The sequence below is a fragment of the Primulina eburnea genome, chromosome 13 (genome assembly GCF_022965805.1).
Source record: "Primulina eburnea isolate SZY01 chromosome 13, ASM2296580v1, whole genome shotgun sequence".
NCBI classification, from domain to species: domain Eukaryota; kingdom Viridiplantae; phylum Streptophyta; class Magnoliopsida; order Lamiales; family Gesneriaceae; genus Primulina; species Primulina eburnea.
In genome coordinates this window covers 34,840,547-34,908,955 of record NC_133113.1, presented here as the reverse complement: position 1 = coordinate 34,908,955, position 68,409 = coordinate 34,840,547, and the positions used below count along the sequence as shown (strand labels likewise).

Here is a 68,409-nt window from a genome sequence, read left to right as displayed (position 1 = left end):
TTTTTCCTCGTGCAGGAGAATCGATATGATAGTCGAGTTAGAGAAGGTGGCTAACCTTAGCATACCCAAGGACCTCTCCAGTGAAGAAGCCCACAAATATTTGGCGGGTGCATGTTCAAAATTTGATATCAAATGTTCCCCTCCTCAAACAACTACGAGATGTTAGACAAAGTAAGATATACTTTTTTCTGTTTTCTTTGAATTTACATGATCGAGAGAGAAGGATAATTACTGTTCTCATATGGACTTGCTTTTCTAGGGTTTGCTAATACCTTCACGGTGATCATAACTTGTGAATTTAAGTGTTACGTCGTTATCACTTTCATGTTACCCTGTTCAAGTAAATTTTGAATCAAATTAATCTCTGAAGACTTGAGCAATACATGGAAAATAACGTATGCCTGTTGGATGCTTGTCAATATCCATTGATATATTCCTCTCTTCTGTCCTTCATTGCCTTAGCGATCTCTCTCTCACCAACTGTTCTAAAGTTTTATAAAAGTACAGCTTGTGGGGCATTTTGTTGAGGAGACATGTACGAACCCCTCTTTTATTATCAATCATCCAGAGATTATGAGTCCCTTGGCAAAATGGCATAGGTCAAAACCAGGCCTAACTTAAAGATTTGAATTGTTCATCAACAAGCATGAAGTAAGTGTTATCATGAGTTATCTTATTGTTCTGTTTCTTTTTCTCTATTTATTTTTCTTAGGGCTTTCACTCCTGAGTTACCCATGTTTCAATATCTCATTCTTAATTTGACAGCTTTGCAATGCATACACTGAGTTGAATGATCCTGTTATACAACGCCAGCGTTTTGCTGACCAACTCAAGGTATTGATGGTGATGAAGCCTTAATTTTTTGTAAAGTTGGCTATAATAGTATTCCCAAAGAGTTTTTATTGTTAAACTAGGACCGCCAATCGGGTGATGATGAAGCAATGACCTTGGATGAAACGTTTTGCACTGCTCTTGAATATGGGTTACCTCCAACTGGTGGTTGGGGATTGGGTTATCGGTGGACTCACAATGCTGTTGACTGACTCACAGAACATTAAGGTTAGTGGTGCTTGTTAATTTAACTTGTTACTCATCACCCTATACACTCTCTCCCCCACGATTTTATTAATTGTTCACTTGATCACTACGAGCAGGAAGTTTTGCTTTTTCCAGCAATGAAATCCCCAGACGAACCTTTAACCAAAGAAAGGTACAAATTTAGCTCTCTCAACTTTTCTTACTCCATCTCTTTATTCTTTTATTTTGTTTATTTGTCATCTCCGTTTTGATCCTACCTCGCTTACATTATGTCCTTGAGCTGTAATTTTATACAGCTGGTCAAATGATAAGCAGGTAAAAGCCCGCTGTAATCATCATATATTTAATTATATCAACAATTTGTAATTTCCACAAATTTCTTTGCTAGTAATACAAAATCCCAGGATGAACCGCAGCTTTCTCAAGGTATACAATCTATTATAATCTGTAATTTAATATTTTTAATGAGAGCCGTGAAATTTGAGTCTCCCTTGAGAGTTTATTCATTTGTATAACTAACTTTATTATTTGCACAATTGCAGCACTTGAAAAGATCGTTGCTCTATCTTAAGAACGAAGGACAGTTACACGGCAAGAAAAAGGCAAGACAATTCTAAGATTTGTTAAAGCGCTTGTGCATGCATTCCATGTACGGGGATTCCAGATGATAAAAGAATGAAATTTGCTATTACTTTTTCTAGAAATGGTACCTCGGCTCACCTGAAAATACATCTATTTTTCTCTGTGCTTCGACTAGATTTATAATGAAAAGTGATAAGATGTTACATTATTAATTGGATAAACGAGAGGGACAAAAGGGACCTTTGGATGTGGAATCGATATCGGGAATATGCAAATTGCAGCTGTTTGTAAGCACAACTCCAGTAGAAAGGAGTCATTAATTGCAATGAGATGGATTTATAAATTAAAAAGAAGTTGCCATAACTTGTCAAGTTTTCAATTCTTTCAGAATATTTTGTTGGAAATGAGTTGATGAATGTTTGGTAGATTTTCTTTTCCTGTCTCCCTCACCAGCTGTTATATTTGTCTCGAGTTTTTTTCATTCGGATCAAACTCGCTGTTCATAGTCGGGTCCAAATTGTCTTAATTTTGATAAGTGTGAAACAGAGATGATAGCTTTAACGAAAATATCGAAGTAGTAAGTCCAACCTGAGAAGAAGGCTCTCTTATCCCCACTTTCCTCTTTAACTTTTGTACTAGCGGCATAGACAAGGACAATGCTTTTTTTCTATTCTTTTTCCTCGTTTTTTTGTATAAAAAATATAAGCTCCCTCTACCACTCCATAGCTGGTTCAAGACAATAAATTTGTCTCCAATCTTATAATGATTTAACCAGGGAGAAGCAAATTATTTATCACATTTCTCATTGCCACAACCACGCCAACATACAAAACACAACACAGAACACCAAAGCTATTACACATCTCATAATACAAGCATAACAAATCATTATACATAGAGCATACCATCCTAGTGCGTACATCACAGTGGGACAGGATTTTGCCAGAGGGATGGAGAGCCAAATAATTAGGTTGACGCTTGAAAACCGGAAATTTTAATTTAGCATCTGGGAAATGGTGTGCGGCATATTTTGGACACCTTTTTCGCGCCGGGGGACTTGATAAACTTCTGGAGGTTTGGATTTTTCATGTACTGGCAGAGGCAAGGCCTCTGTTCCTTTATCTTGGCGCAGCATAGGCGGCTTGGAGTGGCGGATGACGCGATTGCACTTGCGCATGGGCTGAGCTGCAGGGGGTTGCAAGTCACTGCACTTGTAACCTCAACTCTCCCAAGCAGTAGCGCAAGTACTGCTGCACACACTGCAAGGTATGCTACTTTGGTTTTCATGACTTAAACTTTTGTGTGGGTGTGAGGGAGGAGAGATCTGTGGGCGAACATTTGGTTCGCTCTTTAATTTATAGACGAATGCAGCGCTTCAAAGTTATCATGCGCTGAAAGAAAGGGACACATGTTGGCTCATATATATTTTATTTATATGTTGTTATTGTATACTTTCTTACAAAATTTATGTAAATTTACTTGATTAATTAATAAAATTTATTTTGTAAAATATATTCAATCTAATATAGCAAATATTTATATTATTAACTGAAATCTAAACAAATTATGGTTGCGCACGCACATATATACCTTCTTTCTGTATTATTTGACTTCATGCTGTCACTAGTGGAATCATGACTCGATCAAGCGTCTCACCACATGACTATATTAATAATACTTTTTGACCTATTTTCTTTCGGTTCTGTTTGTGGGATTCAGAATTGTTTCATTTTTTTTTCCCCCATCATTTTTACCCTTATATGAATGTGGAGAATTAATGTGTTTTCTATCATATTTTCATATACGTGTGAAATAAATGGCACTAAAGAACTCTAAATTTTGTTTTAAAAGATAATATAAAATCATGATATATGTTAAAATTATAATGGTGAAGACTTTATAGGCACAGGCTACGGTCACGCTTATAAATCATGAGCTATAATGTGGTGCACTATCATTTTCTCAAGGCTCTCATCATACAATACTAATGGGTGACTAATCATGGGAATAAAGCGGTGAATTCTTTGTATTTTTATATTGTTCTAATTCTCTAAATAAGGATTTTCTGGTAAAGAAGAAATCTTATAAAAACTAAAACATATATTTTATTTTTTTTAAAAAAAATATTTTGTAAATGCACATTTTCCAACCTTTGGCTTTCTTACCTCAATTTATTATAAAAGTTATAAATTTATTATCACTATATATACAAGAATATTGAGAAATTCAGGACCAACTAGGGCAATCATGTGATATAATGTGGAAGGCATGCGCCGGTTTCTAATAATAACCACGCCATTCCCTTTTCCAACTTTTTCATTAGTCTTTTGTCCCAAATTCTTTCAACTCTAAAGTCTAAGTTTTCTTTTTCATATAATTTAATTTTGGATATCCGTGATGACATGGATAATGGTGTATCTTAAGATATTTTACAATATTTATTTGCTCTAATATAATATAATTTTAAAATCCCGCGAATGTAGAAAGCGAATTTCTACGTAATTTGTTCATGCTCAAATTTCTATCTTCACCTAAACGATTTTGAATTTTATTTTCTTTTGGTCTATGCTACCTCTTAGATATCATATATATATAGTTGAACATGCTTATTATTAATATTATTATATAAATACATGTGTGCGCTCGCATGTACGTGTGGGTTATTTACATATGAACGCATTGCTGATAGATTTGACTTTCTAAATCTATATATCTAAAACAAACTATCGAGATGGGAAGAAACTAATCCCACCGGCAAAGATACCGGCTGCAAGCTGGTACTTGAGGCGGAGGCCGATGCCAGAACGCCTCCGAACCCATCAAAAAGTGGACCTTGAATCGGTGATTGAAGTGGTTGTGGAGGGAATTCAGAGTCAGGCATGCTCCGTGTTACTGAAGAAAACAGCCCATCGCTATTATAGGATAGCCCTGGATGAGTCGAGGGATTAATACCAGGAATGATACCGCCGCAATTCGCCATTAATATTGTATCGGATGAGTTATCTTCCCCGACTGGAAAATTATGAGTTGGGATTAGTAATCCATCCATCATCATCATCTGCTGATAACCGAGCACGGCCAAATGAAGTTGAAGGGCTTTGATGTATTCAATGGCCTTATCCAGAACTGAAGCGGCACTCAACTATTTTAAACACAAAACCCACAATTCCAATCAATTAACGACTGACACACACACAGATATATGTGTGTATATATATATATATATGTATGTATGTATATGCATTATAAATTTTCTTGAGCAGCGCACGGACTTTGAAAGATGACGACTAAATATATTTTAAAGAATAAAACTTACTATTTTTGTAAAAATAATATTTTAGACAAGCTTACTGACTTTGTATGAGGAGTTGGGTAATAATTCTTCAAGGGTTTTCATTCTCTCAGCAATCCGTCCTCTTCGTTTCTGTTAAATTCAGAGTGATTATTTTTCAGTGATAGCTTATTAATCCGTAAGAAAACAGAGTATTACATAATATAGGTACGTAGAGAGTTGGCAAATTAAAGAATGACAGCCTTAATTAATTAATTCATCAAGAATAATTCAACCGGTCAGCCATAATTGAGATATGATCTATAGTTAATAATTGATCCAGCTTCACTTTTATATATGCTACTCAATGGCTGCACATACACAGATGTTTATAGAATAACAAGTCTTTGAATAAATATTGTTTTAGCTTCTTTTTCTAAAAAAAAAAAATTGCAAAATTCTCGTAGTTATCACCTACTTATTTTTTAAAATAAAAACTGTGAAATTGTTATTATTAAAAGTATAATAGATAAAATTTAGAAGTACTGGGAAAAAATACTATTTGTCTCTATTATGGGAAAAGTTTTATTAACAAATAGTAGACTAGCACGTGTCAAGAAAAAAGAGGGTGTCCAGTTGTTATGCTCACCCTTTCACACGTGTTGCGGTTTTCCAGTTCTTTGCCCTTTCTCTTCTTGTTTCTGGCTTCTCCTCCATATTCCGCCATCGCTACAGAATCAATGGTGAGTTCTTCTGTAGCAGGTGTAACATGAAGCCTCGAATTTGAATGACTTCCCGTCTGGGTTTCTTCTAAGCTCGTGTAAGGCGTCGAATTTTGCGGTTCCGCAGGCGGTGGAGGTGTTTGATGCCATGATATACCCTGCAATGGAGATAAACTTGAAGTGGACTCAAAGTCCCAACAAGGAAAATAATTGTAAGGATTCATTTTCTTGGAGAGTGAGATTAAATTGGATATCTGATTCTGGCATAGCAAGTATTCATGCATGCACTCGAAGACTTTGGAATTGTTGGTTTATATATAGAAAACGGCTGCCTAGGTTCTCATGAACACCGACTTCGGAGAGATGACGGGGAAAAGCCGTGACACGCATCCACGTGGCGTCTCTTGCATGGAAACAAAGTTTATTTTTCTGAAGAAAAAGATAAAATGAAACAAAATCTAGGGTTTGAAATTTATTATATAGAATGTAAATATTTGAATTTTTTTTATATCATAAAAAAATTTATTCAGACATGCTGATTAAAAAAAGGTACTTACACGGTAATATAATGAAGTATAGCGTGTCGGCTGATATGTGATGTATACTTTTGTGTGTGAATTTGCCTGAGTATTTTTATCCATATTACGTAAATGGGATAATCAACAACTGCAAAATTGTTATAGCTGGGATGTTGACATGTCCACAATGTCTTGTATCATGTTCGCATTTTTCGGTATCATATCATCCTTTTTGGATGATACGTCAATACTATACAGCATAAAAAAAGTCTACAATTGAAATAAAAATTAATGGACTTAAATAGTAATTTTATTGATAATATGATCAAATATAGTTTATTCTGGGTTCATTTCATCCTACATGTGAGGGCACTACCCCCATGATAGAATCAATGGTCTAAATTCTTTATTCTGTATCAAATATTAGTACTTGTTTCTGATTGCTCATCTTCCCGTGTCAAAACATATATTAGCTTGTAAGTAATTGTCTTGTTGATGTAAAAATAGTTTTGTTCTAGGTGATACTTATTAAGGACTTAATGTATAATTGTGATTTAGTAAAGGAAAATTAGATTAGGTTTTGTTTGATTTTTGTTTCCATCAGGTGTTTGAAGGTTAAATAAAAATGAAAGAAGGTAAAAAATTTAAAAGAATATTTGATCAATTTTATATATCAAATTAATTAACTAACCCTAAAAAGTAATATAATATCTAGCTGACAATTCATATATGCATTAATTAATTAAAAATCCCCAATTAAAAATGTTTAATTTGTTTTTATGCAGCAAGGATATATACACTACATTAACACTTCCAATAAAAAATAATTAAATATATAATAAAAAAAAATTTAAAAGATATCAGATTCGACAACATAAAATAACAAAATAAAAATGGCAATATTTTTACTAGTGATCTAATTAGTGCGTGGATGATAGATACAGAGTTTTGTCGTTATAATGACATACAAAAGTTGAACATCGTCATCTCACGTGAAGTGGCCATAAACTTGACCTGTCCCGTGTGATCGGGTAAAAACAAGCTTTCTTTACATCTTTAATGCACTTATGGGAAATGGGAATTGCTTCTTTGTTCACGATTGATTGGAAAGCCCAAAAGCTGACAGAATCGGGAGTTAACTCACCAATTCAATGAATACTTGTGTCAATATGTCGAAACCGATACCAAAATAATACGTCATCCTATGCATTATCACTTATCACTTGTGCAACGTTCTTGCTTTTATAATCAAAATCTCTATAATTTCTTTTTTATCTTTTACTCAACCATCTTTCAAAAACGTTTTAAAAAATGCAGTTCTTTTTTATATTTTGCGTTTACTTGAATCGAATTTGTGTTATTTTTAGAATTTTTTTGTTTGGAATCCTCGTTTTTATCCTTTGATAGATCAAATTCAATCTCAAGCCCAGGATGAATCCTTATTTTGTAGGACCAAATAATTGGGCTCGTAGTGATTCTTTTTAATACATGCTTTTATATATATATATATATATATATATATATATATATATATATATAAAATTACCAACTGAAACAATTTACAAGTACCAAGACGAGAGATTTTTATTTCTAGTATAAAAGTGTTATTTTATTGAAAGAATAAGAATAAGTTGCTGCAAAAAACAAAAGTACATTGTTCTTGAAAAACCAAAATTAAGGCCTAGATGTGAAAATAATAAAGAAGGGAGGGTTTGTAAAAGGAGGGACAGTAGAATTTTTGGTGCCTCAAAAAAAAATCGAGTACATTTATTTTATAAAGTAGAATAGAGTTTATATTTACAATTTCTTATTATCTATACTTCACTTCATATTAAAATAGGTATCAAATTTATTCACGGATGAAACACAAATAAAAAAATATATAATGTAAATATCAACTTCCAAAACAGACAATTTTATTAAGTCACATCTCATTCCCAAAATTCTTGGTTAGGAGATCTACATCATCATTTTGCCAAACGTTATTGTCCAATTTTTACATCACATTTTCGCCATTTACTTACTGCCCATATGTTTGAAAACAGAAACTATAAACAAAATCAAATTCAATCCAAGGTGAAAGAGAGTTGTCTGCATTGTCATGTCCTTTCCAAGTTTTTTCACAATTTTTTTTTAATAATTGTAAAACTTGTGTATATAAATAATATTGATATTTAAAATGTAAATGTTTATATTAACGAACTCCTGGAGCCTAAATTTATAACGTTTTTCCTTCTCATGTTTTCATCATTCTTCTACTCCCAAGAACACACAAATTATCTTCCTTCATTTTTTTTTGCAGATTCAATCATGCCCCTCCTATCGAACAGTGATGAACTCGAAACACTGACCGGAAAACCCAAAAACCAAAAGAAAACAGCTTCATAATCTTCAAAGCCCAATCTCATTCCACTTCCATAATCTCCAACATGAACTAGCCAACTGAATCAAGAAACACATTACCTAAAAAACCCAGGAAGAATGACAAGTTCTTTTTTGCAAAACTTAAAGGTCTGGGATGTAAGGAGGCTTCAGCCTCTTCGTCTCATGTATCGGCGAAGCACATAAGAAACAAGAACCCGCATAGGAGAAAAATTTCTTCGAGTAACCGAAGAAATCCTGCAGATCATGTTGCTGATGTATCCTACGTATGCTGCACTCTGAGTCCTCCATGAGTTGGTATTGCTTTTGATTTTGTACCGAGACGTGGTAAAAACACTACTCGGAGTACTGATCACCGAAAGGTACATATATATTTTTGGAAAGGAGGTATTATTTTTTCAATATGAAGAGATATATCGGCTGTTAAAATTTGTGGTCCATTGGTCTTCCTTCTCACTAGCTCGAGTTTTATATTTTTTTATGTATTCTCTTTGACATACACTCAATTCATTTATGAGTGAATTATGAGTCCCATTGTCCCGTATGCTTGGATGGATACGTAATATCAGGCTAACAGCTCAAGTTTTTTACATTTATCCTGATTTACTTGAATAAATAAGTTGCTTGGGAAGAGGTCTTGATTTCTTTAATGGGAATTTTTTTTACTGGGAGTTTGAGAGATTAATTCTGTGTTCTTTTTACGTCATATGAGGTCCTTTCATTGCCCCTGTTATACAAGTAGCATAGAATGTAAATAATAATGACATGATTTAGCTTTTTAACTGAAGTTGAATTCATTATGCCGCAACTAGGAGCTGCTGGATTTGAGTGATGGGATTGGGAATGTCTGCATCGGTTTGAAAAAAGAAGAGATATCTAATGGCTTAAGGGAATTCAGGCCCTCCAATTATCAAGACAAAGATAGGAGATGTAAAGTTTGCCAAGTGAGCGCTTTCTTTTTTAACTTGAATCTGCTCGCTTACTCGAGTCTTTTCACTCAACAAAAAAGATGCAAAGAAAAATAACTATGAAACCAGAACTTAGGATAAATTTTTTCGTTTGTGCAGGAGAAATGCAGTGAGACTGAAGATATGGGAACACTGGAGTGTGGACACCATCATCACTTGCAATGCATTAAGCAGTGATTCCTGCAGAAAAATTCCTGCTCAGCCTGCAAAGATGCGGCAATTAAAGATAACAATTGGTAACGAAGTCTCCACCAGGGTCAGAGACGGGATAACTGGATAAGAGCACACCGAATGTAGTAACCAGTTATATAATATGTAGAGATATATATAATATAATCTATATCTATCTATACTAATCTAAATATATGAATTGAATTGTGAATTTACATAAATATCTTTACTTTCATTTAATATTAGAATTGAATTGTGAATTTACATAAATATCCTTACTTTCATTTAATATTAATTATTAATACTTATTTCATATTAATCATTAATACATATTTTCTTTTTCATTTTCTATTTCATAAAATTAAAATTAATTAATTAAAATCTATCTATATATATATCTATACTATACTAATATAAATATGTGAATTGAATACATGTTTTTTTTCTCATTTTCTATTTCATAAATTAAAATTAATTAATTAAAATTTAAAATTAATTAAAATTAAATTAATTTATCTATCTATACTAATCTATATATCTATACTAATCTATACTAATATCTACATATGAATGTGAATTGTGATTACATTGACATCAAATTCACACAAAATTACTTTATTTTTTTTTTCAAATTCACATAAAATCACTTTATTTTTTTATATTACAATAGTGTATTTAACTCAATCAAACTAACTATTATTTTAATTTACTTTAAATTTAATTTTAAATACTTAAATTTATACATTGCCGTCAAATAATAATAGGAAGACAAAAGAGATGAGTCGGATTGAATAAAAATAAAGTATTAATAAATATTAAGGTCATACAAAATTTCTTTCTCTCATTTAGAATAAAAATATTTTCAAGGCAAAAACTTGTGTGAGACGGTATCACGGGTCTAATTTGTGAGACGGATATCTTATTTGGGTAATCCATGAAAAAGTATAATTTTTTATGCTTAGAGTATTACTTTTTATTGTGAATGTGGGTGGGGTTGACCCGTCTCACAAATTAGTATCCGTGAGACGGTCTCACATGAGTCTCACTCTATTTTCAGACTCCTCATGTGTCAATAGAAATATACGATTGAGAGAAATATTTTTCTGTAATAGATTTCAAACACTGTTTTTAAGTTATTTAGTCAATTTTTTTATAAATGCTGCTAAATAAATATTACTAAATAATATGCTATATTTGATCATTTTTTGTTCTTGCAATGAGAGGAGTTTTTTTACCCTAGCGTTAACATGTTTGATTGTTATATGTCATTTGTATTGATCATGTAATTGTGTTTGGATTGTTTTTGTTATTTGTTTGTTTGCACAAAGAAAAGAGAAAACAAAATCAAATATCCAACATAAATGGTTATTTTTCAATTTTTTATTATTAAGATAAGATATTTTGTTATTTTTTAAACACATAATGCATGTTTTTTGTTTGCTTAGATTACTTAGTTTAAAGTGAGTAAGAAAATATTAAAAAATTGAAATATTTCTTCGTTTTTACCTTATGTCTCAGAATATCAAGGAATAATATTTTTTATTTATTGAGACAAATATATTTCCAAACTTCTGTCTATAAATCAATATTTAAATTTTTTACGACATTATTATATTATCTAATCAATTTTTTTTTACTTAGATTGATAGAAGTCATTTTAATTTGAGTTTTTATGTTCTTGTTTATATTATTTTTGTAATATTATTTATTATGAAAATAATAGATGAACTACAAAAATTGGTAGGTCTAAGAGTCCTCAGGTAAACGACAAATATGCATAAATTATTAAAATATATAATATCCAGTAGTTCTAATTCAATGATTATGCATGATTCTAAATTTTCATTATATCACAAGTTAACGCATGTTTTGTTGTTGCTACATATATTTTGTCAATTGTCTGATATTTTTCTATGGTTTAAGAAAAATTGTGTGACTTTGTATTATATTTTTACAGCTGCTTTTCTAAATAGTTTTATTATGATTTCAAGGCACCATTTTTCATTTGTGTTTTTTAAAGAAGTGGAATGAATATCTATAAAACGATGACATTAATAAGACGTCTTCTCTTTATTTAAAAAAAATATTGGAAAATTTATACAAATTGTAAATAATATGGGTTAATATTTAATTTGAGAGTGATTTATGCTTTTTATTGTTCGTATATACTTCAATTTCTTTGTTATTGTACTAAATAAATTATTTTTAAACTTTGAGTTATCATTTTTTTTTTCTTATCGAGATTGTTTGTGTTATGATTTTTTTATTCGTTTTGGTTAGTATTGTTGGCGGTAATTGATTTTTCTGATATTATATGATGAGTCTTGTTGTTTATATAAAAATAAGTATGAGAGTACACCAATCAAACCACGTATTTTGGGTCTTCTGTTCTATGAAGAGAATAATAAATGATTTCTGTGAATTATATAATTTTTTGGTTTTTCATATATATAGTCTACGAAATGCGTCAAATTTTGAACAAAAAAGTTTCGATAAACATAGGATGAAAAAAAAAAGACATGTTAAATAAAAAAAATATGTTGTGTGTTACTATGTTGGGTGCGATAATTGTCCCTGTTTGGTAGAGCGGTCGAACCGTGATGCTTGAGCTGCTGTGCAGTTTAACAGATTTGAGTTGCACAATTACTACTAGCTATAGTTTTTGGTAAAGCGACAAACGCTCAGTCTTACAATTGGTATCAGAGCCAAGGTCACGAGTTCGATTCCCATTGATTGCAATAAGTGCAATTATAGGAGGAAGATTGTTGGGTGCAATAATTGTCCCTACTTGGTTGAGCGGCCGAACCGTGGTGCTTGAGCTGTTGCGCGGTTTAAAAGATTTGAGTTGCACCATTATTACTAGCTATAACTTTTGGTAAAACGGCAAGTGCTCAGTCCTACATACTATGTCCTAATTTCTGTATGATATAATTCAAGCACATTTTTTTATAGATATTTGAAATTAGGTCCAACTAAGTAACATGAAACATATACATATATATTAAATCATATTTAAAGCAAAATTTTAAGATCAAGAATGATTCAGATTTAAATTTCAACGAAGCACAATGAAGAAGAAATTGAAGAATTGTATGTGTACATTAAGTGTTATATAATGATTATGTTGCTACTTCATGGTTGTGCGACATATAAATGTCAATATTTCTCAATAAAATAGTTTTTCAAAAAGAAAAAAATTCTTCATTCAGAAAAAAAAATACAAGAAAAACAAATTGTACATAATTTTCATTCTATTTATAATGGTATGAGAACAATTCTAAAGCTTTGTTGACACAATATAATAGATGAATTCTGTGCATTTTATTGAGACATCGAGTCAGTTTCACTTTATTTCCTCCAATATTATCTCAATATATTTCGAGGTGATACGAGATTGTTTTTGTCTCTTTTTTTAGTCAAAGTGTCTAACCAGCTAATTCATAACATATATGATGTAAGCATAGAAAACTCCTTGTCAAGTAAATTCATTTAGCCAAATATTGAAATTCAAATAAAATTCTACAATATTTCATCAAATTAATTTTGACTATCGTAAAATGCTCATGAAATCTAAATGGTTATATTATTAGATGAGATATTGAATAAAACAAATACTTTGACATATATTAGAATGATATCTCATATGCATATTTTAATTACATTATTCGTATCTATTCTCAAGATTTTTAAAATACAATAAATAATTTTGTATGTCGTTCTACAAGATAAAATATTATAAAACAAAATATAAACTCGCTAGAAGAAAATTTGTTTTGTTTCAATGAATAATATAATATTATGTTCTAAACGCAACAAATGAGATTGAAACTATATCATCCTCATGACATGATGCACGTAATCATTATTGCAAAGCTTCCAAAAAATGACGATCAAAGATGATTTTCTTGAATTGTGTCAAATTAAATGAGGACACAATTCTAAGATATAGTCATTTGAAGATATTTCAAGTAATTTTTCTCACAGTGATTGAGAAATAGTTGTTGAAAATTTATTAATCTTATAGCTATAGACGATCAGATATTTGCTGAGCATACCAAAATAGTTATATGCATATTATAACAAACAACGACAAAGACAGGGGCGGATCCACTGTAGGGCCGGAGGGGGCCACGGCCCCCCTGATTTTTTTTAATTTTTTTTTTACTATGTAAGATATATTTTATTATTTAGTATATATATTATTTGACCCATCAAAATTTTAAGTATCTATAATTAGTCTAATGGTTAAAGACTTTCGAGGTTTACACATATGGTCCATGTTTAATTCTTTTTATACGCTGTTTTTTGACATTGTTCTGCAATTTTTTTTTTTTTTTGAAAACCTAAATAACGGGCTTTTACAAAGTCCCAACTTAAAACCTTTATAGTTGGTTAATACAAACACAATCAAGAAAGCCATTTGAAATAATAACCTTTTGCAAAACATCTGCTATATTGTCGAATGACGAGTGAAATATTGTGGGATGCGAGTTCGGAGACACATCAGAAGGAAAGACAAGGATTCTTGGAATTTTTTCTACGTTCAGGAATTGAGGTAGACCGGGCCCCCCAAACATATCATTCTGGATCTGCCCCTGGACAAAGAGTTGTTGAGTTGTCAAAATCAACCAAGAAGCATATTGGAAAGTGTATCAAGTGGATAAGATAATTTCTCTGATTCATATACCGTCTATGGTCATGATTTTTTATTTTTTATGGCTTAGTTTGTTTCATTTGATAAATGTTATTAACCATGTTTTAATTCATTTAAATATTATCAAAATTTCGTACATATATTTTCAGCAGTTTAGGTTTTTACGTGCAACGCACGTGCATTTTTCTAGTATAGATAAATATATGAATAATTCAACAAAAGACGGTCTCAAATTTATATAATCGTGAAAATGGTTTACTCGATTCATAATTATCATAAATATTAATATTTTTGACATAAAAATTAATATTTTTTTATTAGTTGAGCAGGTCATATATTTATCGCATAAAATTATTATTTAAGATCGTTTTGTGTGAATATTAGTTTGATGCTTCTCGGTGACACCCATGTGGTAGCCTTTAATGTATTTTTCGAGGCCCATTTGAATTTATATGGGATCCACTTGTTTGATTTGAAGGTGTATTGGAAAAATTATTAATGATAATCCATAGAAAATTACACGCGGCTAACATAAAAATGTCAACTTCTAGGATATCGGAAAGAATAATTGTTTTCACTAGTTGGGCTTACGACATGATGATTTTGGATGTTTCAGGTTTTAAATATCGAGTTGTATAATTATCACTAAATAAAAATTTTAGTAAAATGACAAAAGATTGATATTACGATTTGTATCGGTATCAATGTCATATATTTTATTATCATATATTATAAAAATTGAGAAAACAATTGTTCTAACACAATAATTACCTTAAGAAAACAATCTAAATATAGTATTTGGATTGTTGTATAGTTTAGAGGATTCAATCATCTTTATCACTAGCTATTATTTTTACGAACGATGGTAGCTATAAATACCCTAAAATATCCATATAACAAATATTCTAGATAATGATAATTCACAATATAATTACACACTAAAATAATATTGTTCAAACAATTATTTTAACTAATTTACAAAACAGTCTTATAAAAAATTATCCCTAGAAATTGTTATTTTTAATATCAATATAAGTTTCCATTTACTAATGAATAAATATTTTAACTTAAAAAATATTATAAAAACAAATATTAGAAAAGAATTTTTTTTTATACAAACCCTTATCAATTGCATTGCACCACTAGCATTAAAATATTAAATATGGACCAAGATATAATTTTTATAAAATAAAAAATTAATCGAAATCTCGAGGTCGTCGGCTTTGTGCCTCTGACTAGTCCGGAAACGACATCTATAATATATTCAAAGAACCTAGATGCAAGAAGTATAACATAAAATTCTGTTGACCGAATTGAGTGATAATTTGACTGCTCCCGTCCTTTGCTGTTATACTTACTATTCAAAAACAAGAGAGCAACGCGGAATTATTAAATAATTTTGTTGGCAAATTTAAAAGTAAGACTGAGCCAACAAGAAACATCATCTTCAGTACTTGTAATTTGAAACTAGTCATGTTTGAAAGGTTCTATCACGCGTCTGCACTCACCAAGGCTGATCGTGTCTTTTTGGTTTGAAATTTATAAACTATAAATGTTTAAATGACTGTTTAGTTCTTGCATCACTACAAGGTTAAAGATTCCATTTTCTTGTCATTTGAATCAGGATATTATGTCTTTGGGTATTTCTCGTTCACCATTTTGCTAATCAACTGTTGCTGAAGATTTTTTTGCCGACACTCGAGCTCTTTCTTTTGTGGGTGAAATTCTTCATATGATCCAGTAATCTGTGCTTGAAGTGTTTGCCTTTTTGCCATTGGTTGGAGATATTTGATTTCTTTCTGTCCTACATCAAATTTTGGACCATGTTTCAGGTTTGTCATCATTTCTGTTCATTTCATCTTTATCCCCTTTTCCCTGATTTATTATGCAAGAACGTTTTTTAAATCATAAAACGAATCTTTGTTGCGAAATTGTTCAAATTAATATTAGTCCAGATCACTTCTGGTAAATTCGACGCTTTTGGTACCGAGTCTGTTTTAGGTGTAAATGAGCTTGGATTGATTCGAGGCAATATGTTTAATCAGTTTTTTAATTACGGTTTTAATTTTTAACAAATTCAAGTGTTTGAGGTTAATGGTGTTAATTTTCTATGCTGCTGCGCAAGATTTCAACTCCGATGCCAATTCGAGTTCTTTGTTTCCACCAAATTTTGTATCAAGTTTTAAGTCTGATTTACTCAAAAAATAAAAGTGCTTCACCTTTTATTTTCGATACTGATGCAAACAAACTCTTTATATTCGAGTGTGGCTTTCTTCTCTATCAGTTTTCATCAATGGATCTTTTAGCGCATGCAATATCAACTTCGATTCAAAAGTTCATATTTCTTAAAACAGGGTCGACCAAACGAGGTTGGACTCGAATGTCAACATACCATTAAGTCGCACGGGTGGGAACTCTTCAAGAATCACAAGCATGATTGGCTTACATTGATACTACTTGCAGTAATAGAGATCATTTTATATCTAATGCACCCGTTCTATCGTTTTGTTGGAGAGGGCATGATGGCTGATCTTAAGTATCCTATGAAAGACGACACGGTGCCAGTATGGGCGGTTCCTGTGAGTACACTTAATAACAACTCAAATAACTCTTTTTCACTTGTTAGATTTGGTAGTATGGTTTTATTCCAAGAGATATCGGAAACCATGTATTAATGACATCACTTTCTTGTGAATAGCTGTATTCAGTTTTGCTGCCTTTTGCCATTTTCATTCTATATTATATTCGAAGAAGAGACGTCTATGATCTACACAATGCCATACTAGGTAATACATAATATCAACTTTCTCTCGTATTTGGTGCTACGGCTTTAAACATATAAATCATTTGTTATTGTAGCAGAAAACTAAAAATGGTTGAAATGGTTCTCTGAGCTTGACTTACTGAACTGCAGGAATCTTGTTCGCTGTTTTGATAACTGGTGTCCTCACAGACGCGATAAAAAATGCAGTCGGCAGGCCTCGCCCTGATTTTTTCTGGCGTTGCTTTCCTGATGGGAACTTTGTATGTCATCCTAGATTCTGAATGATTACTTATTTTATCACCAAATAGGAGAGGCTTTCATGTTAATTTTAATATATTCCTTATTCAACAGAAGTACGATCAATGGGGCGATGTCGTGTGCCATGGTAAAGATAGTGATCTAAAAGAAGGGCACAAGAGTTTTCCAAGCGGGCATACTTCATGTAAGTTGTACCAACTGATTTATGGTTTAACCCTTTTTACTGGATTCCATCAATCGTGGGTCAGGCGCGATTGCCTTTTTCACATGGAAAACTTGAAATTTTGCATAGAATGTTACTAAAAATTAAATTTCAGCTATCAAATGACATTAACTCATACTTATTCATTCCAAATCTTGGGGCAACCCACCTGGTGCCACTAAAAGCAAAAAGTGTTCACAAAATTGGCCTTGTCCAGTTGATTCTTTCTTTGCTTGAGTGATGACATACAATAAAATTCTTTTTCAGGGTCGTTTGCTGGCCTTGGTTTTCTATCACTGTACTTGTCAGGGAAAATCAAATGCTTTGATCGGAGAGGCCATGTTGCGAAACTATGCATTTTCTTCCTACCTATTCTTGCTGCATGCCTTGTTGGAATTTCTCGTGTAGACGACTATAAGCATCATTGGCAAGATGTGTTTGCCGGAGGTCTCCTTGGTATGTTCTCATTTTAACATCACAATTCTTTAATTAAAGAAGTTTAATTGATCGATCATGTTTTAGATGTTGTCGTTCGTGTTACCTACATCTGCATTTTGTTATAGGTCTTGTTGCGGCTACATTTTGCTACCTGCAGTTCTTCCCACCTCCATACCACACACAAGGTATATGTAAAATGTAACTTTAGAGAAGGAAACCGTATGCAAACATTTGAAAATCTTTTTTTCAGCAATGGTATAAATAAGTATACATTTATTCTTAAGTATATGGATCTGAGCAACTCACATTCTACTAACCGTTTAGGACGTGGCATTCGTTATAGGAATATGCTGTTTTCTTTTCTATATAATTTCAAGAAATCGTGCGTCTTACTTTATCCAACGATCGCATTGCAGGATGGAGTCCATATGCATATTTCCGGGCAGTGGAGGAATCTCGCGCAAACATGAGATCTACTGAGCAGCCTGGGCACGGAATTAGCTTACAGAATGTAACAGTTGAAGGTATGAATCGACAGCAGTCGAGGATTCGTGGGAACTCAGTGTATTACGATATAGACTCAGCTGTCCATTCAATGGAGTCTGGAAATAGATAACTTAAAAATATTTCTTGTTCGTAATTGGTTTATCTAGCTCAGCAAACTAGTTTTACTTGGGGTTGTCATTCCATTATTGGAGTGGGTTGGTTGTGGCTTATGGAATCAATTTTGTTATAGTGAAATGAGCCTTCCTTTTAATATTTTTTTTTAGAAAAATTCTCAAATTATATTTGTAAATTATTAATAATAAAAATTCTCAAATTATATTTGTAATTATTAATATAAAATTCTCAAATTATATTTGTAAATTATTAATAATTCAAAAATTTAAAATAACAAATTTAAAGAAGGGGGACGTTCCACTTCTCAATTGGACCCGGTTTATTTATAGATATTTAATTTTTATAATATGTTATTTTATTATTATTATTATTGATATTAGTTAATTTAAAAACCGTCGAGCGATCTTCACAAAGCACGTGTCTATAATTAGATTGAAACAAATTAGTATTTCCATATTAGGAAATTCAAATTTCTTTGACGTAATTCTTTCGATGATAAATAAATAGTTTTAATAATAGAAATATGATGTCAAATATAAATAAAAAATAAAAATATTTGTACACATCAATTTTTGAGAAAGAGACTAGCTGATTATCGTTGAACTTTTGTCAAATTTAGAATCAAGAACGCGAAATTATCAATAAAATATTTCTTTTAGAGAGTAAAAATAATATCTTTTTTTATTAATGTGTAATAATAAAAATATTTACATTAACGCAGCTTCGTCTACTTATTTAATATTTCATACATATCAATTTATGATAGGAGCATTCATCATTAATTCAAAAAAATAATTGTGCATATGTATGTATCAATGGTTTATGTATATAAATACATTATAATATCTAATCTTTCAAAAAACAGCGTTGGTTAGCAAATGAATAAGCGATTAGGTTGAGTAAATAATTTTTCACAATGATAAAATTATTACTTGTAAAAATGTGAATTAAAAAGTAGAGGCGAATAGTTTATATAATTTTGTGAATTGTTAAAAAATCTCGTCGAATCTTCATAGACAAATGGTCCTTGACTAAATGCTGTAATTATTAAATTCCACCTACGTCAAATTTAAAAACTATAAACGGATGAAAAATTATTTAATCCTCAAATTGTTTGTTTTTATTTATGTTTTCAGATATGATTCAATCCCCAACGCCAGTATACAGTCAAGTTCCAAGTCAGATTGCGTTAAGCATATACACGGCATTTTACAAAAGGAGAACGTACACATCAATTAATTTAGACACCGAAATGCGGTATGCACCAGAGTTGGCCTTCGGCTAGAATACGTATAGGGTAAATATCCTTAACTTTGCAAATTTTTATTGCTTCATCAAGGCGACGCCTCCAACACTTCATGCCTCAGGGCAAACCCCATCATTTTTGTCCTATTTCATGTACAGACTCGGAGTTTTCCGATATTTAACACGATTCCCGCCACCCTAGAGGCTCTTCAGGTAATATTAGTTACCTGCCTTCGCTAAAGAAGTGAAACTGAACCTGCAAATATACCAGCAATCACCAACCAACTAGGCCGCGTCAAAGAAGTGTGAAAAAATATGATCGAAATAGGCAGAACATTCAGTTAACTTTCGAAGACAAATACCTGATAAGAGGTTTCTGCACCGGCACGCTAGCAGAAGGCGACTCTGTGGTAGGAGTTGCTGTCAGCTCAAGGGGCTATATCCATGTAAAGAGACAAAGATAGAAGTCAATTTCCCTCCCAAGAAATGCTACGCATTCAAAATGTGAAACCAGTTTTCTAAGCCATAGTACCTTCTGGGGGTTAAAACGGGACAAAAATACATGCATGCACATGTAAACAAACAGACATGAGAAGGTTATCGATGGAAAATACTAATTTATGCTGCAAAAACTCAAATAGTTGCAACAAAGTGAACTCTAGCAAACTTTATAATCGACTCCAATTCAAACGCACAATGTAGCCAAGATTGAGTAGCATACGCAACACTACAGCCTATATTTTCTATAACCAAGCATATCCAGTAAAATTGAAATAAAAGTAGCAAAGACAACTGCACATTTTACAAGAGCACAAATAACAATAAAACAAACCAATGAAGCATACAAATAGAAGTATCGAGTATGATGACAAGACCTCCAGCTCTTCCGAGTCTCCATTTTGTTGATTCGTGGAGAAAAAAATGTTCCCAGCTGCCACTGCTCCTACATCCTGCTTTTCTGTGATGAACTCCAATAAAGTAGTTTCTTCTGTCTCGCCATGATGTTGAACTTCACCCTTCAATTCCATACCTTCTACATTCTCATTAATGATTTTCATAGATCCTTCTTGACCAACAGTTTGTCGAGAAGATTGTGAGTTCACGGGCTTCTCTCTTGCCAATGAATCTGATGAAGCAACAGAAGAAATTGATGGCAAAACAAAAGACATGCTTACACCTAATCCTATAATCTCATGGTGGTTGTCAGATATATCCTCAGAATTTTTCGGGTTATTTAGAGTGTCATCAAAATCAGGTTTGAATTGTTTTCTTGACATAGTTTCATCCAACAAAGTTGCATCACTACTACATATGGACATGCTTGAGGATACTGACAAGCCAACTCCTTTAGCGACTTCATCTTGTCTTCTCTTCTTCCGGCTCATTGCAGTATCGGCCTGAGGTGTGTTTGATGCAAGTGATAGGGATGAGCGACTCTCATTGACACTTTTAACAGGATGTGAAGGACGGATTCCACAAGGGAAGACGAAGTTGGGTATGTCTTTTCGTTTCACATGACGAACATGAATCCACATTGTCAGCTTCCAGAATGAGTATGCATAAACATCTCTTTTAAAATCCTCAACCGTCATCCTTATATCAAATTGTTTGCCTTCTTGAGGGTTAGTGTCATCTAGTTTCCTTCGCAAGCCCATAAAATAACTATGATGAAATGGCTTAGATTTGTCTGAAAATTCACCAGGGTGCGGATGGCACTGAAGTACCCCATTTGTGTCCCTTTCAATCTGAAAAAAAAAAATGACCACAAGAAATTATGCAGCAGTAATAAAATCAATATATCATGTTTTAACCTGACTACAAAGAGCTCAAGAAGACACTTCTGACGACAAAGAGCTCAAGAAGACACTGTCACTAACCTTCAAAGTAAGCAAGCGCATTCGGGATTCAACCCAACCTTTCCAATTCCTCGAGTCCTCATCAGTCTCTGACGCTATATCTATTTGTAGATAATTCTTGTATGCTTCAAAGAAAGCGAAAGGTTCGAAAAGAGCATCCCAACTAGACTTGTTTGATTCAATTGTCTTCCATGAAAAATAACAGAAGTTCATGTAAGCACATAAAATGACAAATCGGACTGATAAATCTTGGAAAAACCAAGGAACCACATGAAAGGCATGTGAGGTGATATAGGTAATATTATTAACAGGTATTGAATCCCTAAGCATGTTCCGTCAATAGAAGAAAACATTAAAAACTAAAATTAAAGACAGACTTCCACTGATGAACTTTTTTCCAGAATCTGTGCAGAATATAGAGTGCATCCGATCCCAAGAATTAATTCAAGTTTAAAGCAAGAACAATATCTGAACTGAAAATGAAATCACAACAGCACTAAAAGCATCTGCTGACCAAGATTTGTAGTTTATCAGAAAAAAACCTTCAGAAAAAATGTGACAGTTCGAACAGCAACACTCATAACCATAAATAGGTGACAGCAAACTGAAGTACCTCACACTTTTCATTTCCTCTTCGAAACTCTTCCATCATGACACGCAATGTGCTATTTGACACATTGTAGCTAGAGTTCATACAGGGATATGCAGGCGTAATTATGGGCATCAGGTGTGATCTGTCCTTATAATTTCTTCTAGGATCCCAAAAAGAAAGCCCTAAAGATCCTTCTTCAATTGGACACAACATAACAGGATTAGGCCAGCGCCACAAATTATAGACCCGAAAAAACCGAGAGACCAGCATGCTGGCCAGTGCATTTGGGTATAGCTGGCAAATTCGGGCAACAAGTAATGCCCAATTAATGCCACCAAGGAAACCAGTTACCTGACCATATCAGAAAGTATATTAAAGGAAGGAAAAAGTTAGTAAAAAATGTCAAAATGGTTATACAATTGATATTGTTACACCGTAGGATGGTTGAGAAAATGAGTACAGTCCTGATATACTTACATTTGAATAAACTCCACGGCGTTTTGCCCACAGCCTCATACTTCGCAAAGCAGTACGAAAATTCTGAAGGGCGGGCGACAAAAATATCAAGTAAAAAAACATTTTTCAGAACACAAATTAATATGCAGACCCAGCACTCACACCTGAATGTTTGGGACCAAACGCAATATTTGATCTGTCACTCTGCATCCATTGAGACTACGAACAGTCTGATCATCTACATTTTGTAGAATAGAATCTTGTGAAACATCCAAGTCCTGGAGACAGACATGTAAAGATGCTCAAGGAACATAATGAGGAATTATCCAGAGAACCATATTTATTCCAACGGCAAAAACTCAATAAAGACATTCACAAGTCTACAACATAGATATTTGTTAACAAAAATTTTAGGCTATGTTTCAAGGAAAAAATAAAGGATATGCCCAACAAATAAGACAAGGGCATCGACCAAAATCGAGGGAACACCAGTGCATTGCATTCTCCAAACAAGGACATAAGTATAAAAAAATTCCAACTTGTACAAGAAAGAATAAGGATAGGTAGGCCTAAAACACATGTTGTTCCAGATTGTTATAGTCTCAAGACATCAGCTGTCACAACGAAACGAAACCAATTGTCACAGAACTTAGATGCATAGGAGAGGCATTTCCCATTTTAAAATAACAGAATTGAGGATATATCCAAGCAGCAATTCTCCATTTTATACCCTTCAGATTTAGCAGGAAAAAACCAAATGTGATGAATCATCAGTGCTTGAATCATCACGTCAGCTTACCCATCAGGGAATAACAGGTAACTGATAATTAAGCTAGATTTAAAAGTGAGATTATACTCATTAAACCAGTAATTATGTACATCAATTATGGCTGATTCAAGAATAAGTGTACATACTTCGGGAATGACCCAGAGAGACACATTTGCATAAAGCAGATCGATAGAAACACCGTTGAACTTGAACTTCATGACTGGTACGTGAGCATCTGGTACAGGATGCAGCTCTTGTACATCAGGCATCTCTGACAACATTCTGTAAAGTTCACCAAAAAAGTCTTCCTGTAGATGAAATAAAAGTGATTTTTCCCACTCCTCAACTATCCATTTCCACAGTTGTCCAAAAATGAAGAAAGTAACCTACATTTCGAGTAGCGTGTTTTGGTCCAACACACAATGTATCAATATCTGCACCAGGGCTGTGCACCTATTAAGTATTTAACACAATGAACAATAAAATAATCAAATCCTCGGAGGCATTTCTACAGAACTTGTTGAGAATAAATAAATAACTTCGATAAGATTTCTCAGCTATAATTTATTCCTGACCCAGGCTCATCATTTAAAGAATAAACATATAACTCCACATAGTATTTCTCTTAGTATTTCTCTCAAAAGTGAAATTATCTAGTTGTTAGAGCTTCAAGTACAAATTGAAGATATGTTAAATCTGATGGATCGCCGTAAACTTGTATACAAAATTTGGTTTAAGAATAGATAGGATTGGCATGGTATACACAAAAGAATCACAATCCTATTATGTAGATCAACTAAGGTCATCGGTTTAAATGCTTTTGCTATGAATTTTTAGAACACAGCCACCAAATCTAACAGGCTTCAGTGTTTTGCACGTAAATCAAGTGCTGTAACCATCTGACTCAGATTGCTTTATATGATGCTCAAAAGCCTAGCAACTATTATTTCTGAAATTGCAAAGCAGATTTTAACTAAGTTTCATAGATAATAGCGCAGATTTGCTGTGGCCATAAGCAATTAAATAAAATGGAACAAGAAAGATATCATCCCTGGATATGCATGTGGTATACAAAATTGGTCCTAAAATGTCATCAATTATATAAACAAATGGTATGACAGGTACCAGCAATCAATACCTACGATAACCATGAGATAGGAACAGCCCAATTAAATTGTGGCTGTGTAAAATAGTCAGGAGAGCAGGTTTCCTAATATTTTCTTCTGATAAAACCTTAAAATTTTCGTAACAATCTTAAGAAAAAGGATAGGCCATTAATAGTCTTGAGATTTGCCAACAACCAAAAAGACCATCTTGATACAGACTCCCACTAACAGCACAAATAATTCAGAGTAGTTATGGTTGCATCGTATTAACAGGAAACATCATTAAACAGGAAAATTATGAAAGGACAAAAGGAAATGGAAAAATAAGATACACAATGGCATAAAATGACCAAAATAATGCAAAGAAAAAAAAAAGAAGATTAAATTCCATACACCAAGTCTATAAGAACCAAACGTGAAAATTTTCGCATTTGCCTCATGGACCATCTGCTCATTAAAACCTTTAGCACGACTAATATTCTTCACCCAAGTCTTCACAATCTGTGAACATATCACAGATCAGTAAACTATCACCATTATCTGGTAAATGGTAAATCAAAAGTTAGATAATTATATATTACGAGAGATGACCTGGTCCAATCTCCCTAAAACTTCCTCTCTTTTAATAGCTTCTTCATGACTTTCATACAAGCCCGCATCTGCAAGAAACTGATAGCAAATATGCTAGTAAGATAACAAGCCATTTCCTTTTCACAGTCAACCCATTGTCAAAAGATAATTTAATTAACTGGTCAGGAAACACAATTAAATAAGTTTTTAAATCTCAAACAGAACCTAGATCTATTTTGAAACAAATGAAAGGATCAGCAAGAAGCACATCAAAATAGATGTAAAAAACAAACCTTTTCCAAGTCCCTGGTCTTAATGACATCGAATTCAGTGGGTCCACCAGTTGAAATTGGCCCAGATAATCCAATATGAGCTCCAGAGGGTAAATTATTCGATCCCGGGCTACCCATGACCTATCTTCCGCTCAATGATTTATTAAGTTTCTTTTCACCAAATTCGTGAAAAAAGGAAAGAAGGAAAAGTTATGTAGATTGAAGTGCTCACACCTTTCGCCTAAGCAATTCAAATTAGAAAAGGATAAAAAAAAAGATCTCTCTTATTCCAAATAGAATTAACAATCAACTCTCAGAACAATAGCGAAGATAAGAATAATCAATCAACTAAAAAAAACCATTGTTTCTGGATATTCAATTGAACTCCAATCTTTAAAGGAAACAGATACAACCAAATCAAAATCAATAAATAGGACCCTCAATTTCCTTGGACAAAACTCTTTCTTTATCTTTCTCCTGCTATTATTTCGTCCACAGCAGTTAGATATTTGGTGTATAGAGCTCTAAAAACAGGTCCAATGGTGCCCCAGTCTCCGTCCCGTCTTATAATACCTTCGGTTACACCTTACGAGTTGCTGAAAGAGTAAGACCTATAAGCAAATCAAACCCTGGAGTTATGCATAAGCATACGTGGGTAAAGAGCAGCACGCTAACAAAAGGGGAGAATTAGTGACTGAGATAAGTCGGAGGGAAAACAAAAAAAAAAAAATGGAAACAAAAATCGAACATAAAACAACAATCTCTGCCGAATCCCAATCGAATCATTCCATATAATCGAATTGCTATTATTACAACTGACTACAACAAATTGATCGACTATAAAACGAAACGGAAGAAATGAAAAACAGAATAAACAATAGAAAGCGGGCGTCCATCGTTCCTGAAATCACATAAACTAACCCCGTTTGCATCAATTTGCTCTAACGCAAGGAGAATGGGGGGAAGCTTTGATTTGGCTCACCGTATTATGAACCCATACAATTGGGTAATTCGATTAGTACCTGAACATATAATTTTGCCACTTTCTGAAATCGGGATTGTGCTGTGGATTAGTCGTCGGATCGAGAACTCGTTGGAATTTTTTCTCCCTTCGCATCGTATTTGGAGACTCACCCAAGGACTAAATTGTCACTTTATAAACTTGGCATGGAACAGATATTCGTGTCCCATCAAGTTTTTTTCCTTATCTTAATTTATAAAAATAAAAGAAAATTATTTTTTTCTTATTATTTATGAATTTTTTATCATTTATATTATAAATATAATCTTATTGATATCTGATTCCACTTTTGACAATTTTATTAATTTTTATAAAAAAATATTGATATGATATTAGACAAACGTAAGAATCAACAACACATCAAAAAAATATTAAAATTGATGATAAAATAAAAACAATGAGCTAAAAGTAAATTTTGATAATATAAAGAATAAAACTCGTATAAAGATAAATATTACATGTCAAAAACATTATTTTCTCCAAAAATAAAATTTGTAAGATTTCATAATAAATACAAGGGGCCGTGGTTTGATACCTCGGCTCCTGTTTATTACAAAACTTTAAAAAATTAAAAGGAAAATAGTTGTTTCAACTTTCAACTTTCAACTTACAATTTTACTTTATTTTTCTGATCCTCAAATCACATCTTAGCATAAAACAATATCATACTTGCATTCGAGCTCTTAGAAAAAAAAATCACACATTCCCATTGTTTCAGACGAATGATTCATGGAAAACCATGTCCAAATCTTCTTGAACAAGCTCTCCTATGCCTCCATAACTGTAGCCACATTAACCTTCTTCTTCCTCTATCTTACAAATGCCCGAAACCTGCGTGGATCCTTCTGACCCGAATCCAAAGCCACACACCCGGTTTCCCACATCTACCTGTGATTTCAATCCCCGCTACTACGCCTCTCTGGACAAGCGGAACCGTCGCATCTGGTCCACAAAATCATGGACCTCCGCGGTATCATCTTACGCCGCCTTCTTCAAGACCCTCCGCATTTCTAACCATTCCCGAGCCCTGATTGTCTCCGCCGGTCCAGGTCATGCCGTTGTGGCGATGAATGAATTGGGCGTGGGTGATGTGACTGGGGTGGAGCTGGTGGATTCTCCGCCTTTGGTGAGCCGAGCGGATCCCCATAATTTGCCCTTTTTTGATGGGATTTTTGATGTTGGGTTCGGTGTGTATTTGGATCGGGCCCTCTTTCCGGGCCGGTACGTTGGGGAGATTGAGAGGACGGTGAGGAGAGGTGGGTTTTGTGTGGTGGCAGTGGAGGAATGTGGACCTAGGGAGGTGGAAAAGGTTCTGAGATTGTTCAAGAAATCACGGTTTGTTAGGACCAAGAATGTAACTTTAGCTGGGGAGTTAAGGACAGGAATTATTATGGAAGTTGAGAGCTAAACCTGAAGTTTTTTTTCTTGGTTTCCCTTTTGCAGTTGGTTACTACTTGTAGCTTATAATTTATTTCAGATTAGATTGGTAATTCTTTTGTAAGACATAATCTTAGCGGAACGTCGATGACCTAACGTGTAAAAGATTTGTGTTTTGAAATGTTCGGTTATCCTCGACTACGGACTTCTGGTTGGTGATTTATGCTACTTTCCCTATGGGTAAAAGGTTTAGTGTACAAACTTCAAGTAACATTTATGTGCAGCGTGAATGCCATTGTCTATACTTGGTTTTTTTTGTGATACAGAGGCTTGATGGGGTCTTCGTTCTGACCCCTGGCATTTTCCAGGTTAGAACTAAATTGATGCGCATTTTCGAAATTGCCAACCTTCTTTATAATTTGCATTCTTGAGAAAAATATCTTTGGAAGTGAACCTATGTTTGTGTGTTAAGTTGGTTGTAGGGATGTAAACAAACCAAACCGTTCGCGAGCTATTCGGAGCTCGGCTCGATAAAAAGCTTGTTTGAGTTCGTTTGTTAATCATATCAAACCAAGCTCAAGCTCGATTTTGAGCTCGACAACTTAATCAAATCAAGCTCAAGCCTCAGCGTATTCGGCTCGTGAGCTCTCAAACATGTTCGTTAATAGGCTCGCGAACTCGAACTCGGCTCGTTTAGGTGGCTCGTAAGCTCGAGCTTGACTCATTTGTTGAGTTGACAAATAAAAATATTAGTACTAATAAAAGTTAAACTTTTATGTCTAATATAAAATTAGTTCATAGATATATTTTCTTTTAACAAGCTCGAATCAAGCTCAAATTCGAGCTCATTTGTATGTTTTACGAGCTCGAAAACAAGTCGAGCTCAAGTCAGGCTTGTTAAATATGATAAACGGGCTATTAATAAACCAAGCTCGAGACCGGCTTGATTAACATGATAAACGAGCTTTTAACGAGTCGAACTCGAGCTTTTCACAAGCTTAGTAATTTCAAGACAAGTCGAATTCTAGCCTGATGATAAAAGCTCGAATAAAGTTCGAGCTTGAGCTCGAGCTCTATCAATCTTAAACGAGCCAAACTCAAACCAGATTATAACAGCTCGAATCAAGCTCGAGCTCGAGCTGGAGCTTGAATTAATCTTAAACGAATCAAGCTCAAGCCTGATACTGTTCGGTTTGGTTTGGATCGTTTACATCCCTAGTTGGTTGTGAGAGGGAGATTTGATATTTTCTTCCTAACATTTTACGTTCTGTGCTGGGTTGACAGTGAGTTGCTGTGTCTCAGACGTAACTATGACTGCATCCTTACCGCTCTTTTTCTTGTGATTCTTCTGTGAAAGTGTGTTTTTCATTTGGCAGCTAGCAGACTGTGACTTAACACTGATAGTAACGTCCAAATGGTTTGCTATGTCCTAGGCGTAACGATGACTCACCTCTATTATCAGAATTCTATACTTTTCAAGGGTCGTGAATATTTGGCTCTAGCTTCTAGTGGTAGCGAATCCTTCAAAGTGAAGTCTCTCATACAAATAGATCATCGCATTGGCTACATGTGACAATTCACTCATGGAATGTCAGCGAAGGACTAGCGCACATGAAATATGTCTCTACATACTGTTGTCTTCTTCAGACATTCAATGAGTAATTACTCCAGTCGAGAGCACAATCTTTGTACGAGAGTATCTACTCGAATTTCCGAAACTCTTACATCTAAAGGCTTAAGTCGGCTGAAGTCGCACGAGGTGACTGAAACTTGTGAGGGACGGTACGAAGCTGTGTGTGCTTGACCGACATCATGGCTTATTGGATTGTCGAGTGGAAAATGAGTAGGCGATGGCCTCTTTGAATAAAAAAAAGAGTGAGAGTACTAACTTTCTATAATCCGTCTTTTCTTAAAATAAGATTAAGCGGATTTCACAAATTCCTTTCAAACGTGCAAGTACTTTCTGGTAGTCCGGGTCAAGCAGTCGACTTTAGCCCCAACAAATCTTTTGTTACAATTTTGACAGAAATTGATTCTTTATGTAATAAACAATTTAAAAACCAATTACTAGAGGACTGTGTGATATCATAAATATTCGGTTAACTGGAATAATTATATTCCCACGAAATATGAATATAATGTTTAAATTTAAATATATAATGGAAAAATATTGCATAAATATATATATGTTTCGTAGATTTAATTTAAATATTTAAGTTTAAGATTATAAATAATGTAAACAATTAATTATTTTATAAAAGAATCAATTGTTTAGGAAATGTAAATATTTCATAAAATAAATATTATATGATAATAATTAATGAGATCAATAATAATTAAAAAATGTCCAAGTATATCAAAATAATTTTTAATAAATTGTTCAAAAATCAATACTTTATAAAATAAATATTTGATCAAGCATCATCCATTTATAAATAAATTCAAAAATTTTAAAGTCAACTTGTGAAAAAAAATCAATATTTCACAAAATAAATATTATATGATTGAAAATTTATGATATCCATATATAATAGAAAAAATTCAAACATATATTATAAAAAATGTAGTTAATATTTCTTAATTCTAGTAGCAAAAATAAATTTTAAAAAATTAGGACACCTGATTGACCCGAACCCAACTCAACCCACTAATTTTTCGGGTTTGATTTATAGGTCCACTCCAATTTGATCCGAACTCGAAAACTTTAACCTAAACCTGATTTTTTTCGGGTAGACTTAGGTCGGGTTCGTTTTTTATGTCCCTAGCTAGTAAAAATGTGATGTTTGAGATTGAATAGGACGGAGAATAATTAGTCATTGTCAAAAAGTTGCATAGACAATAAGCAGACCAAAAAAAATTATAGATATTTCAAGACTGTATAAATATGTGACTACATAATCGACAATAATTTAAAGAATGATAAATACCACTTATATCATCATCATTTTAAGAACTTAAAGTGAAGTGAGACAATATTTAGATGGGTAACGAGAGGGCGTCAGACTATATTCATAGTTTGAGGCGTAAAATGATATTAATACCATCGTTTTCCTGCTCATGAACAACTGTGTTGTGTTAGGTGGATCCGATCGTTCGTTGTTTGCTACTGCCAAGCGGATTCTACGAGAATAATTAAATAACCAGCATACATCTGTTTCGTCAAAATAAATCTGTCCCTTTTCACGGTACTTACCAAAACTTTCTTCAATTCCTCTACGAAGACCTGCGAACTACGAAAAGGTGATGGCTTGCTCGACTGCCGTGAAATTTAACGCCGCCTCCTCATCGTGGATCGCCGGTCAACATTCGATCAATCAACGGTCAGGATCGGCGGCTCGTTTCCCCAGTAGCCGTGTCTCCGTCATCCGAGCCGGATCTTATACTGATGAGCTCATCAAAACCGCTGTAAGCGATTCGTTTAATCAGTTTGATTGTTGGATTATGTGATTGTCAAAAGCGTATTGGATTATCATTTTCCGGTTTCGTTTTTTCTTGCAACGCATATGTAAAAAAATAAATCTTTACACTTTGCGTTGTTTGTGTGCGAGGATTGAATGTGCTATATATGATTTTGTTGCTTGCTGCGTAATTTTCCTACATTTTTATCTTTAATATAGCTGTTTGTTCTTCCTTTGCATATTTAATGAGTAACCATCTAGATTAGCACCGATTACTGTAAATTTGAATTTCAAGATGATTAATGCTCAGTTTTTCGTGTCGGGAAAATTGATAGTACTCTAAAAATCCCTTGAAAATTTAGTTGAATAGTCGAATTGGAGATCTTCTAGCTATTTAAGAAGGTAAATATTAAAATTTCTTGTATGCCAAAAGGTTCACGGCTCAAAGGTGTTGTAATGTCATCTTTCAAGCCTTTGTTTGTTGACGTTTTTTTCATCAACATGCAAGCTGACCTAAGTCTAACCCACACCTCTTCTTTTGAATGGTGTGCAAAGTATATTGCCCCATTAGTCACTAGTTATGAAAACAAGTATGTATTGCTTCCTTCTCATTTTCCTACGGGTCTTTGAGTTTCTTATCTTTGATCTGTTTTCTGGTTGATAAAGGTTTAAACTTTAAATTCTATTTTAAATATTTTTAATGCCTAGTTTGTATCTTTCACGTCATATAAAGTCATGTTGGGAGAAACTAACTTGAAGTATCTAAATCCAATATCCAATGGTTTAATGCATTTGTTTGTGGTTTGTGACTTCAAGCTTATTGTCCTTCCTAAAGTGGTTTCTGTTTGCTTTTGTTGGAAATAGAAATCAATTGCTTCTCCAGGTCGGGGAATCCTAGCAATAGATGAATCAAATGCTACCTGCGGAAAGCGCTTGGCTTCCATTGGACTTGACAACACGGAAACCAACAGGCAGGCATATAGGCAACTTCTACTGACCACTCCTGGCCTAGGTGATTATATTTCTGGCTCTATTCTCTTTGAGGAGACACTTTACCAATCAACAACAGATGGGAAAAAATTTGTGGATTGTTTGCGTGATGAGAATATCGTACCTGGCATCAAAGTCGATAAGGTGAGCTTTTATCGAAATTCATTTTGGTTTGACATTCAGTACTAGTAACCCCTAGATGATGTTTGGCATAACTGTTCGTGCTGCCTACAAAATACTTTGTGATGGTACGACCACTTTGTTATCTCTTACTTTCTGTTTCCTTTTGTTTTATTTGACAGGGTTTGGTTCCTCTACCAGGATCAAACAATGAATCTTGGTGCCAGGGTTTAGACGGATTGGCGTCTCGCTCTGCCGAATACTATAAGCAAGGGGCTCGTTTTGCAAAATGGTATTGCATTTTGTCCTAAACTCAATTTTGAATCATAAACACAATCTTTGTTATTTACCACCCTTTTTCCTTTGCATCCAAATAATTTAGGAGAACTGTTGTGAGCATTCCATGTGGTCCCTCTGCTTTGGCTGTTAAAGAAGCGGCTTGGGGTCTTGCTCGTTATGCTGCCATTTCTCAGGTACTTTTTCAAATGTCAATTACACCTATTTTTCCAATTACATCTTTTTTATGATATACTCAACTGTGAAGCTAAGAAAACTAGACGTATTTTTGTGTCTCAAAAAATGGTAGAAAAATGAGGTAATATTATCCGTTTTGTATTCAGGATAATGGTCTTGTGCCGATTGTTGAACCTGAGATTCTTCTTGATGGGGACCACCCAATTGAGAGGACTCTTGAAGTGGCAGAGAAAGTTTGGGCTGAGGTCTTCTACTACTTGGCAGAGAATAATGTCGTCTTTGAAGGGATTTTACTTAAACCTAGCATGGTAACTCCCGGTGCTGACCACAAAGAAAAGGCTTCTGCAGAAACCATCGCCAAATACACACTCACTATGCTCAAAAGAAGAGTGCCTCCTGCTGTTCCAGGAATCATGGTACTAACTCATGCACTTGATAGTGATCACAACCACTTCCCTGCTGTTTCTTGTTTTCATGTAGATTTTTTTTTCTTTTTATACTTTTTTGTTCAAATTATTTCATGGTCCTTGTTCTACATAGGGTGCTGGTGATCTAAGGGATGGTTATATCTTTGGTAACCAAATAAGTTGTTTTGGCTTACTGTTCAGTTCATACTGGGATCAGAAGTTCATTTACGGTTTGTTTATGTTGTTTAATCAAGTTGTGAACACTGGTAATTATGATTCTTTAAAAGCCTAGATACCAAAATTGTTTACTAACATTAGCAATTGTATTAATTAATTTAACCACTTAGTCATCTTTATAATGAGTTTATGAGGCTTATTATGGTTGTTTTCACACAACAGTGAACAAATTCAAGAATAATTGCTACAGCTTGAAAAGAATACTTACATGAGAAATAAATCTTATCGTTGCATATTTTTCTTCGTTGATCTGTCAAAGCCAACATTTATATTTATGCTTGTATTGGACCATACACAATTCTAAGTATTTTTCATCTTCTAGTTCTTGTCAGGAGGACAATCTGAAGTAGAAGCGACATTGAACCTCAACGCGATGAACCAAAGTCCCAACCCGTGGCACGTTTCCTTCTCCTATGCTCGAGCGTTGCAGAACAGTGTCCTAAAGACATGGCAAGGACGGCCAGAGAACATAGAGGCTGCGCAGAAATCTCTTCGGGTGCGCGCAAAGGCAAACTCCTTGGCCCAGCTAGGAAAATACTCAGCCGAGGGTGAGAGTGAGGAGGCTAAGACGGGAATGTTCGTCAAAGGTTACACGTACTAAGTGCATCCACGGTGGTAAAGCTGCATTTAATGCTAGGTTTTTGGTGTTTACTTAGTGGAGCCTTTTGCTAGATTTGGGTGCTAAGGGGATAGCATACAAGAGCTTGTTTTTCTTTTCTTCTTTCCTTATGTATTGGCTTTTCTAGTCTTAAACATCTATGCTTGAATAATCTTAATAAGGCAACTGTTGCACTTGCTATTAATTTTTCCTTATAAAGGCGGACTCGGTCGAGTTTGTAGCTGCAGGTTGAGTTGACGACTTACTGGTTTTGTAAACTGAATGATGCCTATATGGCTATGGGGTAATGTTTGAGAGAATGGATTCTATATTTTTCATCATTTATAACAATTGGAAACATCTATGCTTGAATAATCTTAATAAGGCAACTGGTGCAGTGCTATTAATTTTTCCTTATAAAGGCGGACTCGGTCGAGTTTGTAGCTGCAGGTGGAGTTGACGACTTACTGGTTTTGTAAACTGAATTAGGGGTGCAAACGAACCGAATCGAGCCGAATAATAGTAAAAAATTCAGGCTCGAATTCGGCTCGAAATAGGTATATTCGAGTTCGAGCTCGATTCGAAGTTCGATAATTTCAAATATTTGGGCTCGAGCTCGGTTCGAAATGAAGTTCGAGTTCGGCTCGAAATATTCGAATATATTCGTGAACTATTCGAATTATTGTTCGGATATTAAGGTTTGAAAGCTCGAAATGCTCGAAATATTCGAAATGTATATATATATATATATATATATATATATATATATATATATATATATATATATATAATTATATTATATTAATAAAATATTAAGGCTCGCGAACTATTCGCGAGCTATCGAACAAAATAATTTGGGCTCGAGTTCGGCTCGAAAAAAAGTTCGAACGTGTTCGAGTTCGGCTCAAATTCGATAAGTTCGAATACGAATCGAATATTTATCGAGCCGGCTCGAAAAACTCGCGAACATGTTCGGTTCGTTTGCAGCCCTAAACTGAATGATGCCTATATTGCTATTGGGGTAATGTTTGAGAGACTGGATTCTATATTTTTCATCATTTATAACAACTGGAGTGTAATAATTATCTATGCACGTAGAACAATCGAAACATGACAATTAAGTTGTTATATGGTTTAAAATATTTGAGTTACATCATTGTCACAAACTATAACGTTTGTTAAACGGCAAGCGCTTGATCTTCACAATTGATATCAAAGTCAGGTCATGTGTTTAAGTCTTTAAATAAGCATATTTATATACTTATTGGTGGGGAAATGTTGGGTTAAGCACAAAAATGAGTCAATCTGCTGATGTTGCATCTAAGTGATATGAGACAACACCAACAGATAGACACGTAGCTCCTCAGACTCATGGGCCTAACAGCCCGACCCATTAGCACTCAAGTAGGTGAATTATCGCTACCATAAGTATAAAGAAATAAAGTTGTCTGTGTGCTAACATTACGTGCTTAATATTGAAAAAAACACTTTTTACCATATTTTTTATGATGCATAATCGTTATTTTTTTAGGTACATTGATTAAACATCCTACTAATGTAAAAATCTATAAATCATATTAGTCAGATAAATCAAATAAATCACATTGTATAGATCATTAATTTGCAACATTTTTTATCGACCAAGTTTTAATATTTTTATATCTTCGAATATCTAGGAAGGGCTCCTTAAAATAAATTAGCAGTCCAATTCTAATAATTAGATTACAATATTCATTTAATTTAATTAAACTACATTAAAATTCAGGGCTTCGGCACCAGCATCTCATCAATGCCACATTTTTTTACGATTTTCAAAAATAATTATTTGGGAAGAAATCAATCAGATTTCAAGGTCCACGGACTTCAACGTCCTGCTATTTCCTAATATTTAATGATGAAATTAAGTAGTTTTCATTTCATTTTTTTAATAAAATAAAATAAAATATATCAAATAAATAATCACATTTATCATATATATATATATATATATTGATATATTTTTCGAGTGTAAAAAATATGATGAGTAGTTACCATATATTTGTATGCAAAATTTTAAAAATTGTATGCTTTTTGAAAGTAAAAAAAAATGATAGTAGTAATAAAAGAGTAAAGTGCGTGTTCTGGAAATGCAACATTGATGTGGCTGTCGGAATCATGTAATTGATTAGGTTAATAATTTTGAGAAAATGGAATCTAGCCCATATGAGTTGGAGACATCCTGGGAAATTATGCTGCTTCATGTCCTCTTCCCCCTTACACTACTCATCTTTTTATCACACACACACACACACAAATATATATATATATATACATACACACACACACACACACACACACACACATATATATATATATATATATAAATATATATATATAATTGTAGCTCTTGATCTTCTTTCTTCCATGGTTCTCAGAATGTGCACTGCAAGATTGATTGATTGATTGATTGATTAAAGAGAAATATATATCATTTAAATGTTGGAACATTATGATTTTCGACCTAATCCAACACAATGTGTGACACCACATTTTGTACTCAACACTGTGTTTGCTAGGGTGTGTTGGCCACCATTATAGTCCACACCACTAATCCATTTTTCATTTGAATTGACGCTAAAGCTTAGGGGGGCCCCTTCTTCTTTTTTTCCTCTTTAAAAAAAACTTGTTTGTGAGTTGAAATGTGTGGATCTTTGCTAGTGAGGAAACCCTATCCAATGGCATGTTTAATTATTTCTTGTAATGCGTCAAATTATAATGATAGAAAAAAAAGTTGTCAATAAGTCGATTTCATGAAATTTATGTACGGGTTCAAACTCGGTCATTTTTTAGGAAGTATTAAAGACATATTGCCCAAAAATCATGGGTTTTGTTTAGATTTACAAGCACGGTAAAAATCGTGATATATAAGCCTGTTTTTTAACTTCATGTACATGTCAAAATAATAAAACGAGAGAGATTGATATTTACGATTTAACGAAAATTGGAGAATAAGAAGTACTTTTGCTGGTTTAAGATAGATATATTCTGTTTTTACTTATCTCAAGTATGGAGTTACATATTGACATAAAATTGAATGATCAAATCTGGATATCCATTGAAAATTGTAAATGATGTACGAAAGATTTGAAACATGAAATTATGTTCACGTGGAAACAATGCAAACATTAATTAAGTTGACGGGACTTTCCAAATTTTCTTATTGAATAATAAAAAAATCCTTAATGCCCATAGATTAAAAGCTTCAAGTTTCCCAGATTTAGGCAATCACGTCATCATGTTAAGAAAGTAGACCTTTAAATGTTCTAAATATCACGCAACAATCACCACTATTAATTTTTTGCGATTGTATAATAAGACCCACTTTAAATTTATAAACAGTGGCCATGCATACACTTTTAATTTTATATATATATATATATATATATATATATATATATATATATATATATATAAAAGCTAAATGATGTCAACCGAGACGTTTTTTTCGTCAATTTTGCCAACCGCCGTTTTTCGTTGCAAAAGATGACTTTACTTTTCTCATTCATTTAATGCATCTTTGCTGACATACATGATTATTGATCAAACATTCATCTATTTCACCGATTCGAACATTCTGTCAGAATATTCTAACACTATCTTGTTTGTATATGACACCAAGAATGACTTGAAGAATATTTAACTTCAAAATTCAAAAGGAATAGAAGGTGGAAATAAATATCACCAATGGATTTTTACTTGGCCATGTACCATTAAATGGGAAAAAATAGCTTAAAACTCCTATCACTAAAACAGCGGGATATGATTGTGAGGAGTTGATATATGATTGGTTATAGGCCTTAATTAATGGAATTTTATTTGTCGGAATGAGTATAATAATATTATGACATTAAATGTTGCAACTAACAATAAATTCTTAAACGAATTTTTTTTACATCACAAAACAAAAACTGTGGAAAGATGTTTTGTGAAACGTAAAATTTCAACGAAGAGTTCTTTGACCACCGTACCGTTTTACGCATCAATACCTTTTCGCCATTGCTGAAATCAAAACCCGACCTTTCGCTTTCTCACTGCAAAAAATCGCCCCTTAAATTTTTGCACACAAACATTCGCTATATATGATATACACACGTTCATATATAAGATACATTCACACAAACTTAGCAGTCATCGGTTGTGTTGAGTGTGAGTTATCTTTTAGTGGAGCCATTGTTGCTGCTTCTTTCCCAAATCTCGATGACTCTAGCTCCTGCATTCTTGATTTCTTTCTCCTTCTATTTGGTCTGACGGAAGAGGTTGCTTCGTCATCCAATCGTGCGGCAGTGTATCGCTCGCCAGCCTATCTCGACGTCAGTATGGAGATTTTTCATTTTGAAACATTTATTACAAATTAAACAACTCAGTACACCACACTAATTTCCGTGGGATTGATTATAGTTTAAATCTATGAATTAATGTCTCTGGGATTGCATATGAGATGTATGCATGATTATGTAGGTAGTTGTTTGGGAGTGATTCTCTCGTTTAATTATTTCAAGAATCAGTCTTTTGTAGCATGCACTGTTTTTCGAATGATGGGTCAGCTTTATTTTCTCTAATAAATCGAAATTTTAGTTGGAAAGTGGCTTTTTGTAGGTTCAATGAGTGCTTCATTTTGTTGCTTTTTAATTGCATGCAGCGAATGCTTTTCTGAGGACGGGTTTGAGATTGGCTCGGGTTGATGGTGACCTCAATTTTATTCTGTCCGTTTTTCTAATCGTGTGGTGAAAATTTTAGTTAACTGTATACAGCAGACAGAATACCTGTATTGTTAGGCTTTTATTTGCTTTTATTGGATTACAGAAGGCTATTAGGTCTTTGTTAAGCTTAAAGGTATAAAAGTACTTGAGGTTCTTATCTCGATTCCTGTAGTTGTCTTCTGAAACTTAATATGAATAGAAAGAATCTTTCTGGTTATAATGTTGTGCTTTTTTTTTTTTTTTAAATTAGTCTCATTATACACCTTTTAACCAGGGATGTTTAATGGGATTACCTGTAGCCATTGATGCACCATGGTTATATGCCTCAGATACAATTTGAGGTCGAGTTACCGCGAGCAATTTCTGCTGTGTATTTTGATGTGTAGGATAGCATGTTCAAAATAAGGCTAGCAAAGATGCGAATGGAAATCACCGTATGTTAATATTGTTATATTACACAATTAAACGATTATAACTTATCTTTAGATCTTGTCCATGAGCCGCGGTCTAGACCGTGCTTCAGTGAAAAAAAAAGTGGGAGTTGTGAGTTGATTCTTTGAAACAATCCCCGTACTTTTCATTCTATCGCAGCATTAATGTGGCCAGGAAGGATTGTCGTTTTTCCACCAAGTGATGGCAGTGGAAATTGCTTTATTTATTTTTTTAAAAAAATATGGGGTATTACAAAATGCATCAACTGCAAATATTTTTAATGATTTTTTGTTTGCCATTTTGCCCTTTTCCCCCATTCTCCTAAAGGATATGTTCTTTTGCTATTTTTCTATTTTTTATATTGTAAGACTGTAATGAATACAATCATTTTATCAATTGAATTGCAGTGAGAAGCCAAAATATCTGATATTTTAAAGTATGGAAGTTAACGGTCATCTGAAGGCCAAACATAAGGATTTTGTTCCTCATCAAAATGGTGATGTGTATTCGTCAAGTCTTGACTATGAGTTTGATCCATGGACTTCGTGGGCATACAAGCCACATACCATTACATTTTTACTTATCGGTGCATGCTTTCTTGTGTAAGTTGCTTAATCGTTTAGTCCTTCAAAATTTATGGTTTTTCAAGATTATGTTGATGACAGACCACCAGTTGATTATCAAGCTTATTGTTTCTATTTTATTCATCTGGATGTATAAGTCACTGCTTTCATGTTTTATCAACGAATCAACTATTGGCAACTTTTTTCTTCTTGAAATAATGGAAAAAAAAACACAAGAACAAAAAGAAGCATATAACGAAACATTGAATTAGCTGTGGAAGGTTTTAATGCTACTTTAATGTATCTATTTGAACATTCTTCCAGATGGGCAAGTGGGGTGCTTGATCCTGAGGGTAGTGCTGGAAATGATATTGTCACCTCTGTGAAAAGGTGGGCGTTTGATAAATTGTGTGTGATCTACCTTAATATCTTTTTTTACTACGCTCACCTGTTCCTTTTGTTCCCATTTTTTTTTCTTTTATAGACTTATTCAAACTTCAATTGCTTACTGCTTTGCCAGGGGTGTATGGGCAACAGTTGCAGTGTTTCATGCTTATTGCTTGTTACAAGCTCCTTCGACGTAAGTCTAGCTCCTTTATGTAGTTACTTCTATTTTATAACAATTTGATCGTTTTTTATCCCACTTTTTTGTAAATTTGATAAATAGATGATATTTTTGTGCCTGATTCCATCTGGGTCGAAGCAGTTACTCAGGATTTTTAAATTTACTTGCTTTTTTGTGTGTATCAGTGAAAACAGACTTATTTGTTTTATTGTCTACCTCATATAGTGATCAGATGTGAAAAGACGGTTTCTATGAGTTAATCAAAATATATGAATTTGATGAAGTATCGGTATTTAATTGACTTAGACCCATTTGTTGTCCATTAACATGAAGTCAAAGAAAAATGGAGTTGCATCTATTTTATATGTGCACACACATCAAAGTCATAAACATTTGTGGGGAAGACAAGAAACAAGCTCTTTTCTCTGTGGTGGATTTTTTTTTCCTGCCAAAATGTAGCCCAGATTGGCAAATATTATATAAGAGGCTAAAGAAATTCTTACATAGTTTTGATACTTCAGTGAATTTACCATGGAACATCTTCGCAAGTGTAGGCATTGGTTTCTATACTTATCTGTTTACCTGTCACTTTTCATTTTTCTATTACACATTAAGCTCATATGTTTTCTTACAGTGTACTAACCCGGCCGGATCCTGCAATTTGGCGCCTTGTACATGGAATGGCTGTCATTTACCTCACCGCATTAACTTTTTTGCTTTTCCAGGTCCGATTTGAACTTTTTTCTGAGAAGTTTCTTGGATCGAGCGTGGTAATTTTTTTGGTGTGACAAGGAAGAAATTTACTGCCATTATTTATCATGCTATAAAGCTGCACATATAAATTACCTAAATATATTTGTGTTTTGATTAGCATCGTAAATGCATGATCGAGAAATTAAATAATTTTGTAGAATACTGTGATTAATCTAACTCAGGACAAATTTTGAGCGTCTCAGTTCCTGTTTTCTTGTTGAGAATTTTGATGCCCCTGAATGTTTCTTATTTCCAGAGGCGTGATGATGCTCGACATTTCATGAAATATCTACATCCAGATCTAGGTGTCGGTAAGGGATTTGTGCATTATATTACTCCGTCAAATAACGTGGTTTTCTTATCTGGTTGTGGTACTGCATGTCATCATTCAGGGTGACAAATATTGAAATAAGTCTAATATTGGTCTTTTAATAAGTTAAGAGTTTGAGTTCAAGTTTCATTCAACCATCTCGAAGCTCAAGAATTTTACTGTGTTGCGATCGATCGAGTCATTTGTTTCGAATTTTATTATTGAACTATATGAGCAAATAATCTAATATTGACTTGTGAGATTGTTTAAATGCACTAGCCATAAAAAACTAATCAATTTGTACTAGAATTTAGCAACAAAAATATCAAGCATACTAGAGCTCAGCTCGGTATGAAATCCTTTATTTCAAATTTGAATCATGTATTTTTCAAGTTGGTATGAAAAGCTCACAAGTTAGGCTTGTTACGTTTTCACATCATCAACCTTGTAGTCAATATGAATTATAGATCACTGGAACTTTGTTGGATCATTGTTTGCTGAGGCTATATGCAAATTTTCTGTTACAGAACTTCCTGAAAGATCCTATGGAGCTGATTGCCGAATTTATATACCTGAAAATCCTACAAGCAGGTTTAAGAACGTTTATGTATGATTTCTACTTCACATTCCTTCTTTGATATCTATCTTTTGTCTTACCATAAATTGATAATGTGATCACTTTGGTTTAATGTGTTTTAGGAGACACTTTTTGATGAGTTTGTTCTGGCTCATATCCTCGGATGGTGGGGGAAAGCTATAATGATCCGTAATCAACCTCTTCTATGGACACTTTCGGTTGGATTTGAGTTAATGGAGGTAGGCATTCATCTTTTGTGTGATATTCTGATTCCCTCCACACAATTTCTAGAAACTTGTTGTTTGATTTTTTGTCTCGTGTTTCCAGTTTACATTTAGACACATGTTACCAAATTTCAATGAATGCTGGTGGGACAGCATCATTCTTGATGTCTTAATCTGCAACTGGTTTGGTATGAAGTTTTTATCATTCTCCTTTTCTGGTTATTGTTAGACGATTCTGTAAATTCATTATATTTTGCTTTGGCAGTGATAATGCTGTTAGTATGTATATAATGTGGTTAAACATGTTCCTGCTAATTTTCCAAATGAATTGAACGTCAGTCTAACTGACCTGAATGGTCTTCGCCACATTTCTCTCAGCAAGCTACTTGTTATAAAACCCAGCCTTTGGGTGTAAAATAGAATTTAACGTGTCTCCTTATTTGCTTGATAGGTATTTGGGCTGGAATGCATACTGTTCAGTATTTTGACGGTAAAACTTACGAGTGGGTTGGAATAAGCCGGCAGCCAAACATCATGAGCAAAGTATGTTGGTCTGTAAACATTTCTTTAATTTGCAGCTATGAATTCGTTACCATGATACATTGTGATTGGAGGGCTCTTGGTACCATGATTTGACTATGTAGTGTGAAACATAAAAGTAGAAAATAATTGCTTAGTCTGGGCTTTTCAGGTGAAAAGAACACTTGGGCAGTTTACACCGGCCCAGTGGGATAAAGATGAATGGAACCCTTTTCTTGGTCCATTGCGATTTATTCAAGTTCTTAGCCTTTGCATCATTTTCTTAACTGTTGAGCTGAATACATTCTTTTTGAAGTTCTGTCTTTGGATTCCTCCTCGAAACCCCCTCATCGTATACAGGCTAGTTTTGTGGTGGCTCATTGCTATACCAACAATTCGCGAGTATAATTCTTACCTACAAGACAGGTGTTTCTCTTTTCTTCCACGTTTCGTACGCGCTACGCATGCACAAAAATTTGATTTTCTTATGAGATGACACGATCTCTTGTTCTCGGTTATATTTAGGAAACCGGTGAAGAAAGTTGGAGCATTCTGCTGGCTCTCACTTGCTATATGCATAGTGGAACTCCTCATTTGTGTCAAGTTTGGAAAAGGTTTGAATACATATATTTTTGTTCCAGGAAGAGTAATTGTCCCCCTCCGCTCCGCTCCCACCCCCATTCCCACAGTGTCTGTCTCTTGAATTTAACACGACCAGATTAGCTATATTACGCTTGCTGATTTTCCAGGATTGTTTCCTAATTCCATGCCAAAATGGTTGGTTATACTTTGGATGTGTGTTGGGATGTGGCTTTTGATATTCTTGGGTACATGGTCATGGCAGCTGCACAGATTAATCAGCAGGAGGAAGCTGCAATGAGTATTGATTTCGAACCCAAATATATATTTTTTATATAATTGTATTTTATCTTATGTTCAATTCATGTCATTGATTTATACACACATGTAGTAGAACAATAGATAAAATGCAATTGTGCAAAATTCTTCATTGTCAAACTTCTAAGTGGTGCAGGAATGTTCTTATAATATTATAAAAATTAAAGTGTAAAATATTTATTTATTTTTCACATGAAGTGCACATTTTTGTGATCCCTGAGAATTTGTTGTGAATAGCCCGATTATTATTATTATTACTCACGTGGAAGTTAGCACGCGATAGAAGACCAATTGGAAGTCCTCTGTTGTAATGTGCCTATTCCAGCATCAATTGAGATCGATCATCTTCACCTACCACCTCACCGACCCAGCGCGCACGGTTCAGAATCAGAAAACGCAAAAAAGAAGCTCAATTTTTACACCCTGCAAAGTAATGGGTAGTACAAGGGCTTTCACGCACAACGCACTTCAACAGGAATATCCATTTTTCCGAATGCTGTAAATCAAATACACATCCAACAACTGCTCTGCACATCGAGCAAATAATCCCCAAGCTACCTTGCTTCTCAAACGAGAGATATTTCAAGAAATTGAGCGGAATTCTTTGTTCTGCTGTCGGTGAGCAGCAGCGAGAAACCAGCAGCAGGAGTCTTATTGGGGCTGGCTCATCCATTGGCGGCGAAATTGGTGAAGTAGATTTTACCTTTTCTCAATGTCTGTGCTTTAAAAATAGTTATGATTTTCTCTCTCCTCCCCCTTTTCGTTCATGGTTTTGCCGTTGAATCGATGTCAGTGCTTTTCGGTTGGTTAAGAACAGCTGATAGTATATGTGTTCATTTGAACAGTATGTGAAGAGGCTTGGTGTTATTTATGTAGTTTTTTTTTATGTGTATTGTAGTACATATAGTAGAAACTTTGCAGTTCAGGTGAAACGAAGTTATTAAGAGATTGGGTACATTTTTGGCTTCATATTTCATTTTGCAGTGCAGTGTCTCTTCAATTTGAGACTGTTAATATGGTGATAGTTGAGGAGACAAATCATTTCGATTTAACTCGCCTTAAATTAAGACATAATAGAGCCTCGGAGACAAACATATATTGTGTTTTATTGTTATGGACAATGTATAAAATTGTAATGGTGTGAAGGTTGATTTCTTATCTATTTATATGATGCTTGCGGCTGATTGTGACTTATGGATTTGAATGATTTTAAACGCCAATTATGTTGATTGAAAAACGTCTTTCTCAGATACTAGTGATGCTGTGAGAGAGAATCTTACCAAGAAAGATGATTCAGATGATGTAGGAAATGTTATTTATAATTTTCTTTACCCGGGAAAAGAACTCCTACCGGACGATAAAGAAATGAGCATATACGATCATTTAGAGGAATTGAGAGAGAGATTATTTGTGTCAATTTTAGCTATTGGAGCTGCCATGGTTGGTTGCTTTGCCTTTTCAAAAGAACTACTTATTTTTCTTGAAGCCCCCGTGAAGGAACAAGGTGTCCGGTTTCTACAACTAGCACCCGGCGAATTTTTCTTTACATCTCTAAAGGTTCGAGCCTTTTCTATTTGTCTGTCATCTTAAGTATTCCTTCATATGTTTGCTTAATCAAGAATTTTTTATTTTTACACCTTTTGAAGTCCACTCTAGATAAGCCGCTTATCTTATATAATATAATATATAAACTTAGCGTACCTACAATCGCTTGCTTGATTGCCCTCTTGCTTTAGCAACTTACTCGGGAACTAGCTTCGCACCTCCCCCCGGGAACTCAAAGGTGCGTAGCTTGCTTGTTAAATGCTATTGTCTTGCGCGGCGATAGGAGGAGGGAGAACGTCCTCAGCAAAGGTCCGCATTGTTCTATCCTATCTCCTCCAGGTAAGAATCGGGATTTCAAGTCTGAGTTCTACCCCAAGATAGGGAATGGTTTCCCCAATATAGGATTCGGCGAATGCTTCTATTGAATGCGCTCTTGTTGCTGAGTGAATAATCGGTCTTGTCGTATCCGCTGTGAGCCTGGCTCGCCCACTTCTGTGTGTTAAATACGCTCGATATATATATATATGTAGTTGTAAGATGTGATCTTTCTTATTTTATCCAAGATATAACTATTTTTATTGGTTAAAAAAATTAATTTTTATTCAAGAAAAGTGCAGTTATGTCCAGCATAGGTTGGGCAAAATTTGAACTTAGTGCCGAAGACGTGGTCAATTGACCATTTAATCTTGTAACTAAATTGGTGTCTGAATGTATCATATAATGCGTTTTTAATTTACTTTACTACTTATCTTTTATGAAGGTGACAGGATACTGTGGGCTTTTGATCGGGAGCCCTGTGATTCTATTTGAGATCATAGCCTTTATCCTTCCAGGTTTAACAAGATCAGAGAGACGATTTCTAGGGCCCATTGTCTTAGGGTCCTCGATTCTTTTTTATGCCGGCATCACCTTCTCATACTATGTTCTTGCCCCAGCGGCCTTGACTTTCTTTGTAAGTTATGCAGAAGGCGTTGTTGAATCATTGTGGTCCATTGATCAATACTTTGAATTTGTTCTCGTGCTCATGTTAAGCACGGGATTGTCTTTCCAGGTGAATTATTAGTAATAGACTTCATTCTTACTGAAAATTTCTTTTTTCTGTGATGTTTTATCTATCTTAACTTCTCAGCTAAGTTAATACTCTTTCGACAAATTGACGTTGTTTCTGGCCTTTATCAGGTTCCAGTTATACAATTGCTTCTAGGACAACTTGGGCTGGTGTCTTCAGAGCAAATGCTATCAATCTGGAGATACGTGGTCGTGGGATCAGTAATAGCAGCTGCCATACTCACACCATCCACAGATCCTCTTACACAAATGCTGCTTGCTGGCCCCCTAATGGGTCTTTATTTGGGTGGAGCGTGGATGGTTAAGGTTCTTGGTCGGTAAATGGCTTGTTTGTATGGTCACAGTCTGACATTGCTTAGTATTTTATTTTTGTTAAAGATGGTGTATCATATTGTGAGACGCATTAACTCGGCAGATCGTCTGTCAATGGAGTTGACAAGGTTATGTGACCAAGTGCTTCGATGGATTCAAGTGTACTTTCCAACAAATTTAATGTATTTTTTCTTGTAATTTGGAAAAGTAATGGGAGTACCGAATTTGTGGTTCTTTTTAAAAAGCTCAAAATACAAAATTTTCTCAGTCAATTTTCGTAATTGACATTGTAAATCTGTTCGTAAAGGTGTTTTGGAAGTGTTAGAAAATTAAATAGGGTGTAAAACTCCAAGAGCACTGGATTTTAGAGTTAGAATTTACTAACAAAAATCATTTCACAAAGCAATGTGCAACTATGATATGAATTCGAAATTGCTAATTAGGCTAGACGATTTTAATAAATTTATTCTGGTATGAAAAATGGAAAATGAATAATATAAGAGAGCCGGAGTATAGCGTTGGTTTGTGAATCGGAAGCAATGTGATTAGTACAAATCCAACACATACATCATTCAGTTCAGTCCCCCCCACGAACCATTCCTTCAATCTTTCACTTTGACCTTTTCTCCGCCATGGCTTCCCGGAGGTTACTAGCCTCATTTCTCCGATCCTCCGCTACCCGTGTTTCTAGATCCCCATTCTCCGCCGTCCCCAAGCCGCGCCCCTCTCCCGTTGGATACTTCCTTCACCGGTACGCCGCTCACTATGCGACGTCATCCGCCGCGGCTTCTACGCCTTCCGCTCCACCCCCGTCCAAGATTGGGACCGGAGGGAAAATCACTGATGAGTTTACTGGTCAAGGCGCGATTGGGAAGGTGTGTCAGGTTATCGGAGCCGTTGTTGACGTGAGGTTTGACGAGGGTTTGCCTCCAATTTTGACGGCTTTGGAGGTTTTGGATAATCAGATCAGGCTTGTTTTGGAGGTGGCGCAGCACTTGGGGGAGAATGTGGTGAGGTGTATTGCTATGGATGGGACTGAAGGGTTGGTTCGAGGCCAGCGAGTGCTCAACACTGGTTCCCCCATCACCGTGAGTTACATTTTTTTCGCTTGATTGAGGGGCTGTTTGATGCTTGGATCCGCTGGTGTCCCTCTTCATATTTGTTGCTCAATTGATTGATGATTGGTCTTTTAAACTCTTTAACTCCGTGTACGACGACTATTCTTTTCAATCCTTGTATGGATTTTGCTCGGGGGTGTAAGAAATTTTTTTTTGCTCAGCCGTTTGTGAATTGAGACTTATAATTGTGCAATATCCCAATGATACAACTTGGAGTTTGTTTGCCAGTTTTTTCAGGTTATGAGAAAATTTAAGCTATTCTGTTTCTGATTGTAGTTAATGATTATGTTCCTTCCATGGTAACCGAACATGGAGTGAGGATATTTTATGCCATGTATGTGTGCGATGTATTTGGTTGTGTTTTTTTTTTCACTTTGTCTAATCATAGGTGCCTGTTGGCCGTGCCACTCTTGGTCGTATTATTAATGTCATTGGGGAGCCTATAGATCATAGAGGCGACATTAGTAAGTGACATGCTGCCTTTTAACTGCAAACACTTGAGTGACTGCAGTTTCCCCTTGCTAACAAATGAACACTGTTGCAGAAACTGAACACTTTTTACCAATTCACCGCGAAGCTCCTGCCTTTGTGGAGCAAGCAACAGAGCAACAAATTCTTGTCACGGGTATCAAGGTGATTTCTGAATTCATATCTATCCAATCATGACATTTTCTCATTGACATGTTATTTTTACTTCATTTCTTCTTCTTTTTTTGTGTTTACAAATATTCCTATTTGTTTATTCTCAGGTTGTTGACCTTCTTGCACCTTACCAAAGAGGAGGGAAAATTGGGCTGTTTGGTGGTGCTGGTGTAGGAAAGACAGTACTTATTATGGAACTGATTAACAATGTTGCAAAAGCTCATGGTTGGTTCCTAGTTGATGTGTCATTTGTTAAATCTTTGGTTGCATATGTTATCTGACTTCTGCATAATTTTCTTTCAGGTGGTTTCTCTGTATTTGCTGGTGTGGGAGAACGTACCCGAGAGGGTAATGATTTGTACAGAGAAATGATTGAGAGTGGAGTCATTAAGCTAGGTGACAAGCAGGTTCACACCCACTTTGATCGATTTTTTTATCTAGTTTGATGCTGCATTTTTGTCTCATTATGTTTTCTCCTGTTACTTGTTATTAGGCTGATAGCAAATGTGCTCTGGTCTATGGTCAAATGAATGAGCCCCCTGGTGCTCGTGCTCGAGTTGGACTCACTGGACTGACTGTAGCTGAACATTTTCGGGATGCGGAAGGGCAAGATGTGCTCCTCTTCATTGACAACATTTTCCGTTTTACTCAGGTGGGTACACCGTACACATGCTTAAAATCATTCTGGAAATGGTTCTTTATGTTCATGACTTGTTGCTAATTTTTCCTTAATCATTATCTGGCATATGTTGCTATTGTTTTTTATAATTTTCTTTGATATAAACTCATACAGGCTAACTCAGAAGTCTCTGCTCTGCTTGGACGTATCCCATCTGCTGTCGGTTATCAACCTACTTTGGCTACAGATCTTGGTGGCCTTCAAGAACGTATTACTACAACTAAGAAAGGTTCGATTACATCTGTGCAAGCCATTTATGTGCCAGCTGATGACTTGACTGATCCAGCTCCAGCAACTACCTTTGCTCACTTGGATGCCACGACTGTGTTATCTCGACAGGTATACGTACTTTCTTTAAATTACTAAAAGAAACATTGTTCGACTGTTTATGACTTGATTGTTTCTATTATTGTTATTTGAAATTTGAATCAGATTTCTGAGCTTGGTATCTATCCCGCTGTTGATCCTTTGGACTCAACATCTCGTATGCTTTCCCCTCACATCCTGGGAGAGGATCACTACAACACTGCCCGCGGTGTACAGAAAGTCCTTCAAAATTACAAGAATCTTCAAGATATTATTGCTATTCTTGGGATGGATGAGCTCAGTGAAGACGACAAATTGACTGTTGCACGGGCTCGCAAAATTCAACGATTCTTGAGCCAGCCTTTCCACGTCGCAGAAGTTTTTACTGGTGCCCCCGGCAAGTATGTGGAGTTGAAAGAAAGTATTACCAGCTTCCAGGTAAAAGTGTTGTCCTTTTATGCTTATGCTGGGCCGTAGGCTCTTTGCTATACTCATTTCTACCTTTTTTACCATTTCACCTGGACTTGCAGAGTCGTGAACAATATTGTGGGGGCATGATTTGTCTAATACTTGATGTGTTTTCTAAGATTGAATGTCCGACTCAACCGTCCAAGCTTTTTTGCAACTTCCATGTTCATGTCTTATTCTAGAACTTTTATGGTAAATGTATAAAAAATTTAAATCGTAGAATTAATTTGTTATGCGCAAGTAAATTAATTAAACATTCAAACTAAAAACAGGAGAAAATTTAATTTGTAGGTCAGTTCTTTTTGGCAATTGTTGTATATGTATCGCAAAGAGACAAAATGGTTCAAAAAGTCGAGCTTTGCTTTTGTACTGTCATAACAAACTTTTTTTTTGATCGATTAACCATTGCTTATGAATCCGGTTCATCTTGCGCCTCCTTTGCTGTGTTTATTTTGTATCTGCTTTGCTCGAATTGTCGTCAGTTTGCACATTGACACACGGTGTTATTACTTGGGACAGGGAGTATTAGATGGAAAGTATGATGATCTTTCCGAACAATCATTTTACATGGTTGGAGGAATTGAAGAGGTGATTGCCAAGGCCGAGAAGATTGCCAAGGAATCTGCTGCTTAGATACATCAAAGTTTTCATGACTTGCTCTTCTCCCCTGCTGCGCTGATATTTGCGAAAATAATTTAGTTAATGGCAATAATGCCACAGCATAAAGAGTTGAGTTTTTTAATGAAATTTTCGGACTTTCGCTAGTAAACCTACCTCCCTGGCGAGCCCTTGTCGGTTTTATCTCGACAGTCAATAAAGGGGGTTAAGACTGGGATGGTCGTTTTATATTTTTGTTGCTATTTATTTTTACAATGTCGGTTGCTCACTGGGAGACGTTCTCTACTGTTATATTCTCATCAATTTTCTCATTCTAACGGCATTGATGGTTACTATGCATTGCGTGGCCGCCTCTTTTGGTGTCCATATTTTGCCATGCCACGCTGCAGCAATAAGACCGGAAATTTCTTTATATATGTGTATTAAAAATTGTCTATTTCGAACACGCGATTCTTCATAGCATAATTGAAATTACTTATTTTTTGTCGGTTTCCTTTCCGTTTTTCCTTCCAAGTTAAAAATTGAAGCCATTGGAAAATTTCTATAAATTTTCATAAAATAGTTGGATTCTAACAAGCATTTTATATTATGCAAAAAATATTCAACTTTTTTCCCCTTAGTTTTTTATTTGGCTTTAAGCTTTAAATCCAGTTCGATTTGATTTTCGAATTTAAACAATAAAAAAAATTAAATAAATTAACATTGAAAAAAACTAGATTGGAATTTTTAAACCCAATATCAAATTTTGGTGAATAAAAAATGCACTCTCGAGCACGTTACTGGTGAGTCATGTTATGTGTTGACCCATGACACACAAAAGCCCAAATTATCTTTTTTTGAATAGCTTCATCGTCTGATATATGAGGTGTAATCTAGCTGCCACTCTACTTTCTAGTTCAAACAGCGGTTAATTGGTAAAAAATTCATCTACTAAGATTTTGATTCCGATTTAATATCATGATTTTATTTTTCTTTTTTTTTCTTCTGCAGCCCCTGACACCACGTGTTTTAACTTTTAACTCCTTACAAATGGTACTATTTTAGCCTAAAATATTTGACAATTTTTTTATCTACTCATTTCATAACTCAATATATACATTATTTTCTTATGTGTTTTTTTACTAATAATCCAACTAAAGTTAATAGTAGAAGAATTTGCTTAATGGTGTTGAATGCTGAAATTTTTGTGTTTTATCTTGATGACGGTTGAAAAAATATATTTAGAAAATGTAAGCATATATTTGACTGAATAGAACCAGCATAGTATGATCACTTAATTCTTTTGACATTTATATGTTAGTATAATTAATGTGCTATTTAGATAACATTAATATGATACTTGGTATTAATAATATGTTATTTATATATAATTGATCTGATGTTAATATAATTAATTTTTTTTAACAATGATGATATCATTAATTTGATATTTATGGCATTATCAATTATGATTTATAAAAAAATTATACCTAAATACTTAATCTTAATTTAAAGATGGAAAAAGATGTTTTACTCAAATTTACCCTTAAAACAACAAAACAGTTGCCTTATCTTAAGTAGCGCTGAGACAAGAACCTGTCAAACCCAAACTTATAAGTTGGAAAACATTAAGATAAATTACAGCTTAGCGGCCGGAGCTACTTTGGGATCATTCAAATTTACGCTTGAGAAGCACAAATATTATTATGGATTTCTCATTTGAAGGGTCTGCAAAAATGGGTGAAGCTTCAAGTTTCTTCGTGTACCTTTCAAACAACTCATCCATAATCTCATTTCCAAAATGATTCATCAGCAATCCCTCAAAGACGGCTCTGAGATACATCGAGCGGGCAGAAAAGCTGGTCAAGGTTAGTTTTCCTGGATTGTTTAGTATTTCTGTTCTTTCGATAGTGAAACTTTGATTCTTCTCTATTATTGCCTTCAATTCTTGTGGGGTGGTGAAATATAATGGGAAGTTGAATGAGTCCACCTTCGCTTCGCTTATTGTTCCCTGCAATAATATATTATGTTTATGTTTGCAGGTTTATTGATGTCATGTTGGGAGATAATTTTACCATAAATATTTGGGGTTTACCTTCTCGGCCATGTTAACAAGGCAAGAACCTAGTAGATCGAACTCTATGGGAGTCGTGAAAGTTGTCTCGGAACCCATAAAACTCGGGATTGCAGGGACTAGAAGGGCCATTAGTCCCCCAGAAATCAGCTCCTCCGCCCTTGCTTCCAAAAACGACTCGATATCTTTGGCATACTGATTCGAATACGCATCAAAAACTTGTTTCCTAGCTCCAGTATAATGTACTCTCGCGTTATTCCACGCCAAAGATGCTTCATCCGATAATTCCTTCGGCACATCCGAAAGCCAGTTAAGGGCACATGAGCAATAAGCGAAATGAAGAGACGACTTAGGAAAGAGTCGGCCATGAAAAGGACCAGGCACTCCGGCAGCGTAGTATTGCCTTTCGGGTGGGAGTGAGTTGAAAAGTGTGTTGAAATCGTTCTTGACTTGATCGTTGAAAAAAACTTGAAAATCCGGGATTTGGGAAGCTATCATCCCTCCTCTTTTGAATTTTTTCTCGATGGCTCTGGTGATGATTTGCATGGCTGGAAATGAGTTGTGCCCAGTTGAGCTACCAAAGTCCGCAACGCGGAACGAATTTAGGGTGACTGAAGAAATATTTTTGATGTCGAACTTTGAGTCTATCTCTTCTTCAAGAATCGGTTTCGCCACTTCAACAACTCCTCTCTGCAGAAAAACCAAGAAATTAAGCGTTTGAACATACATGGATGAATCCAAGCTCAAAGTTTTTGAGTCAAGATTGGGCTTCAAACCTATAAATGACCATGTAAATCTTGTTGAGCAAATGGAATGGAGGATGTAAGTACATGTATGTACGTTTACCTGGTAGGAAGAGTTCTGGGCATAGCTATTAGGTCCTTCTCCGCCATTCATGGCATAGAGGCCTACTGTAGAATTTCCCCTGATCCCATTACTAGAGATGAGTTCTACGTGATTTTGGACACTATTTCCGGAATTCATCGAGGATCTAATTGTCATCTTGATGGGAACTCTTGGCGATACGTAGCCACTCATCATGGCATGTAATTGTGCCATCTTAGGCTCTTATCAATTTTTTGTTTGTGTTTTCTTGTGTGTATATGTGTATATATATATATACTTGGAAAAATTAAAATAGCATTTGAATTGATAAATTTGATTTATGAAAAAAATTGAGATTAGGTGTATAGCAATTCTTATTGAAATCGAGTAGATTTGAAATTGAATTCAATTTTGTCTATTCTAATAAATTAATACTTTTTTTTAAAAATATGCTCTTAAATATCTTTTTTATGTACTCAAAAAATCATTTTTGTTTTATATTATTTTATTAATCTCCCGGTTTCTTTAATGTTTGAGTGATACTGAATTTTTTTTTTCATAAAAAATCTTTTTATTCCTCTTAAACTTAAATTTTTTCCTTCAAATAAAATGTAAAAATTACATATAATTTTAGAGTTTTGAACTTACTTTTGATTTGGTTTTTGTTTCATAATTGCACTGATTTAATCTCACGAGTCCGGACAATATAATAATTGTTCAGTCTCTTTTTCTAGAATACTTCAAAGTATTCTTGCACGTTTAGGGATACGCATGGTTAGTGTATATTTTGATGCTCATTTATTCACAATTTCACACTTTAAATTGAAGCACTCGAAGTTAAACGTGCAATAATACTTGGAAGTATTCTAGAAAAAGAGACCGAATAATTATAATACTGCCCGGAGTCGTGAGATTAAATCAGTGCAAAGTGCAAGTTGGCTATTTTTCATATTCCTATAAACTACTCTGTTTCGAACATTCAACTTATTTTTCATCGATATTTTTCATGCAATAATACACGTTGGGAATTATTGCTCTTTTGAATTATTGTTGTGGGGCCATCTAACAATATTATCTTAAAGAAATTTGACTGGAGAAAGCCGAGAGGAAGGGTTCGTTGGATTCTTCCGGCGGCTGACATTAACTACTGTGTCCCATTTAATTCACCATCAGCATATAATGAACCAGAAAGAGACAATTCATTATTTGTAACTGTTGTCTGTCGACCTGCTTTTTGCTCAGGCATCACCCCTCCAGGCTCCAGCACAGAAACAGACATAATTTTTTATAAAGATGAAGGGAAACAATTTTAATGTCATTCCACAATTATTTCTGAAATCATATTAAATTGTGACACTTTCATTTCAAAATATAGCTGGAATACACACAAAATTAGAACTCTCGTGAATCACAAAAAGTGAGAACAAAATAAAAGAAAGAGGGTATGAATGTATTCGCATGTATTTTCACGTGATACTGTGTATGCTGTTATAGAAAACAAGTTTAGCTCGAAATTAATCTTCATCTATGGATAGATATGAATAGCTGGTGAAAATGCATGTGAATACATAGATACCCTTTTTCTGTTTTCTTATCCTTCATTGGTAACAAATCTTGTATGTTTAAACGAGCATCAAAAGGATTTTTCACGTCTTATTTTGAGCATAGATTGATGCTCGAACAGCATACTGAGGCGATAAATTCTTCCCATTTACAATCACTTGCTCCAAGAAATCAACGCGGACTGATTTGAACTGATACCTCTGCAATCCAAAACATGATGCCGACGTCAATCAATAACAGAAGAGTGAAAAAAACACCACGCTGAGTTTGCAAGTCCTTCATGATATTCCTCATGTATTTCGTGATTATTAACAAATCATACTCTTACAAGCGTTTCCAAATTGTTCATGAAAGGTACTTGCAAGCTGAGAGAGTAAAAGTTGTATGGCGGATTACTTGCAGCATACCTTCCCTTTCCATGAAAAATCAACATAACTGTAACGAGGTTCCAACAGTGTAACTTGATCTCCTTCTTTAATCTGAAAGAAGACGAAATTAATAATCAACAAGTAAATCAAAAACAAGTTGCAAAAAGAAGGCTGTGGATGAAGCAAGGAGCGGGGGGAGGCAATTGCTGCGCTCAACAGGAAAAAAATCAAATTTTATGGACAGTTTCTAAAAAATTTAAGTTTCACTCATTCACCCTCTGTTGTTTCCTTCGTCCAAGATCATGGATCTGCACAGGCTATCGCGGTGGCGAGAAAGGAGTAGAATAACAAAAAATGCATTTGTGAGTTGTGTAAGTGCAAACAAACAGTAGAACATGCGGTGGGCATAGTTCTAATATGTAGTGAGATAATTATGGAAATTTTGATGCTCTGTATACAGCCAACTAACCGCTTCATTGCTTATTCCATACACTGAGAGGACATAGCATATCTGACTTGAATCACAAAGCACATAATAGCTGCAATATATTAACAAAGCCAGTGATAAAGTAATGCTATAACAGACTAAAACGGGAAAAAAAACACAATTTCCTAAAACAAAAGAACTTACAAGGGCGCTACATTCTCGTGCTTAACGAAAAATAAAACTTTTCCCACGATGGCACTTGCTTTGTTTATACCTTCAAACAGTCCATCTATTGTCTCTCTTTTATATGATGCGTTCACTAGTAGAGGAAAAGAAAAAAGCTTTGATATCAGATAGCAAGCTCATGTTGAACAGTTTCCACCTTACTCAAAGAAAAGAAATATATGGATTTACTTACCACTGACAGTAGAGAGTGAAGCTGCCAGTGAAGCCAGCCGCTTCAACTTGGTCTGTTCAAGTGAAACAATAACAAAAATTCGTAAATAAATATAAAATAAGTATTAGTTATCTATGAATCATACACGAGACAGAACCATTCAGCCAAGCAATTTAGTAATACAGGGGAGAATATCATTTAAATTTTTAAAAAATTACGGTAAGTCGCTATTCTAGGTATCAATGCCAGAGAGAAGACTGACTAATTGTCCGAATTGACCGTAAGTGCTAAACACAAGTATCTTACTCGGAACAAACTTTCTACTTTGTCTAGAAGGTGAACAATCTTCAGAACCTCCTCTGAAGCATTTAGACCAGGGTCTCTTAATGCAGCAGCTTCAAATCCACTTAGGGCCCTCTCATAGTTCTCTAGATACTTGTTTACCTATATAGATGCAATAAAAATAATGTTCAGGAAAAAAAGATATAGAAAAAAGATAGCACAAAGAAACTAAGCAGCAGCAAAGAAACTAAGTAAGTGGCTAAGAACTAAATTACGGACAACACTGCTTGCCAAAATTAGGTGTACATAATGACAGAAACTAGAGATATGCGAGAATAGTCTCGAGGTCTAATATTTGACCTCATAAGAAAACAATGCTACAGTAAAGTCATTTCCATGTAATCTACTGCACCAAAATAGGTCAAATAGTTATAGAAATGCTCCTGAGTTGCTATCACCAAATGGTGTATCTCCGCCTATTCCAAAACAAAGAATAAATTGAATTAAATAAAGATTTCAGGGTAACAAGTTATACCAACAGAATAATGGGGGCATCCATCACATGGTATAGCTTTTAATTTCTTAGATTAAACCATACAAGGGATTGCTCCACGACGAATTTAATGTTTTCTTTTCAATTCATTCTCGGTAAAACTTCATCAAACAATGAGAAAGATATAGTACTACTCTTGAGAAAATTTTCCACAATATTTGCACGACGACTATGAGTCACCACCAATACCAACCATGAACCGCCAACATCTCCGCTAAATTTGTAGTGATAGCAACAGTAATGCTAAGATAACTATAAAATTTTGGGGATATTAACTGCAACTATAAGTGTAAGACAAACACACAAACTGAGAAATCTGAACTTTATGCCAATTTGAGTTTCAGACAAATAAATGCTAATGATAAACAAAGGAACATTATCAATTTCAACACTAAAATTCCTCACACAAAAAGTATGTCTCAAGCAAGGTTCTCATGATATATTCTCCACAAAACTAACCTGAAATCTTGTGGGAAAATAAGAAGTGAAAAACAAGATAAATAAAATGAAATACAAGAAAGTGCCTTACAATAGCACAGTTAAAATACAAGTCAGGATTTGACTTCATTCTTTCATCTTTTTCCTGAAACGCATGAAATACATCCATCAACAGAGAAAAAGAAGCAAAACTGCAATACAAATATGACGAACACCAAAATTTAACATGAAACACACCGCATGTTGGTATGCTTTCAGAGACTGCAGGATTTTGCTGTGATCCCAAGGTCCAGTCACAAAAAAAGATGTGAGGCATGCATTTCCTAGGTTGTCTGGACGGATCAGAAATATTGTTGAGATCCAAAAACAAAAGAATGTTCAGGTTCCATATAATGAGAGATATATTATGACAATAAAATTAAGAATAAAAGTAGCAAAAATGCTCACGTATATAAAGTACTAATGCTACCGATGAATTCAAAGTTTTACATACACCAAGAATTTCCATCCTGAACATCTAGAGCAATAGCTTCCTTCGCATGCTTTATGCTTTCTTCAACAATTTTAACCTGGTCTTCAGCACCTTGAGACAAAACACAGTAAATTAAATGATAAGTAAAAAATATCAGCCAAGCTAAACATGATACTCTGAATCTAAAGAAATGTGAAACGAATTATACTCTTGTCTTGAGCCATTCTTCTCTCAAGCATGGACAATTGACAAAGAATAATTTTACTGGGGCCCTGAAAAACACGTCAGGATCAAACAACATAACTCAGTTACACATAAAAAAGCTTTCTATGAGAACCACAAGAACAAAGCAGAGACCTTGCTTAAGGCAAGTGTATAACAATTCTTTGCTGAAGCTAAATCACCCTTCTTCCATATGCAGTTGCCTAAGCTCAACCAAGCATCTCCAAGTGAAGGATTCAACTTCACCTATATGGTACACCAAGTAATTTAGCAAAATTCCTATACATAAAATCTATAATAGAGGTAAAAAGAACAATTTTTTTTCCCAATCAAACCAGAACAAAATTTCTAAAAAGAATCAAAGAAGTTACCAAATACTTACAGCTTTGGATAAATGATCTTCTGCTTCTTTCTTATATTCAGGAAAGACATCCAACACCTTTCCTCTCAAGTACTCATGCGTAGCTCTTTGTAGTGGCGTCTTTCTTTTTTCTGAAGCGCAAGAAACAATAGATAAGCACACCTATATCAACAAAAAAATATGCAGATAGATCACATAAAAAAGATCCCGAATCAAGGAAAAGAGTAAGTGCATATCAATACCCGAGGGAATTTCATCGATCAGTTGGAGCGCAAGATTTGCTTTTCCAAGAAGTTTTGAAGCTTTCTCGTCTGGGTTAGCTGAAAAATAGGTATCCCGAACGTCGTAGAGATCATCGGTAGCCTTCAACACTTCTGCAAATGGATCATCTGCATTTCCTCTTACCTCGCTGCTCATTTGTCGCACTGATTTTCACAGAAAAATTAAGCCCAAAACTTTAGTTTATGAGGCTATGCGATTCCGGTATATTGTTTGGATTAAGAAAAACAATTTGATGTGGACTTCAAAATTTAGAATCCCCCACCTTGAAAGGTTTTCTTGTTATTCCACAGCAAATTTTCCAGTCAAACAAATCTTATATATCATAAGAAATAATACTTTCTTTTTCTTTTTTTTATCGATCATCAAAATAATAGATCCATCTCACAAAATACGACCATAAAATCATCCTACACAAACTTTTGTCAATTTTTCTACATCCCTTTTCCCAAAATTTCAATGAGTTAATGTTTAATCAGACTATTATTTCACCCGTAAAAACTTAGTTTTATTTTATGTAATTAATTATTATACTTAATAAATATTAATTTTTAATATTAATAAATATATTTAAATATTATTATAATAAATTATTATATATTATGTTATTAAATTGATTTCGTTATTTTGGTTGAATAGAATTTTTATTAATAAAAAAATATTTTAAAAAACGTTTATTGTTTTTTAAAAACTTTTAAATAATAAATAAATAATTTTCAAAAAATCATCATTTTTATAATTTATTATATGAATAAATTTTTTTGAAAAATTCTAATTATTTATTGGTACATGTTAAAAAATTATATCTAAGATTTAATGAAGATTAATAATAATAATAATAATAATAATAATAATAATAATATCAATTTACGAATAGTCAATACATAAAATATTCACGATGAAGTTCTTTTAAAAATTAGAAAATGTAATATTATATATAAAAAAATATATTTTATTTAATATGATTGGGAATAGTGAAATTCCATATATAAAAATAATATAAAATTAAAATCATAATCAAAGATAAATTAAGTGAATTAACAAGGTTGATGATATAATGCTTTAATACAAAGTTTAATCGAACTGATTTTAGGAGAGAAATTGTTCATTCATGTGTATATAATTAAAGCTTAATTGATGATTAAGCATAATTGATATAAGCCTATTTGATGGCAAATGATCGCTGACAGAAGTCGAGCTGATAAAAAACAATTGATAAAATAGCATGTCTCAGTGAATCAGTCAGTCTAATCAATGGACATTCTCCGAACACCTGCTGAACATTATTTGAATTGCAGAGCTTAGAATCTCGTAACAACTTTTTAAGTCATTTGCATGACAGATTCCACGCACACTACCCAAAGTATACGATTTGTCAAAAAAGACGACGACTTGGCATAACGACGATCAGTATTAGAAAGCAACTATCGGATTTAAAAAATGACAACTGTTGCATACGATACCTATAAATAGATCAGTCGGAAAGTTTCTCAATAGGCTTCTCTCTCCAACCCTTTAACATTGTTGACTATCTAATAAGTTTTATGAAATCAAGAAATCGACCAATGAGCTATTTGGCCTCCGATTTGGGAGACGCCTTCCCCGCTTCACTTGCTGGTACTTTTACTTCACTCTCATCAGAATCTGTTTTCAAAGATTACTGCTTTTTTCTGTTAAGTTTTGTGTTTGTATTGTTTCCCGTTGTGATGATAGGATTCATGCTGATTATTTTGAAAATGGTTTTTGGTTCGTTACGCGTGAGTATGATTCTATCTTTGAAGCTTCATGAGGCCAAGTACAATTGGAATATTTTCGCTTGGAATTTAAATCGAAAGATATTAACCATTGTTAAGACACGAAATCCGGTAATAAATGTTAAAGCTACAATTCGAGGATCAAGACCCAACTTTTAAGACTATCAATTACATATATAACAGCGGATAGCTTACAGTAGGTGTCATAGAATTCGTATTGAACAAAACTGGTTCACTTAAAGTGTGTGTATTCACCAAGCATTTGCTAGTATTTTTAGCTTTTCCATATTTGTCAGCATTGTTTCTCCCTTTCAAACATATCTCCGGTTTCCCAAGAATATGATATCATATAAAATAAATGAACAGCAGCAATACAACATTACTTCAACAGCGGGCGGACATCTGCTGCACAAGTAGGATTTGTATCAAACTGCATGCTACTTGAGTTTGATGAGATATCATAAGCATCATACAGGTCAATAGAATGGTATTCTGTTTCATCATAGCTGTGCTGAAAACCTGACCCTTGTTTCCTTATTTGAATTCCTTCCAACTCTGCTGCTACTACCCTCATTGTTGGCCTTTTCCTACCTTTCAGATACAGACATCTTTTAGCAAGTTGTGCAATTGCCACGATTTCTTCTTTTTGTCCTTCTTTGAGCACCCGTGAATCAATAATGTCGAACAATTGATTTTCCTCCACTGAATGCAGGAAATATGTGATCAAACTTCTTCCCTCTTCCGCTCTAATTGATGATATTGCTTTCTCCCCAGTTAAAAGCTCGACTATTACCACACCAAAACTGTAAACATCGCTCTTGTCAGTAAACTGGCCGGTTTGGAAGTATTCGGGATCTAAGTAACCAATGGTGCCTAAAACTCTTGTGGTCACATGAGTCTGATCGATAGAAATCGTCCTTGATGTTCCAAAGTCTGCGACCTTTGCCTGATATTTGCTGTCCAAGAGTATGTTTGTTGACTTGATATCCCGATGATAGATAGGTGTAGATGCAGCTGAATGAAGGTAAGATATAGCACTGGATACCTCTGTCGCAATTCGTATCCTCATCTCCCATGTTAATGGGAATTCTTCCTTTGGATCATGGATATGCTCGAAAAGTGTACCATTAGGAATGAACTCGTACACGAGAAGTGGGACTTCAGTCTCCAAGCAACATCCCAGTAGTTTCACTACATGTCTGTGATTAATTTGTGATAAAACAACCACCTCATTGATGAACAGTTCAATATCGTCTTTGTCAATCTTCTTGGACTTCTTAACTGCCACAATTCTCCCGTCTTTCAGCATTCCTTTGTAGACAGTACCTTGGCCACCACGGCCAAGCACACGATTTTCATTATACTGATCAGTCGCTTGTGCCAACTCTTTTGCATTAAACAACTTGGTTTTCTCTACACCATTATCTGTTGAATGCAAACGTTTTTCTAACAATACCCCACCATTTCGTGTGAAGAATCTCTTCTTGCGGTTTGCCTTCAATCTTTTCCTAATAACCCTGTAACACCACATTGCGGCGATAAGCAGAAGTACTGATCCAAGGGCACTCCCAATACCGATGTATGCAAGTCTTTTGGTAGGCGCCTGGCATCTATAAGACCCTAATGTGTTGATACAAGTACCGGTACAAAAATTTAACTTCTCACATTCGTTGATGTCTTGGCATCCTCCAGGTAAGTAAGGATTTCCTTCAAATCCAGGATTGCATGAACACAGTTGAGTTGATCTAGTTCCATTCAAGTATATGCAGGAACTATAATTCGAAGGAGTCATGTTGTCGACCTCCCATTCAAGTACCATATTTGCAGATCTAAACCCTTCATCGAATGGATTTGACAAATTAGTGCGAAGCCCTCTATATGTTTTATAGTCCTCTTGGAACCATTTTCGCTCAGTAAGAAAGGCGTATCCACAAGAATTTCCATTAGTGCTGGAACCTAGGGTTCGATTATAGGAATACTGAAGTTCTTGGAGCCCTCTTGGGATTGGAATCTGACAACAGTTGATACCATTGCAACTGGTGTCGTTCGAACTAGGATCACAAACAGCCATACACCCACGAATGGTCTCATTATTGGCGCGCAACAAGATTGAATTGCCGCATCCAAGAAGAGCAAACGAGTTTTGAAATGCCGAGATTGTGAAAGCACTGCCTGTCAGCGATCTTCCCAAAGAGAAGAGTCTTTGTTCATCCGAACAATTCAAAGGTGACACAGGCTCAATCACTCGAACTGTCCCATTATCCAAGGAAATGTTTTCTATTTCCATGTTGATGCTGCTCAAAGATAGCTTTGGGGGGAAGCTGGAATTCTGGCAGGCAACCGTGAACCACGAACTTGCGCTGCATCGAGCACCTATTCCAAAAGGATACGGAATCGTCACGTTCCCGCAGGTGTTCGTGCAATTAGGCTTCGACAGAGACACCGCTAGAGCCACGGTCATTGAAAGACATATTGAGACAGCAATGCGAGCTATTAAGGTCAACCCCATCTTGATAAATCGTTTGGGAATTCAATCTGCATAAATTGTTCTTCTGATAAGATTTTAATGAGAATGAGGAAAGAGCAGTCAAACTCAAATCAACCAAACACATAAATCCATCAAGCAACTTTTCCATCAAGTGAGTGTTATACAACAAATATATGCAAAGATATAAATGTTATTTTGAACCACAAAATTTGGAGTATAAAACCGGAGGTGTTGAGTATCTGAATTGATATTTACACACATAACATAATCATCCAATTTGGTAAAAAGCTCAATAACGGAAAGAATTATAAAGATATGATAAAAACATTCAACAGAAATCAAATCAACATTGTGAAGCATAATTAATGGCAATACGCACCTTTTCTTGGTCCAGGTTAATCAATCATGCAGAGTGCCCTTTATTTTTTATAAAAGGACAGCCAAAATGTATACTTTTTTTTCAAATGTGTAGGGAATGCATGCGGTATCTCACCGAAAGAGCATGTATATATAATTTATATGGTCGAATAGAAAATGGTAGTGGTAGAAGTAGACTGTTTCCTTGTTTGTCAAGAGAATAGAAAATTGTGTAGAGGTTGAAGAAGACTGTTTCCTTGTTTGTCAGAGTGATTTTACCTTTCAACACAAAATAAACGTAGGAAACATCACCACGTCATTCATTGATATATAGAGACAAAGTCAAAAAAATTTCTATACGTGTTCGATGAAGTCTCTATCTTTCTCTTCGTTGGTGGACTTCATATTGAACACATAATTTTTTAAAGAGAAATTTCAAATCTATATGTTTAAAATTTTGAGAAGTAAGGATTTAGGATATGGTTGTCGGTATGCATTAAATGTGATGCATGAATGATTCAATGAATGAGGAAAAATTATAATTTACAGAAGAAGAAAATTCATAATCGTATTTTGCAGGGCAACGTGTTGAATAAGAATACGCGTTTTTAAATTAAGCACAGATACACAGATACATCATGTTTTATAAATCGTGTGTAAAGATGCACATATACACATGAAACTAATAAATTAAGCAATATTTATATGATTGATTATAAACATATTTAAATAATTTAATTCTTAACAAAAATATACCAAATATACGGTTGACTCAAAGTCTTGGATGGCAAGTGGATATTCATTAATTATAGTTAATTGGCTTCATGAGTCCATAATATTTTGATGCACGCTCTAAAATATTTAAGTCAAAATATAAATAAATAAATCTTAATTTGATTAATAATATATTTAGGTAGTGTTTGTAAATGACAAAAAAGTGATTACAGATTTTTTCGTTACAAAGTTGTGCAACTTTATAAAAGAGAAGTCATAATAACTTTTTTTAGACATTTGCAAACACTAGTTTAGTGTAAACCTGAATGAAATATTAGTTTCTCAACTCTAAATTATCCGTTTAACGTCACACATATATCTTGTTAAATTGAGAAGCATATATGCTAACTATATGAATTATGTTGTACATAGACCATACACCAGTATACCGTTGAACCCCACACTGTTTTACTGCAAATAACTCGAGAAAACTCCGTGGACTTTCACCGTACCAACAAAAATTCACAGCAGCAGACCATAACATAGTTAAAAACACAGACAAGAATTTAATCACGAGATAAGTTCTTCATTGTTCATCAATCAAAAGTGGCTGAGCATCTGATGATGATCTTGAAGTGATGTTGGAATCAAAATTGGTGCTTCCTGGGATTGAGGAGAAGTTGTAAGACTCGGATATCTCAATTGTATGTTGTTCATTTTCCTCAACATCACGCTGGTAAACAGTCCCCTCTTTCAAATTTTGAATTGCTTCCAACTCAGCCGCTACTTCCTTCATTGTTGGCCTTTTCTTGCCGTGGAGGTGCAGGCATCTATTGGCAAGTTCAGCGATGGCCAAAATTTGTTCTTTTTTGCCTTCTTTGAGCACCAGAGCATCAAGAATATCGAACAAGTGATCTTCCTCCATCGAGTGCAAGAAATGTGTGGCTAAACTCCTCCCCACATCCGCTCTAATTGTTGATACAGCTTTCTCCCCAGTTAAAAGCTCGACCATGACCACACCGAAACTATAAACATCACTCTTTTCAGTAAACTGGCTTGATTGGAAGTACTCAGGATCCAAGTAACCAAAGGTTCCAAGTACTCTTGTGGTCAAGTGAGTTTTGTCGATTGAAACCAACCTTGACGTTCCAAAGTCTGAAACTTTTGCCCTGTACTTCTCATCAAGCAGTATGTTTGTAGACTTGATATCCCGATGATATATTGGAGCAGATGCAGCTGAATGTAGGTAAGACAGGGAGTTGGCTACTTCTATGGCGATTCGCACACGCATTTCCCAAGTTAATGGGAACTCTTCATTTGGATGATGGATATGCTTAAACAGGGTTCCATTTGGTATGAACTCGTACACAAGAAGTGGAACTTCAGACTCTAGGCAACATCCCAATAGCTTAACCACATTCCTGTGGTTTATCTGTGATAAAATAACTACCTCGTTGATAAAAGTTTCAATATCATCTTCATCTATTCCCTCAGATTTCTTAATGGCCACAATTCTTCCATCTGTCAACATTCCTTTATAGACAGTACCTTGGCCACCACTGCCAAGCACACGATTTTCATTGTAGCGATCGGTGGCTTTTGCCAAGTCCTTTGAGCTAAATAACTTGATCTTCTCTACGCCTTTATCAGTGGCAGACAACTCATGTTTTTCCAACAACAAGCCACCATTTCGTTTGAAGTACCTCAATTTGCGATTAGCCTTATATCTTTTGATAACAACTTTGGAGGATCTCCAGGCAACAACACTCAAAAATAGTGTGCTTAGCACACTTCCAACAACGATAAGCGGTACTTTAACTTTTGAAGCGGGACCATGCTCATCATCCTCATAATCACATGTGAAAGAGCCTTTTGTGTTGGTACAAGTATCTGGGCAGTAATTAAATGTGTCATCGCTACACTCGTCAATATCCTGGCACCCTAATGGTAGATAAGGATTTCCTTCATATCCAATATCGCAAAAGCATACTGTAGAACCTGTATTATAATAATTATAATAATCAGAATTATAAGAATCATAGTTATAGTCTCTTTCATAGCAACTAGCATTGGAGGAAACGGTGAGGTTGTACGGCGGCATCCACTGGAGTGCCAAAGTTGCAAATCTGAATTCTTCATCAAACGGATTTAACAAATCTCTTCGAAGGTCTTTATACGTGTTATAAGCACTTGGGAACCATGTGTACGCAGCAAGAAAAGCATATCCGCAAAAACTGTCATTTTTGCCTAATGGCGCAATGCTCCTGTAAGTAAAATCAAGTTCCCGAATCCCTTCCATGATTGAAATCTGGCAGCAGTTAACGCCATTACAACCATTGTGAAGTGTCGTATTAGCATCACAAAGGGCCATGCATCCACCTATCATCGATGTTTTATTACCACGAAACCATCCCGCATTTTTACATCCTAGAACGACCAACGAATTCAATTCTGGAGAAATAGTAAAAGGACTTCCCAGCAGTGATGTAACCAGAGACTGTGTCCTCTGTTCACCAGTGCAAGCCATTGGTGAAACAGGCTGTTTCACTCTGATTACACCTCCTAGGGAAATATTCACCACTTCCAAATTGATTCCGGCTAATAATGGAATTGAAGAATTCTGGCACATTATCGTGAATGAATTATTTGCGCTGCATTTTGAACCGACCCCGAATGGATATGGAATGGTGACATTTCCACACTTTTCGGGACAACCAGGCTTCGACAAAGACATCGCTAAAGTCATAGTTGTTAGGCATAGGAGGAGAATTATACAGCTGATGAGTGTTGAGGGAAAGCTCATTTCCTTCCTCAGTTGCTTGAAAACTCAGTGTATAGATGGATTTAAAAGGTCGCTACATACGAGACATCATTTTGGTTATTATTAGGAATAAAGAATGACAAAAACTTGCGTGAGAGGATCTCACAGGTCGTATTTTATGAGACGGATCTCTTATTTGGGTCATCCATGAAAAATATTATTTTTTATGTTAAGAGTATTATTTTTTATTGCTTGAAAATCGGTATGGTTGACTTGTCTCACAGATAAAGATTCGTGAAACCGTATCACAAGAGACCTACTCATAAAGAATTTATTGTCCAAAACTAGAAGTGTCAATTCAGGTGGGTTGAGTCGGATTGAGCAATAGTACTATTCAAAAATTGCTCAACCCGAACTCGACCGAACATATAATAACAAAATCCTCATCATATATATGATTTAAATTCGAAAGTCTAATCGTAGAAAAATATAGTATATTTAGTAAATAAAATAAACAATTGTTTAAAAAATAAAAAATATTCAAAATAAATATTAAATTATGAAAATTTATGATATAAATATACAATAAATATTTTTTCTGATATACAATAAATAAAATTTAGGTAATGTATATTAATTATATTTTTTTAAGAAAATTAAAATTTTCGAGGTTGACTCGAACTCAACCCAATCCGATCATTTTTTTGGGTCAGCTGCCTAATTTTTTTCTGGTCGGTGAGTCGTGTCTGAACCCCCGTCCAAAACTTGCCAAAATCATAAAAGCTCATATAGCATATTTGTGATTTTCTAGCTCGACCGAACAAACGTCTGACCACTAAATATGGAATGATTTTGATTGTATCAATCGATTTGAGTGTTCTTGTTCACCCTTTCTTGGACGACTAGGTCTATTGTGACGACGGTTTTACGGATTTTTATTCATAAAACGGTTCAATCATGTTTATATTTACGATAAAAAATAATATTTTTTTATGATTGACCCAAATAGAATAACTATATCACAAAATTGATCAATAAGACTGTCTCAAATGAGTTTTTGTATAGTTTGACAAAGCTAATAATTATGGTAACCACAAACCAAAATGTTCAAATTTAGCATAATCAATAAAAATTTAAATTCAAGTAATCTAATAAGTTACAGAAAAGCAAATGAACAAAACAGCTTCTATATATTATTTTGAGCACATACCTTTTCTGCTAAATTATTTGTTGAGCCATGGCGATATTGAGTTCTGTACTTTACACCATGTAGTGAATCTGACCAATTTCCCGATGAGCAGAATTATGTATACACACAAATACCACTCAGTCAGAGATTTGCTTTGCTTGGAGTATCTCTTGGTTATGGCTTACTTATCAACACCAAATAGATAGCATGATGGTTGACTCCAAGTCTTGGATGTCAATTTCATACCCATTTCTAGTTTTAATTCGTCTAGAAAGTCCTTAATGCACGCTCTTGAATTACTGACTATTGGTTATTGGATATCCATTTGACTAATTTGCTCAACATATATTTAGTATATGTCTTTCTTATATATGCATGAACTACGCACGATAACTAAATTAAAACTCTCAACTAAATTCTAAAGGAAAATACGGATGTGAAATTATTTTTTTGATACAAAACATGGTTATGTTATTCTAATTTAAGTTGTGCTT

At 34.5% G+C, this 68,409-nt stretch overlaps 11 protein-coding genes and 2 pseudogenes across 16 annotated transcripts; 7 read left to right on the top strand and 6 right to left on the bottom strand.

Moving 5' to 3' along the window:
- The window catches only part of LOC140810530 (lysine--tRNA ligase, cytoplasmic-like), a 7,443-nt pseudogene extending 5,193 nt beyond the window's left edge, over positions 1 to 2,250 (top strand).
- Positions 2,251 to 2,398: 148 nt separating this feature from the next.
- On the bottom strand, positions 2,399 to 2,991 carry LOC140809199 (non-specific lipid-transfer protein 2-like). Its single transcript, XM_073166696.1, has one exon. The coding sequence runs from the start codon at positions 2,905 to 2,907 to the stop codon at positions 2,620 to 2,622; it is 288 nt and encodes a 95-aa protein (XP_073022797.1). The 5' UTR covers positions 2,908 to 2,991; the 3' UTR covers positions 2,399 to 2,619.
- Positions 2,992 to 15,836: 12,845 nt separating this feature from the next.
- Positions 15,837 to 18,693, top strand: LOC140810178 (lipid phosphate phosphatase 2-like). The gene is made up of 8 exons (XM_073168043.1): positions 15,837 to 16,138; positions 16,661 to 16,885; positions 17,005 to 17,092; positions 17,221 to 17,330; positions 17,422 to 17,512; positions 17,798 to 17,986; positions 18,094 to 18,153; positions 18,385 to 18,693. Exons 1-8 carry the CDS (start codon positions 16,130 to 16,132, stop codon positions 18,582 to 18,584), a joined length of 972 nt encoding a protein of 323 aa, XP_073024144.1. The 5' UTR covers positions 15,837 to 16,129; the 3' UTR covers positions 18,585 to 18,693.
- Positions 18,694 to 19,771: 1,078 nt separating this feature from the next.
- Positions 19,772 to 26,636, bottom strand: LOC140810922 (nuclear poly(A) polymerase 1-like). 2 transcript variants are annotated; one of them, XM_073168845.1, is made up of 13 exons: positions 26,478 to 26,636; positions 25,477 to 26,066; positions 25,205 to 25,282; positions 25,007 to 25,114; positions 23,898 to 23,960; positions 23,654 to 23,815; positions 22,903 to 23,016; positions 22,760 to 22,822; positions 22,304 to 22,633; positions 21,712 to 21,876; positions 20,710 to 21,579; positions 20,197 to 20,270; positions 19,772 to 20,090 (listed from the first exon to the last, which is right to left on the bottom strand). In XM_073168845.1, the coding sequence occupies exons 2-13, from the start codon at positions 25,591 to 25,593 to the stop codon at positions 20,054 to 20,056; spliced, it is 2,181 nt and encodes a 726-aa protein (XP_073024946.1). In that variant the 5' UTR covers positions 25,594 to 26,066; positions 26,478 to 26,636; the 3' UTR covers positions 19,772 to 20,053. The 2 variants fall into 2 exon arrangements, with proteins under 2 accessions (XP_073024946.1, XP_073024947.1); XM_073168846.1 differs by having other exon boundaries at positions 26,377 to 26,560.
- A 477-nt stretch (positions 26,637 to 27,113) lies between these two features.
- LOC140809255 (uncharacterized) lies at positions 27,114 to 28,076 on the top strand (annotated as a pseudogene).
- A 2,776-nt stretch (positions 28,077 to 30,852) lies between these two features.
- Positions 30,853 to 34,408, top strand: LOC140809195 (fructose-bisphosphate aldolase 3, chloroplastic). Its single transcript, XM_073166693.1, has 6 exons — positions 30,853 to 31,258; positions 32,116 to 32,385; positions 32,544 to 32,653; positions 32,744 to 32,834; positions 32,982 to 33,251; positions 33,802 to 34,408. Exons 1-6 carry the CDS (start codon positions 31,097 to 31,099, stop codon positions 34,078 to 34,080), a joined length of 1,182 nt encoding a protein of 393 aa, XP_073022794.1. The 5' UTR covers positions 30,853 to 31,096; the 3' UTR covers positions 34,081 to 34,408.
- Positions 34,409 to 38,047: 3,639 nt separating this feature from the next.
- LOC140810024 (CDP-diacylglycerol--serine O-phosphatidyltransferase 1-like) lies at positions 38,048 to 44,302 on the top strand. Of its 4 annotated transcripts, XM_073167820.1 has the most exons (14): positions 38,048 to 38,426; positions 38,756 to 39,157; positions 39,656 to 39,850; positions 40,136 to 40,201; positions 40,296 to 40,391; positions 41,011 to 41,101; positions 41,386 to 41,440; positions 41,967 to 42,046; positions 42,139 to 42,255; positions 42,344 to 42,428; positions 42,692 to 42,783; positions 42,932 to 43,185; positions 43,285 to 43,373; positions 43,509 to 44,302. In XM_073167820.1, the coding sequence occupies exons 3-14, from the start codon at positions 39,687 to 39,689 to the stop codon at positions 43,637 to 43,639; spliced, it is 1,320 nt and encodes a 439-aa protein (XP_073023921.1). In that variant the 5' UTR covers positions 38,048 to 38,426; positions 38,756 to 39,157; positions 39,656 to 39,686; the 3' UTR covers positions 43,640 to 44,302. The 4 variants fall into 4 exon arrangements, with proteins under 4 accessions (XP_073023921.1, XP_073023923.1, XP_073023920.1 ...); XM_073167822.1 differs by lacking the exon at positions 38,756 to 39,157 and having other exon boundaries at positions 40,332 to 40,391; XM_073167819.1 differs by lacking the exon at positions 38,756 to 39,157.
- Positions 43,980 to 46,825, top strand: LOC140810025 (sec-independent protein translocase protein TATC, chloroplastic). Its single transcript, XM_073167823.1, has 4 exons — positions 43,980 to 44,343; positions 44,906 to 45,213; positions 45,962 to 46,252; positions 46,381 to 46,825. Exons 2-4 carry the CDS (start codon positions 45,022 to 45,024, stop codon positions 46,588 to 46,590), a joined length of 693 nt encoding a protein of 230 aa, XP_073023924.1. The 5' UTR covers positions 43,980 to 44,343; positions 44,906 to 45,021; the 3' UTR covers positions 46,591 to 46,825.
- Positions 46,826 to 47,083: 258 nt separating this feature from the next.
- Positions 47,084 to 50,906, top strand: LOC140810022 (ATP synthase subunit beta, mitochondrial-like). The gene is made up of 9 exons (XM_073167818.1): positions 47,084 to 47,669; positions 48,088 to 48,163; positions 48,244 to 48,332; positions 48,449 to 48,566; positions 48,645 to 48,748; positions 48,835 to 48,993; positions 49,135 to 49,359; positions 49,453 to 49,764; positions 50,314 to 50,906. The coding sequence occupies exons 1-9, from the start codon at positions 47,214 to 47,216 to the stop codon at positions 50,425 to 50,427; spliced, it is 1,653 nt and encodes a 550-aa protein (XP_073023919.1). The 5' UTR covers positions 47,084 to 47,213; the 3' UTR covers positions 50,428 to 50,906.
- Positions 50,907 to 51,899: 993 nt separating this feature from the next.
- On the bottom strand, positions 51,900 to 53,575 carry LOC140810616 (loganic acid O-methyltransferase-like). The gene is made up of 3 exons (XM_073168466.1): positions 53,312 to 53,575; positions 52,487 to 53,155; positions 51,900 to 52,402 (listed from the first exon to the last, which is right to left on the bottom strand). The coding sequence occupies exons 1-3, from the start codon at positions 53,522 to 53,524 to the stop codon at positions 52,061 to 52,063; spliced, it is 1,224 nt and encodes a 407-aa protein (XP_073024567.1). The 5' UTR covers positions 53,525 to 53,575; the 3' UTR covers positions 51,900 to 52,060.
- Positions 53,576 to 54,590: 1,015 nt separating this feature from the next.
- On the bottom strand, positions 54,591 to 58,957 carry LOC140809742 (uncharacterized). Of its 2 annotated transcripts, none has more exons than XM_073167462.1 (13): positions 58,616 to 58,957; positions 58,395 to 58,535; positions 58,148 to 58,258; positions 57,999 to 58,062; positions 57,812 to 57,901; positions 57,556 to 57,650; positions 57,410 to 57,463; positions 56,352 to 56,489; positions 56,067 to 56,118; positions 55,853 to 55,967; positions 55,691 to 55,760; positions 55,261 to 55,332; positions 54,591 to 55,053 (listed from the first exon to the last, which is right to left on the bottom strand). In XM_073167462.1, exons 1-13 carry the CDS (start codon positions 58,628 to 58,630, stop codon positions 54,937 to 54,939), a joined length of 1,134 nt encoding a protein of 377 aa, XP_073023563.1. In that variant the 5' UTR covers positions 58,631 to 58,957; the 3' UTR covers positions 54,591 to 54,936. The 2 variants fall into 2 exon arrangements, with proteins under 2 accessions (XP_073023563.1, XP_073023562.1); XM_073167461.1 differs by having other exon boundaries at positions 58,395 to 58,504; positions 58,616 to 58,956.
- A 1,523-nt stretch (positions 58,958 to 60,480) lies between these two features.
- Positions 60,481 to 63,519, bottom strand: LOC140810899 (wall-associated receptor kinase-like 10). The gene is made up of 2 exons (XM_073168816.1): positions 63,274 to 63,519; positions 60,481 to 62,941 (listed from the first exon to the last, which is right to left on the bottom strand). The coding sequence occupies exon 2, from the start codon at positions 62,913 to 62,915 to the stop codon at positions 60,786 to 60,788; it is 2,130 nt and encodes a 709-aa protein (XP_073024917.1). The 5' UTR covers positions 62,916 to 62,941; positions 63,274 to 63,519; the 3' UTR covers positions 60,481 to 60,785.
- Positions 63,520 to 64,345: 826 nt separating this feature from the next.
- Positions 64,346 to 68,136, bottom strand: LOC140810898 (wall-associated receptor kinase-like 8). Its single transcript, XM_073168815.1, has 2 exons — positions 67,937 to 68,136; positions 64,346 to 66,820 (listed from the first exon to the last, which is right to left on the bottom strand). The coding sequence occupies exon 2, from the start codon at positions 66,766 to 66,768 to the stop codon at positions 64,552 to 64,554; it is 2,217 nt and encodes a 738-aa protein (XP_073024916.1). The 5' UTR covers positions 66,769 to 66,820; positions 67,937 to 68,136; the 3' UTR covers positions 64,346 to 64,551.
- Positions 68,137 to 68,409: the final 273 nt, after the last annotated feature.

Bases quoted from the DNA above. Each gene is read 5' to 3' on its own strand.
- LOC140810025 (XM_073167823.1), top strand. From the start codon at position 45,022: ATGAGCATATACGATCATTTAGAGGAATTGAGAGAGAGATTATTTGTG. The intron at 45,214-45,961 runs GTTCGAGCCTTT...TCTTTTATGAAG, and splicing joins TTTTCTTTACATCTCTAAAG to GTGACAGGATACTGTGGGCT. The intron at 46,253-46,380 runs GTGAATTATTAG...GGCCTTTATCAG, and splicing joins GCACGGGATTGTCTTTCCAG to GTTCCAGTTATACAATTGCT.
- LOC140809199 (XM_073166696.1), bottom strand. From the start codon at position 2,907: ATGAAAACCAAAGTAGCATACCTTGCAGTGTGTGCAGCAGTACTTGCG.
- LOC140810898 (XM_073168815.1), bottom strand. From the start codon at position 66,768: ATGAGCTTTCCCTCAACACTCATCAGCTGTATAATTCTCCTCCTATGC.
- LOC140809195 (XM_073166693.1), top strand. From the start codon at position 31,097: ATGGCTTGCTCGACTGCCGTGAAATTTAACGCCGCCTCCTCATCGTGG. The intron at 31,259-32,115 runs GTAAGCGATTCG...TGTTGGAAATAG, and splicing joins ATGAGCTCATCAAAACCGCT to AAATCAATTGCTTCTCCAGG. The intron at 32,386-32,543 runs GTGAGCTTTTAT...TTTATTTGACAG, and splicing joins CTGGCATCAAAGTCGATAAG to GGTTTGGTTCCTCTACCAGG.
- LOC140810024 (XM_073167819.1), top strand. From the start codon at position 39,687: ATGGAAGTTAACGGTCATCTGAAGGCCAAACATAAGGATTTTGTTCCT. The intron at 40,202-40,295 runs GTGGGCGTTTGA...TTTCTTTTATAG, and splicing joins ATTGTCACCTCTGTGAAAAG to ACTTATTCAAACTTCAATTG. The intron at 43,186-43,284 runs GTGTTTCTCTTT...GGTTATATTTAG, and splicing joins AATTCTTACCTACAAGACAG to GAAACCGGTGAAGAAAGTTG.
- LOC140809742 (XM_073167461.1), bottom strand. From the start codon at position 58,790: ATGAGCAGCGAGGTAAGAGGAAATGCAGATGATCCATTTGCAGAAGTG. The intron at 58,259-58,394 runs GTAAGTATTTGG...TGTACCATATAG, and splicing joins AAGATCATTTATCCAAAGCT to GTGAAGTTGAATCCTTCACT. The intron at 58,063-58,147 runs GTCTCTGCTTTG...CGTGTTTTTCAG, and splicing joins ATACACTTGCCTTAAGCAAG to GGCCCCAGTAAAATTATTCT.
- LOC140810899 (XM_073168816.1), bottom strand. From the start codon at position 62,915: ATGGGGTTGACCTTAATAGCTCGCATTGCTGTCTCAATATGTCTTTCA.
- LOC140810922 (XM_073168845.1), bottom strand. From the start codon at position 25,593: ATGGGTAGCCCGGGATCGAATAATTTACCCTCTGGAGCTCATATTGGA. The intron at 25,115-25,204 runs GTCATCTCTCGT...ATATGTTCACAG, and splicing joins TTTTAGGGAGATTGGACCAG to ATTGTGAAGACTTGGGTGAA. The intron at 22,823-22,902 runs GTGTGAGTGCTG...CCCGCCCTTCAG, and splicing joins GTTTGGTCCCAAACATTCAG to AATTTTCGTACTGCTTTGCG.
- LOC140810616 (XM_073168466.1), bottom strand. From the start codon at position 53,524: ATGGCACAATTACATGCCATGATGAGTGGCTACGTATCGCCAAGAGTT. The intron at 53,156-53,311 runs GTAAACGTACAT...GTTTTTCTGCAG, and splicing joins CCCAGAACTCTTCCTACCAG to AGAGGAGTTGTTGAAGTGGC. The intron at 52,403-52,486 runs GTAAACCCCAAA...ATATTATTGCAG, and splicing joins TTGTTAACATGGCCGAGAAG to GGAACAATAAGCGAAGCGAA.
- LOC140810178 (XM_073168043.1), top strand. The intron at 17,093-17,220 runs GTAATACATAAT...ACTGAACTGCAG, and splicing joins TCTACACAATGCCATACTAG to GAATCTTGTTCGCTGTTTTG. The intron at 18,154-18,384 runs GTATATGTAAAA...ATCGCATTGCAG, and splicing joins ACCTCCATACCACACACAAG to GATGGAGTCCATATGCATAT.
- LOC140810022 (XM_073167818.1), top strand. From the start codon at position 47,214: ATGGCTTCCCGGAGGTTACTAGCCTCATTTCTCCGATCCTCCGCTACC. The intron at 48,333-48,448 runs GTGATTTCTGAA...GTTTATTCTCAG, and splicing joins TTCTTGTCACGGGTATCAAG to GTTGTTGACCTTCTTGCACC. The intron at 49,360-49,452 runs GTATACGTACTT...AATTTGAATCAG, and splicing joins CGACTGTGTTATCTCGACAG to ATTTCTGAGCTTGGTATCTA.